The sequence below is a fragment of the Giraffa tippelskirchi genome, chromosome 7 (assembly GCF_054371585.1).
Source record: "Giraffa tippelskirchi isolate mGirTip1 chromosome 7, T2T-mGirTip1v1.2.pri, whole genome shotgun sequence".
In the NCBI taxonomy this organism is placed as follows: domain Eukaryota; kingdom Metazoa; phylum Chordata; class Mammalia; order Artiodactyla; family Giraffidae; genus Giraffa; species Giraffa tippelskirchi.
The window spans coordinates 56724881-56796969 of NC_137281.1; the positions used below are offsets into that span (position 1 = coordinate 56724881).

General features: G+C 38.4%; 1 long non-coding RNA gene across 1 annotated transcript; it reads left to right on the forward strand.

The window, feature by feature from the left end:
* Nucleotides 1-15083: 15083 nt before the first annotated feature.
* On the forward strand, nt 15084-29352 carry LOC145512254 (uncharacterized). Its single transcript, XR_014058433.1, has 8 exons — nt 15084-15342; nt 22245-22292; nt 23074-23154; nt 23420-23551; nt 24780-24932; nt 27401-27516; nt 28478-28555; nt 28804-29352. It is a non-coding gene; the product is annotated as an uncharacterized LOC145512254 (long non-coding RNA).
* The last annotated feature ends 42737 nt before the right edge of the window (nt 29353-72089 follow it).

Genomic DNA, 72089 nt, shown 5'->3' on the forward strand with positions numbered 1-72089 from the left:
TTCTGACCACCCCCCAACCCCATTTTAGGGAAGCTTCCCTTTGCTAAGTTTCACATGGGGTTAAAGTAATTCATCAGGTCTCAAAAACTAGAACTGGCCCATTACTGGGAAACACTGAGTTGATTTTCTGTAAGATTCCCCAACACAACTATTCTCTGCATTTACCTCAAGAGGGAAAGAAATGCTTAAAAAGAAAACGTTTCTCCAGAGACCGTTTCAAGAGGCCCATGACTTTCTAATACGGTCTCATCTGCCCTGAAAGTTTGCTTTGGCAAGAAATAAAGCTCTCAACTCCCTATGACCACTCATGTTCACCAGTCCAAAGACTTAGAGTGGTAGTTTACCTTGAAACGGATGAGTTCAGCTGATCCTTCACTGGGCAGTAGTGTCAAAATCTTTCCTGCTGAAGTTGCGTTTCCTGTGCTAATGATTCCTTATGAAGGTCCTTTCATCTCCCACTCGGTTCTAATAATTCTCCCTCCTGACTCTTATCACTGACAGGGTGTTCATCTAACCTGAGTTCAGATTCTGAGATCTGTCACTATCACCTGTATGATCTGGGGCAAATAATTTCTGTGAACTTCAAAATTCCTATCAAAATATAGTGCCTAATTAAAAAGGATGAGTTGAAGATTAAAACAGCCACTGAGAGTGAAGATTACTTGTTGACACATGATATTATCACCACATAAAATTTTGTGAGGCTATAAAATAAGTCCAACTTTGAAAGGTTGAAAATGTGAAGTTGTGGTATAACATCAGAGAGATAGTACATTGTGTAAAATCAACAGGGCAAAACCACTGAGAGACAAAGGATGATTTACATTAATTTTTTAATTAAGAATGTATAATGTATAAATATATAATTAATAGATTAATGTTCTACCCCATAAAAATTAATCTTTACATTGCAGGAAAAGGACAGAAAAGCTGCAGCAAAGCCTGCAACAGACAGATGGTAAGAGTAATGAAATCAATTTTTAGTGATTTACCTACCTTCCTCTTATTCCTCATACACCTTCCTTGAGATGAACTGATTTTGGGGGAATCAGGTACATTTGAAACTCTTCCATAGTAATTACAGAAAAATGAATCGTTATAGTAAATATTCATATGGCTTTTATTCATGAGTATAGGAACAACATTGAATAAGAGATTTTATGGAAAGAGAATAAGGCATAGCAAAGGGTTTTTTGTTTGTTTATTTATTTACTCTCCTAAAACTACTTTGAAAAACAAAGAATTTGCCTGAATACTGTTCAACTGCAAGGCTGAAATTAGTTTATTTTAGCAATTGTGTTACTATTGAATGAATTTCAGAAACCCAAGCCAAACTTTATTTACAGAAAGCAACCCTGACCATTATTTTGCAACAGTGTTGCTACCAGAACTTAACCTAAAAAGACTCAATACCTTGCATTCATTTTAGAAAAAATGCTTAGAATGCTGTTGAGCCTTGTCCCCCACAAATCCATTGCAAATATTGCAAATATGTTGAGTTTATTCCTGGAAGCCTATATATATATATATATATATATATATGTAGTCCATCACCAACACCCGGGATCCACCCAAACCCATGTCCATTGAGTCAATGATGCCATCCAACCATCTCATCCTCTGTTGTCCCTTTCTCCTCCTGCCCTCAATCTTTCCCAGCATCAGGGTCTTTTCAAATGAGTCAGCTCTTTGCATCAGGTGGCCAAAGTATTGGAGTTTCAGCTTCAAAATCAGTCCTACCAATGAACACCCAGGACTGATCTCCTTTAGGATAGACTGGTTGGATGTCCTTGCAGTCCAAGGGACTCTTAAGAGTCTTCTCAAGCACCACAGTTCAAAAGCATCAATTCTTCTGCGCTCAGCTTTCTTTATAGTCCAACTCTCACATCCATACATGACCACTGGAAAAACCATAGCCTTGACTAGATGGACCTTTGTTGACAAAGTGATGTCTCTGTTTTTTAATATGATGTTTAGGTTGGTCAGAACTTTCCTTCCAAGGAGTAAGCATCTTTTAATTTCATGGCTGCAATCACCATCTGCAGTGATTTTGGAGCCCAGAAAAATAAAGTCAGCCACTGTTTCCCCATCTATCTGCCATGAAGTGATGCGACCAGATGCCATGATCTTAGTTTTCTGAACGTTGAGCTTTAAGCCAATTTTTTCACTCTCCTCTTTCACTTTCATCAAGGGGCTTTTTAGTTCCTCTTCACTTTCTGCCATAAGGGTGCTGTCATCTAAATATCTGAGATTATTGATATTTCTCTCGGCAATCTTGATTCCGGCTTGTGCTTCATCCAGCCCAGCGTTTCTCATGATGTACTCTGCATAGAAGTTAAATAAGCAGGGTGACAATATACAGCCTTGACGTACTCCTTTCCCTATTTGGAACCAGTCTGTTGTTCTATGTCCAGTTCTAACTGTTGCTTCCTGACCTGCATACAGGTTTCTCAAGAAGCAGATCAGATGGTCTGGTATTCCCATCTCTTTCAGAATTTTCCACAGTTTATTGTGATCCACACAGTCAAAGGCTTTGGCATAGTCAATAAAGCAGAAGTGGATGTTTTTCTGGAACTCTCTTGCTTTTCCGATGATCCAACAAATGTTGGCAATTTGATCTCTGATTCCTCTGCCTTTTCTGAAATCAGCTTGAACATCTAGAAGTTCATGGTTCATGTATTGCTGAAGCCTGGCTTGGAGAATTTTAAGCATTACTTTAGTAGCGTGTGAGATGAGTGCAATTGTGCAGTAGTTTGAGCATTCTTTGGCATTGCATTTCTTTGGGACTAGAATGAAAACTGACCTTTTCCAGTCCTGTGGCCACTGCTGAGTTTTCCAAATTTGCTGGCATATTGAGCGCAGCACTTTCACAGCATCATCTTTTAGGATTTGAAATATCTCAACTGGAATTTCATCACCTCCACTAGCTTTGTTCGTAGTGATGCTTCCTAAGGCCCACTTGACTTCACATTCCAAGATGTCTGGTTCTAGGTGGGTGATCACACCATTGTGATTATCCGGGTCGTGAAGATCTTTTTTGTACAGTTCCTCCGTGTATTCTTGCCACCTCTTCTTAGTATCTTCTGCTTCTGTTAGGTCCCTACCATTTCTGTCCTTTATTGAGCCCATCTTTGCATGAAATATTCCCTTGGTATCGCTAATATTTCTTGAAGAGATCTCTAGTCTTTTCCCATTCTGTTTTTTTCCTCTATTTCTTTGCATTGATCTCTGAGGAAGGCTTTCTTATCTCTCCTTGCTATTCTTTGGAACTCTGCATTCAGATGGGAATATCTTTCCTTTTCTCCTTTGCTTTTCCCTTCCCTTCTTTCCACAGGTCTTTGTAAGGCCTCCTCAGACAGCCATTTTGCTTTTTTGCATTTGTTTTTCTTGGGGATGGTCTTGATTCCTGTCTCGTGTGCAATGTCACGAACCTCCGTCCATAGTTCATCAGGCACTCTGTCTATCAGATCTAGTCCCTTAAATCTATTTCTTACTTCCACTGTATAGTCATAAGGGATTTGATTTAAGTCATACCTGAATGGTCTAGTACTTTTCTCCACTTTCTTCAAATTCAGTCTCAATTTGGCAATAAGGAGTTCATGATCTGAGCCACAGTCAGAACTTTACTATTCTCAAATAGTTTGAATATTACTGTCTCAATGTCCTTCTCGATTCTGTTATTACCAATCGCTCAGTCATGTCTGACGCTTTGCAACCCCATGAACTGCAGCATGCCAGGCTTCCCTGTCTGTCACTGTCTCCCAGAGTTTGCTCAGACTCCTGTCAATTGATGCAGTGATGCCAGTCAAACATCTCATCCTCTGTCGCCCCCTTCTCCTCCTGCCTTCAATCTTTCCCAGCATCAGGGTCTTCTCCAATGAGTCAGTTCTTCACATCAAGTGGCCAAAGTATTGGAGTTTCAGCTTCAGCATCAGTCCTCCCAGTGAATATTCAGGGCTGATTTCCTTTACGATGGACTGGTTGGATCTCTTTGCAGTCCAAGCGACTCTCAAGAGTCTCTTCAAACACCACAGTTCAAAAGCATCAATTTTTTGGCACTCAGCTTTCTTTATAGTCTAACTCTCACATCCATACATGAGTCCTGGAAAAACCATAGCTTTGACTAGACAGACCTTTGTTGGCAAAGTGATGTCTCTGCTTTTTAATATGCTGTCTAGGTTGGTCATAGCTTTTCTTCCAAGATTTTTTGGCACTCAGCTTTCTTTATAGTCTAACTCTCACATCCATACGTGAGTCCTGGAAAAACCATAGCTTTGACTAGACAGACCTTTGTTGGCAAAGTGATGTCTCTGCTTTTTAATATGCTGTCTAGGTTGGTCATAGCTTTTCTTCCAAGAAGCAAGCGTCTTTTAATTTCATGGCTGCAGTCACCATCTGCAGTGATTTTGGAGCCCCCAAAAATAAAGTCAGCAACTGTTTCCATTGTTTCTCCATCTATTTGCCATGAAGTGATGGGACTTGATGCATGATCTTCATTTTTTTGAAAGTTGAGCTTTAAGCCAACTTTTTCCCTCTCCTCTTTCCCTTTTATCAAGAGGCTCTTTAGTTCTTCTTTGCTTTCTGCCATAAGGGTGGTATCATCTGCATATCTGAAGTTACTAATATTTCTCCCAGCAGTCTTGATTCAGTTTGTGCTTCATCCACCCTTGCATTTCTCATGATGTACTCTGCATATAAATTAAATAAGCAAGGTAATTATACTGCCTTGACATACTCCTTTCCCAATTTGGAACCAGTCTGTCATTCCATGTCCAGTTCTAACTGTTGTGCTTCTTGACTTGCATGCAGATTTCTCAGGAGGTAGATAAGGTGGTCTGGTAGTCCCATCTCTTGAAGAATTTTCCACAGTTTATTGTGATCCACACAGTCAAAGGCTTTGGTGTAGTCAATAAAGCAACAGTAGATGTTTTTCTGGAACTCTCTTGCTTTTTCGATGATCCAACAAATGTTGGCAATTTGATCTCTGGTTCTTCTGCCTTTTCTAAATCCAGCTTGAACATCTGGAATTTTATGGTTCATGTACTGTTGAAGCCTGGCTTGGAGAATTTTGAGCATTACTTTGCTAGCGTGTGAGATGAGTGCAATTGTGTGATATTTTGAACATTCTTTGGCACTGCCTGTCTTTGTGATTGGAATGAAAAACACCTTTTCCATTCCTGTGGCCACTGCTGAGTTTTCCAAATTTGCTGACATATTGAGTGCAGCACTTCTGCAGCATCATCTTTTAGGATTTGAAATAGCTCAACTGGAATTCCATCACCTCCACTAGCTTTGTTCATAGTGATGCTTTCTAAGGCCCACTTGACTTCACATTCCAGGATGTCTGGCTCTAGGTGAGTGATCACATCATCGTGATTATCTGGGTCATGAAGATCTTTTTTGCGCAGTTCTTCTGTGTATTCCTGGTGTACTCTATTGTATATTATACCACATTTTCTTTATTCATTCATCTGACAGTGGATATTTATGTTGCTTCCATGTCTTGGTTGCTGTGAACATTGGGGTGCCCATATCTTTTTGAATTAGTCTTTTTTCTGGATATATGCCCAAGAGTAGGATTGCAGGATCACATGGTAACTATTTTTAGTTTAACAGACCTCCATACCATTCTCCATAATGTGTTGATAACTTAACTGGAAATAGGCCTGTTTTTTTTTTTTTAGTCTGTTGTTCTTTTGTTTATTTTCTATTTTTTAATTTTACAATATTGCATGATGCAAGGCCTGTTTTTAACATTGAAAGTTTTAATAGAAGGTTTTATCTTTGGGAATTTTGTGCTCAACAGAATTGATGACTTCTCCTGAACAGAGCTATTACTATTTTGTGTAGAGAAGGAGATGTAGTGCTTTACTTTTCTAATATTCTAAAGAAAAAGACTATCATAAAGGCTACTGTCATTCCATGCATGCCATATGAATAGTAAATACTTTGCTTAATTTTTCTCTCTCAGGAGCAGTGAATATCTGTTCCCAGGTAAATGCCCATATGCTCAAAACCAATTCAAAATTATTTTACCCTAAGGTTAAGTAATATTTAGAATTTCAAGTAAATGATGATTTCTCTTTCATTTAAAATCATTTTATTTAAGAATTAGACTTGTCTCTAAGATAAGATGACATACAAATGATTTAAATAAATCTCAAATACTTGTTTATTAACCACTGTCCATGATTGTACTATTTTAACTCAAATGTGTCTAAATATTTAGTCTATTGAATTCTACTTTTTATATTTTTACTTACTAATATCAATTTGGTTCAGAAATATTTGCCAAAAATTGTAATTATACCTAAGAATTAGTATGTTTTCACTCACCTTTCTTAGTAACTGTGTCTTAACATTGCAGTGTTTACGGTTTTCAAAGACATCAGGGAAAATCTGCTGATAATGGCAGAAATAATATATAAAAAACTAACGAAAGTGAAAGATGGAAGTGATGAAAGGGAAAGGGGAGAGTGAAAAAGTTGGCTTAGAACTCAACATTCAGAAGACTAAGATCATGGCATCCCATCCCATTACTTCATGGCAAATAGTTGGGGAAATAGTGGAAACAGTGAGAGAGTTTATTTTCTTGGGCTCCAAAATCACTACAGATGGTGACTGCAGCCATGAAATTAAAAGACGCTTGCTTCTTGGAAGAAAAGCTATGACCAACCTAGACAGCATATTCAAAAACAGAGGCATTAGTTTGCCAACCAAGGTCCATCTAGTCAAAGCTATGGTTTTTCCAGGAGTCACGTATAGATGTGAGAGTTGGACTATAAAGAAAGATGAGCGCTGAAGAATTGATGCTTTTGAACTGTGGTGTTGGAGAAGACTCTTGAGAGTCCCTTGGACAGCAAGGAGATCCAACCAGTCCATCCTAAAGGAAATCAGTCCTGAATATTCATTGGAAGGAGTGATGTTAAAGCTGAAACTCCAATACTTTGGCCACCTGATATGAAGAACTGATTCATTGGAAAAGACCCTGATGCTGGGAAAGATTGAAGGTGGGAGGAGAAGGGGATGACAGAGGATGAGATGGTTGGCTGCCATCATCGACTCAATGGACATGAGTTTGAGTAAGCTCCCAGATTGGGTGATGGACAGGGAAGCCTGGTGTGCTGCAGTCCATGGGTTCGCAAAGAGTCGGACACGACTGAGCAACTGAACTGAACGGAACCATTTCCTTTCTAAGCACCCTCATTTTATTCTTCTCCAATTTATGAAGATTCCTAGCGTTATCATTTTGTACCTTTCTATAACATCTAACTCCTGCCTGAAAGATCACAATTGTTGTTTTACAAACTAGCAGTTGTTCTGGAAATGTTAAATAAACAGATTTCAACATTAAACTTAAAGGTTGATCCAGATCTCTTAAGAAGTCTCCTGTGGCCATGTCCATGTCTTTGTGAGAAACTCTTAATACTATTTATAATCCAATTTGGTGAGCCTTTCCATCTTTTATTGGAATCTAAGTGCCTCCAGAGTATGAAAAGGACTGATCTTTGTGTCAGAGATCTGAAACTATAAGATGTACTTAATATCATAGTTGGTATTTAATAATTACTCTATCAGAGTTTAACTGAAAAAGATTAAGATTTTTCTACTTAAAAATCAAAGTCACTTGGCTTTACTGAGTCTTATCATGATGAAATCTAGCATGTTGTTGCTAGTAGTGAGTTAGTGATAGTCGCTCAGTCATGTCCGACTCTTTGTAACCACATGGACTAGCCCTCCAGGCTCCTTGGTCAATGGAATTCTCCAGGCAAGAATACTGGAGTGGGTTGCCATTTCTTTCTCCAGTGTTACTAGTAGAATTTCCTATAAATATTTAGGATGAAGTCATTTAGATTCATTTATGCAAGTATCTATTGAGTACCATATGTGTGTCACTGTTTAAGTGCTTAGGATATATTGATAATTCCTTACACCATGACAATATATATTATTAAAGAGCAAGATAGGAGATAAAATACTAGCAAATAAATATACCTTATGGGATATTAGACATTGATAAATATGTGAATAATGAGAATAGTAAATCAGAATCAGGTGTTTGGAAATACAGAACAGGGAATGAGTTTGTATTAAAATTCTAAATATTCTGTACATAGTAGAACTTACTGCAAAGGTAATACATTCTGGGAGAGAGCAATCCAACACACTAGCTCATAAAAGTACTCTGTTTTTAGAATTACTAAAGTTATTTCTCTAAATACCTGTGATCTTTAGACATCTCAGTTTTCCTTCTTAATGGCTTAAACCTTTTAGAGCAGTTTCTAGGAAAAGCCCTTGCATATCTTTACATATCTATGAAAAGATATTTTTATATGAAGTCTTTGTATATCATACATCTTATATTTCCATACCTACTAGTAGCTGTCTCTCAGTTGAATCTTCTGGATCATTTCCAACCTTGATTTACTAGGCAATTGATGTACATTTTTATATTGATTATGTAGCATAGATATATGGACCCTTTGATACCAGGTGGTATCAAATTACTGTTTCATCTTTAACGTAGACCCTCTCAAATTAGAGAGTCTGTGTTACCACATGGAGAAGGCAATGGCATCCCACTCCAGTACTCTTGCCTGGAAAATCCCACGGACGGAGTAGCCTGGTAGGCTACAGTCCACGGGGTCGCTAAGAGTCGGATACGACTGAGCGACTTCACTTTCACTTTTCCCTTTCATGCACTGGAGAAGGAAATGGCAACCCACTCCAGTATTCTTGCCTGGAGAATCCCAGGGACGGCGGAGCCTGGTGGGCTGCCGTCTATGGGGTCGCACAGAGTCAGACACGACTGAAGCGACTTAGCAGCAGCAGCAGCATGTTACCACATCTTTTCATTATAGTATTGAAAAGATTGTACTTTTCAATACTATACTTTTATACTTTTTTCATTATACTTTTCATTATAGTATTGCCATTCATATTTATTTTCCTGCATACATATATTATTTTTCTTGTTGTTTTGTTTAAGCTCTCTGCAAATCAAGGAAATATTTTGTCATTATGTGTTTCAAAATTTCCCTCAGCTTATTATTACTTAACTTAGTTTGTCATTTGACGTTTAATGTATCTGTGTATAGAAAACAAAAGGTATAAATGAATTTGGGTGTTTTAAGTATTTTGTGTAAGTTTATTGAATTTTTTCTGAGTGTGGCTTTTGATCCATTTTCTAAGATTTTATACTTTTGAACAAGTCTAAATTTATATACTAAATATGTAATAGTAAAGTTTATTTATTTATTTTTACAGATTGAAAATATCCCACTCTGAAATGATTCTAGATAGATATTAAAGAGGAGATAAAGCAAGCCCCGGCTCCATGAAAGTACTAATTTTTAAAATTTACAGTTTCTCATTTCTTGATTTACATTAGTCTACTGCAATTGAAGTCTACTGGAATTAAATACAAATCTTAAACACATAAATATGCTAAAAAAGGGATAAACAGAAGTAGTGAAATGCTGCAAGAATAAAAGTCAATTAGAAACGTTGTTTTAGTGGCAAAGTAGAAGAACTGTGCCCCTGGACATCAGAAGCTCACGACTAGTTACACAGTATTAAGCCTTAGCTCTCCCACTAATGGGGCTTACCCGGTGGCTCAGACAGTAAAGAATCTGCCTGCAATGCAAGAGACCTGGGTCTGATCCCCGGGTCAGAAAGATTCCCTGGAGAAGCAAATGGCAACCCACTCCAGTATTCTTGCCTGGGAAATCCCATGGATGGAGGAGCCTGCAGGCTATGGGGTCCATGGGGTTGCAAAGAGTCAGGCATGACTGAGTGACTAACACTTTCCCACTAATGAAACAGGAAGGTAGGACTATCTTACTGGTTCCCAAACCAGTTTGAAAGACTCCCTTGAGCTAAGAAAAACACTGAAAGGGTCTGTGAAGCTAAAATGAAGCTTTGTGTTCAACCTCATCTATCACTAGAAGCTCAGATTAACTCTGACAGCTGAAAAATAAAAATGAACTTCTGAGTGTTAGGTTTCCTCTTTCCACCCAGTATAAGCCAACTGCAGGTAAATATGCCGTGAAATGGGCTTATGCTGCTGCATGTGTAAATTGAGTGTTTCCATAAACATCTAATGACTGGTAAAAATGTTCTAAATCGCACACCTGTGTGATAGTCAGAAAAGTCCTTTGATCCTGATGTAATTATTTATATAAAGGAACAGATTGGCTTTGCTGGATTCACTGACTTATAAACTGCATCTCTACATTTCTGTCATTTCAAGGCTGTCTTGATTAAGATGTAGAAAGGAATTAAGTTTATTCAAGTTGGATTAATGAAATTCTGATTTCAATAGAGTGTTATAATGTTTTGTGTCCTTGCTTCTCTCTCACTTTTTAAAAAATTCATTTTCCTTCCTCCTCGAGTTTAGTATATGATTCTTTTACAGAAAGTACTCATATAAAGGGTTTCAGAACCACATATGTGGCCATTTTATATCGGTTGCAGTGTTTTGAAATTATGGTTTCATTATCTCTTGGCCTGCTTTTTAGAGAGAAAAATACGTGTATCATCATCATTATAAGCTTTGGAACACTATTGAGATTGAAGTGCTATGCTTGCAAAAAAAAAAATTGATTCTAACAAATGGTGTGCTTGGAATTTTCCTTTCTTCTGAGTTTTTATTCATATTTTAAATTCTCACATGATGTTCTGAAACAGTTACAATGAATCAGAGGGCTGGCTTCAGCTTTGGAAATATATTAAAAGAAATTATTGGGCATTTCAGTTCATCGAGAAATAGCACCCGAGGGGGGGAAAAGTAAACCTTTGCCAGCTAGTGTTAACACAAAGAGCAAAAAGAATTGAATCAGTATTACTGCTTTCCATTTGACAAGCACAAAATTGTACTATCTCTGAGAAGAACTATTTGTAAACTTCTTGGAACATAGCTACCTTTGCATTCATTTCTTACTAAGATCTATAAGGTACCTTAGTAATACTGCCTTAATACCACTGTGCTTGAGCTTACATGACGCGCCCTGTTTAGACTTAAAGACATTGATGGTGTTGTTTAGACACTGACTGTGGGAAACAGTGCCCTGGAGTATGTTCACTGAGATCCAAAGACAGGAGAAGCTGTTACACGCCATCAGGACCTGCTGTCACCTTTGGATGAAAAGAAATGTGTGGGTTTTCTAAAGTGTCTCCAGTGCAGTTTCACGGATCACCACGAACAGCGCCCGAATGATGATTTACGACGTCTCCGTCCACGGGTGACAGTTTACAAATCACTGCTTACGTGTTGCTTCATATTCTAAATGTTATTAATCAACTTGTAACTAAGAAAAACTTTCAGTGGGTCGTGTCTTCCTGACAACATGTCTTACAATAACTGTGTAAAATACCACACTGCCTTCGGGTTACCCAGAGACTGTTGTTTCTGTATTGTGATTATGCAGAATATTTGCTTAGCCACACTCTTCCTATAAACCATCACACTGAACTTTGGGTTTCAAATCAAAGCATGAGGAGGAATAAGGCAGGTAGAAGTTACATAAGACCATTTGGTGTGTGGGCTTCACCCTATGAAAGTGTATGAGATGGTAAGTAAGCCACTGGCTGTGTGGGTGTCAGGAAATTACTTGTCCACTAGTCTGTATTTTCAATTACCAGGGACAGTAAGAAACCAGGTCTTATGCTCTCCTGAAAGAGGGGAAGACCTTTTAAATCTGAGTTACCATGGAATCTGACAACATCCCACATATTTACTCAGGTCATTGCTGTTTAGACTTGTGTTTTCTTTTTATATATATTATTAATAAAGTCTGCATATCAGAGACAATATCAGTATAAGTAAATACAAAGGAGATTTCTATACCTCTTGCTTAGTATATTTACTGTTTTAATAAATGTTTTATTTCCATTAAGCAGCCCAAATTTCAAATTAAATATAAATGACCATGTAGGAATCAGTTTCCCTTTATAGGGCAAAAATAATTTCTGAGATGAATATAGACAAATAACTGCAGACATGGATAGGCATTCATATACACCTTCAGGATAGTTCAGTGGAGTGGTTTTGTTTGTTTGTTATGTTTTGTTTTAACTGAAACTGTTTCCACTTCTATAGCTATTAGGTTTGAAAGTTGCCTTCTGTGTGATAGTTATTCCTCTAATTCTTCTCTGTAGGGACTGAAAATGCCAAGACTCTAGAAGGAATCAGAACATCCCCCTCCATTCCTTTCAGGATGTTTTAATGATTATGATCCTATTACAGATACAGCATTTTCTTTTCCCTCTTTAAAGAAGTGGGACAAATAAAGGAAACAGACAACACATGTTAAATTGCCAAAGTCAAGGTAAAAAGTGGAACTTCTTACCTGCATAAATGGAATTTTTACAACATTGCATTGGAAATCACTAAGAAAAACCTGTTTTTTAAGTATGTGTCCTTAAATTGTGTCCATTAAACATTTATTTTCTTCAAATAAATCAAGAATATCATTCATACAAAGCCTTATTATCTTATCATAAATTACAACTAGGCTTATAGAATATGAATACATTCTGTAGTGTGATGCATTATAAAATGCTGTGCTCTGCTTTAGGGGGGCAATCTCCTTTTCTGTATCACATTGGCTTATGAATATTATAACAGTTCTTTTCAGTTCACACTCAGTGAACTGAGACAAGCTTCACTCCAGTATTTGGAATCTCCTTCTGTAAATTTATCTTATGAGAATGCATATTCAATGTTTGAATGTCTCTGAAGGAAAACCAATATGGCAAGTTTATAACCTTTATGCTTACTTTGGGTTTTGTTTCATTTTTCAGTATATATCAGACACATTTTTTCATATGTTCCCTTTTCAAAGAGCAGTTAAATAGATTTCACAGAATAAATAGATGATGCTACTATTTTTCTCACCAGGAAAGTTTTATTTTGGCATATGGCATACATAACAATTATCTTCCCTGATTAACAGCCTATGTGAATATCATGGCTACTTAGCTTATGTAACACTTTGCCTTCTGAATAGTTCAGATATTTTTTTCTAGAGAATATTAGAAGGTTCTCTTTCCAATCACTGAATAAAAATGTTATTTTTGTTAAACATCTGAATTGAGAAATCGTATGCAGAATATGCAGATGGCAGAAAGCATTGTGAAGTCCAGGGCCAAGAAAGGTAAGAATTTTATTATGTTGGGAGGAATCTTTCCCTACCTCTTTCTTGTCACTTGTAAAAATGTGTATAATTGTTACATGTAAAGTGATCCAAAAACAGAGCTAATAGTCAATTAACATGCTTTTACTGGGGCAAAATAGTTCTAGTTCAGTAAACCCGTTAAAAAGTAAAATGGGATCGAGTTGAAGCCTGGCGAGACCGTCTCCATGGAAGCATGTCCTGTTAGCTCCCCCTCAGCCAACATTCCCAACAGCTCAGGTCTGGGCACCTGGGCTCTGGAGCCAGTGTCTGGGGAAGCCAGTACCCACCAGGACCTCCAGGGAAGTCCTCACACTTCTGTGGCTCTGGAGCATTATCACCGAGAGCAAGGCAACATCTATCAAAAGCTTCTAAGTGTCCTTCTAAGACCGTGCACCGTGAATCTGGATTCCTACTAAATGAGAACGAGAGAATATACAGCACGATGATCTGTCTTCAATCCCATGCATCTCTTACAGGAGGAAACACCCCATCACGTCCCGGGTGGGAGGCCCTCCTGGAGGATCTGTACCTTGTGATGTGATTTCAGCTCTCATCCACCCCCCTGGCTGGACCCATCACATGGGATGATAACCTGAGCACTGGTAGCTGAAAGGCTCTTCTCTGGCGTCACAGGTGATTTATGGGGGTAGACTTTTTTTTTTTTTTTTACATGGACATATTGAAGAGCTGTCAGATTGTGTTGATGAAGTACTCAGGCTCAGGAGGCATACTGCCAAGGCTGAAAACAAGGTGATGGTAAAGCATCCTACCTTGGCACCTGCCAGCAAGTTCTCTGTGCTTTAGCTTGATTTCCCAATAAATAAGCCAGGGATGATGATGGTGATGATAATAACAATAGGACTTACCTCACAGGACTGTTTCAAATATTTGAAACTAATCTATATAAGATAACATGGCAAAATCTAGAACATGGAAGACGTGTTTAGCTCCTAAATTACTCTAAGTAGATATCCTATAGGGAAATTATGATACAGTAAAATTGCATTATTAAAAAGCACTATTTGCACATAGTAGTCATACTCTGCATTTTTACAGCATCCCTGAACTAGGGGTGCAGCCATCTCAGAGATTCAGTGGATTAAGGGATGGAGCCTCTGACAAGTGAGCATTTATCCTCAGGCTTCTCTGTAACCACTGCAGTAGGAGACATCAACCCAGGGTGGGGTGGGGGAGGCGCATCTGAGAGCTCAAAAGAGGCCCCCATTCCAGCCTGATTGGCTGGGAAGTTCAAGGAAGAGTAAGGCTGTGTTTTCTAGGTGGGTGTATTAGTTTTCTATCACTATGAAAACAAAGTAGCACAAAATTAGTGGCTTAAAACATAGTAAACATATTGTCTTTGTGGCAGTCAGAAATCCGAACTGAGTTTCAATGGAGACAGAATCACCATGGTGATGGGCTTGTGCTGGTTCCTTCCTTTCAGAGGCTCTTGGAGGGAATCCATTTCCTTGCCATCACCGGGTTAGAACCCACCCCCATTCCCTGGATCGGGGCCCCTTCCCTCATCTCCAACGCCACCAACTGAGGCCGAGTCCTCCTCACATCACACTGCCTCCCTCTCACCTGCTTTCAGCCTCCACCTTCAATTTAAGGACACCTCTTGCTATTATACTGCCGTATAATAATGCTGTTCCCTGATAGCTCAGCTGGTAAAGAATCTGCCTGCAATGCAGGAGACCCAGGTTCAATTGCTGGGTCCGGAAGATCCGCTGGAGAAGGAATCGGCTAACCACTCCAGTATGCTTGGGCTTCCCTGGTGGCTCCGCTGGTAAAGAATCCGCCTGCAATGCGGGAGACCTGGGTTCGATCCCTGGGTTGGGAAGACCCCCTGGAGAAGTGAAAGGCTACCCACTCCAGTATTCTGGCCTGGAGAATTCCATGGACTGTATAGTCCATGGAGTCGCAAAGAGTCAGACAGGACTGAGCGACTTTCTCTTCACTTGGGGCAGGGTGGGGCAGGACAGTTCATTCTGCTTACCACTGAATGCTAAGGAACAAACCGGGAAGGAAGAAAGAAACACAACACCACAATACTAAGGATTGAATTTTTTTGTTTTTTTTTAGCTGCAGTGAGGGGCAGTTTCTTGTCCAAGGATCAAACCTGTGACCCCTACAGTGGAAGCAGTCTCAACCACTAGACCACTAGGTAAGTCCCTGAAAATGTTTTTTAATACACAAAGATAAGAAAGGAAAAAAATACCTCCCGTTCCCACACAGTTGAACACACACAGAGGAAATTCAACTTAGCAAGGCTTTCCAAGATCGCTTGCTTAAAAATTCTCAAATAGGTTAATATTACCAAAATGCCTTCCCATTACTTTTTGAGAGAAATACACAGAGTGTAATGAAAGCATCCTATCATCTGATTGCACAATAAATGGGGGAAACTGAGGGATGGTTTCATCTTTGCTCTGCACAGACTCTGTTCACATTCTATCAGCATTAATTTATAGGCCTCATGTCCTTTATTATTATTATTATTTTTTACTGTACATCATTCTTATCAGAAAAACAAAATCAGCTTGTAGGTCATCAATGAAGTCAATCCAAACAGGAAGAAAAATAAAAACAAAGAGAGTAAAAAGGTAATATTGATTGTATTTAAGCTTATCCTGCTTCTGGTTTTACTTTCATATAAAATTGTAAGGTAAAAACAGTATATAATTATCGTTTAAAAAAATCAGCACATGGAGTATGTTAAAAGTTCACAAACCTTCCATAATATCCCTGATTCCAGTTTTAATTCTTAACTATAGTTCCCATTAATATTTGGTATGCATCTTTCTGGGTGTTGTTTTATGCGTGCCCATGTACCCATTAAATAATCAGGATGAAAATATGCATTGCTCTGCAGTGTGGTCTGGTTTGAGAAGACAGAATTGAGTTCGGAAACATTTACATCTTTGATATTTAATATACCTTTCCAGGAAGGAGAGATGTCTTTCCACTATATCAGAATCTCTTATCTGTGTACTTTAGTTATCTTAGTAGAGTTCTAAGGCTTTCTATATAACAACCAGACATTTTTTTGAGACTTAGTCATAATGTGTTTTAATTCTTCTTTCTCTCTCTGTTTCTGTTAATGGTCAATTTACCTACCCAACTCTTTGCTTTTGGAAACATTCTTCTGCCACATCCTGCAATAAGGAAACCATTGTTTCCTTGTTCTATTTCAAGGATACAGTCATCTACAACTTCTGGCCTCCTTAGTGTCCACCTTCTCCATAGCTTTTCCCAGTACTGTGGGTGAAGCTCGCCTGTTATTCCTATGATGGAACAGGTTTTCAGGAAGAGTCGGTTGCTGTTTTTTTCTTTAGCAGTTTGTGGAATTTCTCCATTTTCCATCCATGTACCCCAGGGCCATCTCCAGTAGGGACACTGCATGAATTCCAGCCCTGGCCCAACAGCCACAACCTAGTTTTACAAACTCTGATACACAGTAACCTCTGCAGTGACTACTTTCTCATCAATCAAGAGGGCTGGGGTGGGTGGTGTTCAAAGCATGTTATGAGCCCTGATGATAGCTCGGTTGGAAAGAGTTGCCTGCAATGCAGGAGACCGCAGTTCAATTCCTGAGTCGGGAAGATCTGCTGGAGAAGGAATAGGCTACCCACTCCAGTATTCTTGGGCTTCCCTTGAGACTCAGCTGGTAAAGAATCTGCTTGCAATGTGGGAGACCTGGGTTCGATCCCTGGGTTGGGAAGATCCCCTAGAGAAGGGAAAGACTACCCACTCCAGTATTCTGGCCTGGAGAATTCCATGGACTGTATAGTCCATGAGGTCACAAAGAGTCAGACACCACTGAGAGATGTTCACTTTTCCTTAATGAGCCCTGGGGTTCTGTGGGGCAACCCTGCGATGGAGGGTAGGCTGGAGACAAAGTTTGCCCTTCTTCAGTGAGCTCATATTTTACAGTTGAAAGTCATATTTTGTTTTGTCCTTTACCCAATAGAAGGTCTGATCCTTAAGCAAAATATTGAAACTCACTAACTATACCCTCTATATCAACATTTCTGAGAGGATCATATAGAATATCCTGTTTTAGGAACTGAACATAAAATACCTGTAGAACTTATCTAAAAGTACCTAAACCAAGGCCTAATTTACTCTTTACTTAATAAACAAAATGTGTAGGTTCTCTGCATTTCAGTAGACTCGACTGCTTTTAATCTGATATTTGTATTATCAAAAGCAAATATATTTGATATTTTATAATTGGAGCACCTTTTCATCACAGTAAAACTTCAGACGTCTTCTAAAAACTTTGGTTTCTTTTTCTAACAGCTACTTTCCAACCTACCCTACTTTCTCAAACAAGATTGATTTCTCCCAGTTGTAGGAATCTACTGGTTCAAAATTCCCACGGCTAAATTTATTTTATAATTACTTTTAGTTGTGCTACATAGAAATGGTAAGGGAAAGTCATAGTATAATTACTAAGAGTACAAGTAGCTGGATATTTTAGCCATGTGTTTGTGTATTCACATGTTCCTTGCTGCAACTATGGTTTGAGCAAGCTAATTAATCTCTGTGTATCTCTTTTTTTTCAGAATCTCTAAAATGCTTTTATGCAAGTTAAATGTTATAGGTTTTATATGTTAATCACTTGGTACAGTGCCTAGCATATAGGAGATTGCAGTTGGCTGATAACATTGAATTGTATGCTTTTTCTGTGTCAGCCCAAGAAACTAAAACCTTACCATCTAGTGCCAAATTAAATACACACACATATGCTATAAATTTTATTATCATTATTGAAAGAGGTTAACTTGGAACAGTTTAGGTATTTCTACTTCCTGTATTTTTTAATGAAAAAATTTAGGAATTCCTAAAAGTACATGATGGATCCTCATTGTTTAATCATGGAAAATATAATCTAAACAAAATAATAATACACAGAATACCGTGGAGCAGATAATGCTGTGTATCACTGGACCACTAACACAGAGGGAGAAAATACAGAGTAATATAAAAGCTAAAACTTCACCTGCCCAGCATGTGGAGCAGACATTGCAAAATTGATAATGTCCCTCTTTTCAGATATGTGGAAAGATCTTACTATTCTCAGCACACACTTCAGGCAGCCACCATCATAACAACCAGAAATGCATAAGGGATGAGTCCTATTTTTATCACCCCCATTCTCATGTAATGCTATGAAGAAGGGCTCAAAAATACACCGAGAATGTCAATGAATTAATTTCCTCCAGATGAAAATAAGCATGAAACCAATAAGTAGCGAATAAAACTATGTTCCTATAACTTAAACATACTTAGAAAAACATACCTAAAATGAGTAGTCAATATAACAAAAAAGACTGGAAAGTAAGTGCAATATTGAGCTTACTTTTAAAATCTGATTTAAAAGAGTAATTTTTTTTTTTTACCACAACTGAGAATAATTATGAAGCAATGGAGACTCAGTAAAAATGCATATTAATCAAATACAGAACTGAAATGTGTATACAAATTTGTAACTAGTGCAGGATGAACTTAATTTTCAAACATACAAAGTAAATTCCTTAATATTGCAGTTTAATTTTCATCAAGTGCTGAAAACAGTTTTTGTATATTTTGTAAAAGATATTCTGATTTAAATACTTTCAGAATATAATTTCTTCTAAAAATATGTTTTTAGAGCATTATTTGTCTAGTTGTTGACCTTATACTGGAAAGTATGAAAACAGAGAGCATGTAAAACTCAAGTAAAATAAACTGTATACTCGTTTTCAAATATAGAATCCTAAAATACTGGAACTAAAAACCTTTTTAAGAATTAACTGCTCCAATCTTCCTCAGCCTTCCCTTTAACCGTTTATATTTTTATCTTTTTTTTTTTTTATAAATTTATTTATTTTAGTTGGGGGCTAATTATATTTTTATCTTATATGCAAGAGATCTATATCCTCTTAAGAGCGTGTATGTGTGTGTGTTATATATGAATATGTATCTCTAGAAATCACCTGGGTTTTTTTAATGAGATGACATAAATAATTTAATGTCTTTTCCCCCTTTTTTACATATTAAAATGAGACTCAGAAGGGTCAAGTGACTTGGCCAAGACTATAGTCCATCCGTCAGAAATTAGGAGAAGCCCCTGAGGCCCAGGGATCTTTGTTCAGTTTCTTTTTCCTTTGTTTGTACATTTAAATCAATAGGAAACTTCAGCCAATTAACTATGCATAGAATCCTTTCATCTATAAAGTCACAAATACTCCATAAGTTCATATGCACACAAAGAATAAGATAATAATTTTCAATGGCAAAATACAAAATTATTTTATTGGAGTGAATTTTGAGTAAATATATGAAATAACACCTTATGTAAGGCTGATAGAAACTTACAGTCAGCCCCTTAAATTATGGCAATCATATTTTAATGAGTTCTACCATGCATGTTGTAATCCACATTGAAATTGTGGACTATATTAACATACATAGCTAAGTACAGTTTCCTGAGGGAACCTTTGTTTCCCTCTATAGTAACAACTCCTTTGGGCCCATACTTAGGTTAGTGATGAAAATCTAATTGCCCCTTGCCCTCTGTGTATATGACAGATGTGTCTCAGGATGAATCAGATCATAAATGATAGTAAAACTCTGCAAGTTATTCCAGAGACTCCTTCATCATCACTGTTTTCTCTAGAGAGCGAAGCTGTATAGGTGTATGAAAGGTAGGTCAGTTAATTATTTATATTTTGATGTCTTGAATTCACATTTCAAGCAATTTTCCAATATTGTTTCTGAGGGGACTAGCTGTTTGAAAATTAGCAATTACTTTAAAAACTTGAAGTATAGTTGATTTATAATATTGTGTTACTTTCAGGTATATAGCAAAGTGATTCAGTTATATATATTTTTCAGATTATTTTCCATTACAGGTTATTATAAGATATTCAGTATTGTTCACTGTTATACAGTAAATCCTTATCTACTTTATATATAATAGTATATATATGTTAATCCCAAACTCTTAATTTGTCCCTTCTCCCACTTCCCTTTCCCCTTTGGCAACCACAAGTTTGTTTTCTATGTCTGTGAGTTTGTTTTCCATTTTGTAAATAGATTCATTTGTATTATTTTTTAATTTCACATAAAAGAAATAAAAGCAAAAATAAACAAATGGGACCTAATCAAAAGCTCTGCACAGCCAAGGAAACCATAAACAGGATGAAAATACAACCCTCAGAATGAGAGAAAATATTTGCAAATGGTCCAACCAAAAAGGGGTTAATTTCCAAAATACACAGTAACATAAAATCAACCCAATCAAAAAATGGGCAGAAGGCCTAAACAGACATTTCTCCAAAGAAGATATACAGATGGGCAACAGGCACGTGAAAAGATGCTCAACACTGTTGATTATTAGAGAAATGCAAATAAAAAACCACAATGAGGTATCATTTCACACGGATAGGATTGGGTACCATCAAAAGGTCTACAAACAATAAATGCTGGAGAGAGTGTGGAGAGAAGGGAGCCCTCCTACATTGTTAGTGGGAATGTAAATTGGCGCAGCCACTATGGAGAACTGTGGACGTTCCTTAAAAAACTAAAAATAGAACTGCCATATGCTCTAGCAATCCCACTCCTGGGTATATATCTGGAAAACACAAGAAGTCTAATTTGAAAAGATACATGTGCCCCTATGACACAGCAGCACTGTTTACAACAGCCAAGACATGGAAGCAATCTAAGTGTCCATCCATGGATAAAGATGTGGTACATATATACAGTGGAATGTTAGCCATAAAAAATGAAACAATGTCATTTCCAGCAACATGAGTTGGACCTAGAGGTTATCACACTAAATAAATCAGATGGAGAGAGCAGTTACTTTTAAGAAGACTATGCATATCTTAAAACATTTGTAAAATGAGAAAATTTATTGGAGGAGGAATATCTTTTTTTTTTTTTAAACACCAAAAACATTTTGTTTCGGGGTATAGCTAATTGACAGTGTTGTGATAGTTTCAGGTGAACTGTAAAGGGACTCAGCCACACATATGCATGTATCCATGGCGGGAGGGTGGCAGTAATATCTTGATGAGCCAACGTCTAGGAATGAAATCTGCCATTAAGCTCACTCAAATGCATGATGTCCTCCAAATTCAAGTCACTGTATATTCTGTTTTATGGACAATAATTTTATACCATTCTTGTTGTTTACTTGCAGTGATCACCATTTCAAATGCATCCAATTAGTTTTTCTTCTTTCACAGGTTACCCTTGGTGAAATTGATCCAACCAGCAGGTTGTGTACCAATTAAAAAGCTTATTTATATTGGGTTGGCCAAAAAGTTCTTTTGGGTTTTTCCCAAACGAACTTCTTGGCCAACTCAGGAGTAATTATCTTTTCAGTCTCTCTCTGCAGTTGCATTGTGTCTTCTGTAATTTACAACATATCACAGACTTTTAACTCAAGCTTCCTATAATAAAACTTTGGGGTTACTTATAGAAGAGACGATTTTTTTTTTTTTTTTTTTTTACTACTGACAATAGCTGTAGACTCACAGAATAGCCGATTCAGGTGAAAAGGGCTTTATTTTAGGCTGTCAAATATAGCAGCCCCTAGCAACATATATCTATTTACAGTCATTAAAATTAAATACTAAGCATTCAGTTTTTAGTTCAGTAGCCACCTTTCAATGTGCAGTAGCCACGCGTAGTTTGTGACTATTACATTGGACAGGGTAGAGAACATTCATATCATCACAGAAAGTCCTAGTCCTCAGGTCTATAGGTTCTATATCATTCCTAGATGAGATCTTAAGATCTGTGAAGATCAAAGAGTTAAAATTCACCTTTTTTAAATGTAGCTCTTTGTTCAAAGACAAATGACTTAAGTGCATTTCACTTAAATCACTAAATTTAAAAGGATTCTCATCTGTGTAATTGTGAGTGGATATTCTTGAATGTGGTTATAAAGTGGTTGGGGATTATCCTAAGTCTTTAAATTGGGTTTAGGTATATGCTGATGATTTGTAAAATTTTCTGAAATGCATTGGGATATAGTTTATGTAAGTAAATTTTGTTGTTGTTTTTCAGTCTTGTCAGTTTTTAAGTCATGTCTGACTCTTTGCGACCCCGTGGACTGTAAGTAAATATATCCATTTTAAGTATAGATTTTCATGAGTTAAAAAATGTATACACTAATATAGGCACCAAATCTCAAGATATAGAATATGTCATCACCTCAAAAAGTTCCCTTGAGACCCATTCCAGTCAAACCCATGCCAATGTCCAGCTTCAGGCAACCACTAATTTGCTGTCAGGATGTATTAGATCTCTTTTCTCTACAGTTCAAGAGAGTCATGTATATTTAAAGGACTCTTTTCTGTTTGGTTTACATCCTGTATACTTGCTAAACTCACCTTTTTTGTCAGTAGCTTTTTATGCAGATTCTTTAGGAATTTCATGGATGATCATTTGTAAAGCCAATTTTATTTCCTTATTTCTAACAGTTTGCCTTTTGTTCTTTGTCTAGCCATTATTTCTTTGGCTAGAAGTTCTAGAATAACACTGAAAAGAAACTGATAAGAATGAACATCTTGTATTGTTCTTGAAGCTAGAAGGAAACAGCCAATTTCTCATCATTAAGAATGAAGTCAATCTCTAGATTATCCATCCATCAGTCATAGGAATCTGACCTTACACAATTGCGGGAGCTGGTTCAGCAGTGTCTTTACAAGGCTGTTGTCTTTGTATCTGATGCTAGATGTTAAGTCAACAGGGAGTAAAAGAGGGGAGATTAATGTAAGACCAGGTGATGATGAACAAGATGGAACCCACAAACCTGAGCTGGAACCTGCGAGACTAGATTGGAGCCTGTGTATGTTTGCACTGTCTTCAACCTTGATGATGCATTGTCTTGCAGGAGAAGCTGATACCTAAATGGCATCCAGCTCCCAAATCAAAGAAACTGAAAGAGGATTCGGTAGAAGAGCAACTACTTCAGGTCTGGCCGATGCCACATGAATAGAAAGACACAGAGTCCCTCTTAGCACTGCTTTTGCTACATCCCACACATTGTGATAAGTTGTATTTTCCTTTTGTTTCAGTTCAATTTTACTTTCCCCTGTGACTTCTTCTTTGATGCATGTGTCATTGAGAAGTATCTTTTTTTCATCTCCTAATGTTTCCAGATGTTTCAGCTATTACTGATTCCTAGTTTAATTCCATCCTGGTCAGAGCAGACATTGTATGATTTCTATTCTTTCAAGGTTGTTAAGCAGTGTTACAGCCCAGAACGTGGTCTGTCTTGGTGAACGTTGCTGTGAGCTTGAGAGGAATGTGATGTCTACTGTTGTTGGATGAATTTTTCCGTAGACTACATTACATTCATTTGATTGATGGTATGTTGAGTTTAGTATATACTTAGTTTAGTATGAAAAGATACATGTACTCCAGTGTTTATAGAAGTGTTAATTACAATTACCAAGATGTGGATACAATTACCAAGATGTGGATGGAAGCTAAGTGTCCATTACTAGATGAATGAATAAAGAAGATGTTGGGGAGGGGGTATGTGTAATATTACTCAGCCTAGAAAAAGAATAAAATTCTACCATTTGCACTAACACAGATGGACCTGGAGGGTATTAGGCTTAGTGAAGTAAGTCAAAGAAAGACCAATACTTATGTTATCACATATATGTAGAATCTGAAAAATAAATAAATATAGCAAAATATTGATAGACTTAACAGATATAAAGAACAAACAAGTGGTTTCCAGTGGGGAGAGGGAAATGAAGGGCCAAGATAGGATTAGGGGTTTAAGAGGTACAATCTACTATGTATAAAATAAACTATAAGGATATATTGTACAGCACAGGGAATATAGCTATCTTATAATAACTTTAAGTGGAGTATAATCCATAAAAATTTTGAATCACTGTGCTGTACACCTGAAACTAATATAAATGAACTATGGTTCAATTAGAAGAAATTATCATATAAAGAAATATATCATACATATTGTATAAGATATATGCTATATAAAGATATCATAAAGATCTAAAGATCCCATTATAGGAATAAACTGTAACATATATAGTAATGCTAGGGATAAAACTTTGACAAAGTTGAGAGATAGACCATATTTTACTTATCAGAAATGTAGTTTATCTGTGAAATCAAAATACATCTTAATATTTTTTTTTTTAGTGGTAGATAATAGTGTAATATTGTTTCCTTCAGTTTCATGAAATATGGCAAAAGAAGTCTTGAATTAAATAGCCATACATTCTGTATTAAAAAAAAAACAGCAATCGAGAAAGAAGGAGACTTTTCTGTTAGTCACAAAAGAAATGTCTAAATATGTCTAAATAAGATTGCTAAATTATGTATAAGGCTGCCTGTCTAAAGGCTCGTAAATCATATTATCAATATTTTGTGGCTTACCTCTAACTTTATTGGGCCGTAAACTGCTTGCACATTTATTGGTTGTGGATTGTTAATCAAATATCCTGTGACCGCAAAGTTACACCTCCAAGAGTTTCAGGTAAGAGTCCAACAGAATTCTTACAAAATTCTCTGACATGGTACAACAGTAATTATTGCTTTCTCTCTTTCTAAATGCAGCCCCACAGGTCACCGTGTTCTCTATCCCGAGATGCATTCTGGGTTCAGAGGGACACGGTGGTAACTCTCATCTCCTGCACAGCCTCACCGGAGGTTTATTTACAATATACAACCCAGACACGCCAGCTGCAGCATACTAAAAGGATGTCCTAGGTAAGAAATCAGCGTACGGCAGTCCCAGAAGACCCTCATTTATCTTCCAGCCAGTAAATTCCATCAGGATGTTTAAAGGAGGACTGAACTGCCCGAGTTGTCCCCAAAAGCAGGAGGAAATGGTTACAGACCCACTGCTAACCCCTTCTTACCCAAAGTGAAAAGTGAAGTGTTAGTCTCTCAGTTGAGCCTGACTCTTTGTCGACCCTCGTGGTAGCCGCCAGGCTCCTCTGTGCATGGAATTCTCCAGGCAAGAATACTGGAGTAGGTAGCCATTCCCTTCTCCAGGGCATCTTCCTGACCCAGGCATCTGACAAATAATGCTTCCAGGAATTATCTAGCACTGGTTTTGGTTGGCGGTAAGTAATAACTTTTTTTAAGGCAACAATCACAATTTTTATACAGATATATAAAAATCTGTGACCTGTATTCTTTCCATAACTCAAGCCAGCAAAATGTTCCATTGGTTCAAAGGAGAATTCAAATACCCATCTACAGGCAATCAGGAATGCTGAAATGAATTTATAAGTGAATGCTAGTCAACATTTACAGGACAGTAATCAATTGCATTCCACAAGATTAAATTCATTAGCATTTCTCTAGAAAAAAATAATTTATAGTACTATACATTTCCTTCTACTTCCAGAGTTATAAATAGCTCAAAAATACTTAATTAGAAGACATGGAAAGATAAGCTAGACAGAAACCCAGTAATCATCTGTGTGGGTGGGTGAGCATTTCAAAGTGTTTCACAGTTTTTCCTGACAGTGGCCCCTTATATCAAGTATTTACCTAGAGGTGGATTTGCTGTATCAGGGGGATTCCTATGTTCAGGTTTAGTGGATATGGACAGATATTTGTTTCTCAAGTGATTGTGACAATTTACACACTCACAGCCATGTAAATTTCTTTCTATGCTCTTGAAAATTAGGGAGCTCTGAACCTCCATTCAGATATTCAGATCGACAGAGGATGCATGTTTACACGGCCTCCTCGGGAGTTCCCAGGCATTCCAAACCGCTGCAGGTGGTGACCAGGGTCTGAGCTCAGCTCGCTGAGAGGAGAAAGGGCGGGCCGGAGGTGGGGATGAGGGTGGAATGATGGGGGGGGGGGGCGGGCACAGGCGGTGTGTGTTTGCCGGATGGCTTTACCCAGAGGAAAAGTTAGCTTTCATCTTTGGGACAGGAGGTTGATTTCTAACTAGGAACAAAGCACATATCAAAATTAGACCCCCTCACCTCTCAGAAATTTGGCAGTGAGGGATGCTGTCTCCCTACACATTCTAAGAGCTAGGTGGTAAAATTGCTTAGAGGCTTTTAAAGGGATTTGTATATCAAAGAGGCAGGAAAATATATATACAATTACAAGTTTTCTAACATACACATTCTAGAAAAGGGAGGTCTGGTGTCTAGAGTCTGGAAAATCCTGTGTAAAGTCTGGATAAGCTGAAGGTAACATTAAGGCCATCTTCGTCCATATAGTTAAGTTTCTTAAAAAGCACTGGAGCAGTCATATAAAAGGGCTGTATATTACAATTGCACAGGAAAATAGAATCGATAGGGTGTGTGTGTTTTGGGAGAGACTGGTTGATTGAAAATAATTGGTTTGCAAGGCAGAAACAGAGACACAGACATAGAGAACAAATGCATGGATACCAACGAGGGGGAGGGGGCGTGGGATGAATTGGGAGGTTGGGACTGAGACACGCACATGACTGTGTATAACATGGGTACTGATGAGAACCCGCTGGATAGCACGGGGAACGCAGGGCTCCGTGGTGACCTAAGTGGGAAGGAAATCTAAAGAGAGGGGATGTGTGTATATGTATAATTGATTTTTGCTGTACAGCAGAAACTAACAACATTGTAAAGCAACTATACTCCAATAAAAAAATATAATAATTAGTATAGTGACTGAGTGCTGGACAGTCTGAAATTTGCAGTATAAGCTGCAGACACAGGGAAGAGTGGCTGTTGACCTTGGGCCTGAAGGCCATTTCCTGGCAGAACCCCCTCTTCTTCGGGGGACCTCAGCCTTTTCCTCTTAAGGCTTTTTAACAGAGTAAAGGAGGCCCACTCACCTCAAAGAGGATAATCTGCTTTACTCAAATTCTACCAGTTTAAATGTTAATCTCATCTGAAAACTATCTTCATGGCAGCATCTAGACTGACTGTATAACCAAAATTATCTGGGTACCATGACCTCACCAAGTTGACACATGAAATTAATGGTCACTGGCAATGGGCCTGGTACACAGAGAAACCCTCTAACGGGCTCTATGGCATTCTGACAATGCCTTTCTGGAGAGTAAGTGTCTCTGAGAAGCATTCTTCTGCCACTTTTATTGAGTATATCAGTTCTGTAATGGGGAAAAATTCAGATAACTTGACACCAACTATATTCTTGTGCATTTGTAAACTTTCAAAGAAGCAGAAACAATCATCATTTTCCTTTTCTTGATAATGAAGCTGACTTTGAAATATATGAATATCAGAAGACTGCCCTGAGGCAAAGAAGATATACCACTTTTTAAGAAAAGAATCCAATTTGGGAGCCAAAAACTGTGCTTTCTGTTGGCGTACAGGTAAGAAGATTCTGACCTTCTGATGATAAGAGTGTATTATTTCTGTAGCAGCAGGGGACCCAGCACACAGTCTGAGAAGTAAAGAGATATGCAATTTACATTTTCACTGTGATATGGAAAAAAAAAAAAAGGAGATGTGGAAATAGAGCTTTCTTTAGAGTTAGCCTACACACCTACAACCCATGATAAGAATTAGATGTAGTTAGCCTTAGAAATGATAAGTTTAGATACTGCGCAGTGCTCAGTACTTTGGGAGAGAAGGAGATAGGAGAATAAAATAGAAAGATGCATTCAAGCACTAAATAGAGATGTTAAGAAAAGCTTGCAGCAGATGAAGTTATTATTCACCTGATGTGTTGCTATCTCTCAGATCATTGGATACGCCTTAAAATGCAAATCGCTCCTTTCTAGATACTGGCAATTTTTTTTTTCTTTCTCTCTCTTCAGAAGTTAATTTTGGTTTTCTACCCAGGGCCCTGTTTTTCAACTGCCAAAGTCCTATATAAAAGTAGAGTTATTTTAATCCATTCCCACAGGTTCCTCCTGCTCTTGGAGCCTGTAATTGTCCTTTATTGTTTAGTTCTAAAGAGTCTACTGGTAACACTGTCTTCTAATAAAGAGGAAGTTAAACCAATCTACAACACAGATTCATGGAAACATACTTGCTAGCTGTTTAATCACTTGTCAAGTATCAATAATGTGCGTAGTAACTAAATTCTGACTCTAGTTTTCAGAGTCCTTACTCCTTTTTTTCCTATTCTGCATCCTTCCTGGTTTTTAATGCTTATGTAATAATGAACAGTACTAGAACATGCCACTTGAAAATGGCACTTTGGCGTAAGGATTCCCTTGAGTTGATGGCAGCAGAGAGCAGGCAGGTACAGGAAGAGCTTTCTGTCTTCCCCCACGTGCCTAAAAGCAGGACATATATTTGTAAAGTGTTCTGTCTCCTCTCTACCAGGAAGGACAGAAGTTAATCACCTACGACAACCCTAAACTCAAGACCAGAGACAGCACCAGAAGAGTCTACACAATAAAGGTGACTGATCACCCTTATCTTCCATTATTTCCCCGTATATTTATCTTGCCACAATTTGCTGCCCTGGACACTCAAAGTCCTTTTCTTTTGTCTTATCACTTCTCTAAAAATTTATCGATCTTTTGTTAAGATGCCAAGTAAGCTCAAGTTCTAACCAGCCCTTTGAGTCACTCATCACTGAGTGCTGCCTTGGATATGAGAGACACACCTGTTAATAAACTTCTGTTTTTCTTTTGCGGATCTGTTAGGGGAAGCACTGACTGAAACCACCCACCTTGGCCAGGAAAGAGAGTAGCCACTTGCACAAGGATTGTTAACAATAGAAAGTCCTGGGAAGGAGTGCAGAACTAACAAGCTACCGCCAACCGGAAGAATTCAGAAACGGTCCAAAGGAGACACCACGTGTCCTACCTACCAGCCTCCCAGAATCCTCCTTGCTGGAATCCATCTTGACTGAGTGATGGATGCACCACCAGGCAGGACCCTGAGTCAGAGTGATTGGCCAGAGACAACCCGGAAAGTAATTCCAACACCATAGAACCCAAGACCGCGAGCCAGGTGGCAGAGCCATTCTCCTGGGTTCTCCTTCCCAATAGAGTCTCTTGCTTTGTCAGCCCATGTGTCTCCTTGGACAATTCATTTCCAAGTGTTAGACAAGAGCCCCCTCTTGGGTCCTGGAAGGGGTCCCCCTTCCTGAAACAGATCTGTCTTTGCAGGGCCCTAGAGAACCAAGGAGGGTGGGGGGAAGGTTTTGATCCTTCCTCTACAATAATAAAGCATGCTGGTACAAATATTAATACTTTTTCCTCCCCTATACTATTTTCTAAGTATTACACTCTTCCCCCAACCCACTTAGAATGCTAAATATTTAATTCTTTGAGTTCATAAAAATGCCTCATTTGCTGTATTTCCTAGATTGTAATACAATTCCCTGTGCAGAAGCGAGGCAGAGAGGAGCTAGGCCAGGCCAGGGGCCAGGAGCCGGGGGCGGCAGCCGAGAGGAGCTAGGCTGGGCTGGGGGCCGGGGGCTGTGGCCGAGGGGAATTACCCCAGGCCCAAGGAGCAGCGGCTACATGGGCACAGGAGGGCCGAGAGGAGTTACTCCACATTCAAGGTCAGGAGGGGCCGCCATGAGTAGTTACCCCTTGTCCAAGGTAAGGAGCAATGGCAGCAATTTGCTGGAGCAGCTGTGGAGAAATAGCCCACGTCCAAGGTAAGAGAAACTCAAGTAAGACGTTAGGTGTTGTGAGAGGGCACCAGAGGGCAGACACTGAAACTAAAATTACAGAAAACTAGCTAATCTGATCACACGGACCACAGCCTTGTCTATCTCAATGAAACTAAGCCATGCCGTGTAGGGCCACCCAAGATGGATGGGTCATGGTGGAGAGGTCTGACAGAATGTGGTCCACTGGAGAAGGGCATGGCAAACCACTTCAGTATTCTTGCCTTGAGAATCCCATGAATAGTATGAAAAGGCAAAAAGATAGGACACTGAAAGATGAACTCCCCAGGTCAATAAGTGCCCAGTATGCTACTGGAGATCAGTGGAGAAATAACTCCAGAAACCATGATGGGATGGAGCCAAAGCAAAAACGATACCCAGCTGTGGATGTGACTGGTGATAGAAGCAAAGTCTGATGCTGTACAGAGCAATATTGCATATGAACCTGGAATGTTAGGTCCATGAATCAAGGCAAATTGGAAGTGGTCAAACAGGAGATGGCAAGAGTGAATGTCGACATTCTAGGAATCAGCAAACTAAGATGGACTGGAATGGGTGAATTTAACTCAGATGACCATTATATCTACTACTGTGGGCAAGAATCCCTTAGCAGAAATGGAGTAGCCATCATGGTCAACAGAAGAGTCTGAAAGGCAGTACTTGGATGCAATCTCAAAAATGATAGAATGATCTCTCTGTTCGTTTCCAAGGCAAAACATTCAATATCACAGTAATCCAAGTCTATGCCCCGACCAGTAACACCGAAGAAGCTGAAGTTGAATGGTTCTATGAAGACCTACAAGACCTTCTAGAACTAACACCCAAAAAAGATGTCCTTTTCATTATAGGGGACTGGAATGCAAAAGTAGGAAATCAACAAACACCTGGTGTAACAGGCAAATGTGGCCTTGGAGTACAGGATGAAGCAGGGCAAAGGCTAATAGAGTTTTGCCAAGAGAACACACTGGTCATGGCAAACATCCTCTTCCAACAACACAAGAGAAGACTCTACACGTGGACATCACCAGATGATCAACACTGAAATCAGATTGATTATATTCTTTGCAGCCAAAGATGGAGAAACTCTATACAGTCTGCAAAAACAAGACCAGGAGCAGACTGTGGCTCAGATCATGAACTGCTTATTGCCAAATTCAGACTTAAATTGAAGAAAGTAGGGAAAACCACTAGTCCATTCAGGTATGACCTAGATCAAATCCCTTATGAGTATACAGTAGAAGTGACAAATAGATTTAAGGGACTAGATCTGATAGACAGAGTGCCTGATGAACTATGGACAGAGGTTCATGACATTGTACAGGAGACAGGGATCAAGACAACAACCCCATGGAAAAGAAATGCAAAAAAGTGAAACGGCTGTCTGAGGAGGCCTTACAGATAGCTGGGAAGAGAAGAGAAGCAAAAAGCAAAGGAGAAAAGGAAAGATATTCCCATCTGAATGCAGAGTTCCAAAGAATAGCAAGGAGAGATAAGAAAGCCTTCCTCAGTGATCAATGCAAAGAAATAGAGGAAAACAACAGATAGGGAAAGACTAGAGATCTCTTCAAGAAAATTAGAGATATCAAAGGAACATTTCATGCAAAGATAGGCTCGATAAAGGACAGAAATGGTATGGACCTAAAAGAATCAGAAGATATTAAGAAGAGGTGGCAAGAATACACAGAAGAACTGTACAAAAAAGATCTTCACTACCCAGATAATCATGGTGGTGTGATCACTCACCTAGAGCCAGACATCCTGGAATGTGAAGTCAAGTGGGCCTTAGAAAGCATCACTACGAACAAAGCTAGTGGAGGTGACGGAATTCCAGTTGAGTTATTTCAAAACCTAAAAGATGATGCTGTGAAAGTGCTGCACTCGATATGCCAGCAAATTTGGAGAACTCAGCAGTGGCCACAGGACTGAAAAAGGTCAGTTTTCATTCCAATCCCAAAGAAAGGCAATGACAAAGAATGCTCAGACTGCCACACAATTGCACTCATCTCACATTCTAGTAAAGTAATGCTCAAAATTCTCCAAGCCAGGCTTCAGTAATACGTGAACCATGAACTTCCAGATTTTCAAGCTGGTTTTAGAAAAGGCAGAGGAGCCAGAGATCAAATTGCCAACATCTGCTGGATCATCGAAAAAGCAAGAGAGTTCCAGAAAAACATCTATTTCTGCTTTATTGACTACGCGAAAGCCTTTGACTGTGTGGATCACAATAAACTGTGGAAAATTCTGAAAGAGATGGGAATACCAGACCATCTGACCTGTCTCTTGAGAAACCTGTATGCAGGTCAGGAAGCAACAGTTAGAACTGGACATGGAACACCAGACTGGTTCCAGATAGGAAAAGGAGTACGTCAAGGCTGTATACTGTCACCCTGCTTATTTAACTTGTATGCAGAGTACATCATGAGAAACGCTGGGCTGGAAGAAACACAAGCTGGAATCAAGATTGCCGGGAGAAATATCAATAATCTCAGATATGCGATTGACACCACCCTTATGGCAGAAAGTGAAGAAGAACTAAAGAGCCTCATGATGAAAGTGAAAGAGGAGAGTGAAAAAGTTGGCTTAAAGCTCAACGTTCAGAAAACTAAGATCATGGCATCTGGTCCCATCACCTCATGGGAAATAGATGGGGAAACAGTGGAAACAGTGTCAGACTTTATTTTTTGAGCTCCAAAATCACTGCAGATGGTGATTGCAGCCATGAAATTAAAAGACGCTTACTCCTTGGAAGGAAGGTTATGGCCAACCTAGATAGCATGTTTAAAAGCAGAGACATTACTTTGCCAACAAAAGTCCGTCTAGTCAAGGCTATGGTTTTTCCAGTGGTCATGTATGGATATGAGAGTTGGATGGTGAAGAAAGCTGAGCACCGCAGAATTGATGCTTTTGAACTGTGGTGTTGGAGAAGACTCTTGAGAGTCCCTTGGACTGCAAGGAGATCCAATCAATCCATCCTAAAAGAGATCAATCCTGGGTGTTCATTGGAAGGACTGATGTTGAAGCTGAAACTCCAATACTTTGGCCACCTCATGCGAAGAGTTGACTCAATGGAAAAGACCTTAAAATTGGGTAGGATTGGGGGCAGGAGGAGAAGGGGACGACAGAGGATGAGATGGCTGGATGGCATCACTGACTCGATGGACATGGGTTTGGGTAGACTCCGGGAGTTGGTGATGGACAGAGAGGCCTGGCGTCCTGCAATTTATGGGGTCGCAAAGAGTCGCACACGACTCAGCGACTGAGCTGAACTGAACTGAACTGGATTGTAAAACCTTATCAATAGTAGAATACTTTATTTTTTTTGAAATATTATAAAATTTATAAATATATTTTGTGGAATCAAACTTGATTTTAGGCCATAAAACTAAAAGTAATTTAATTTATACATCTATGCACGTGTGTACAACTATCAAGTAATGCAAATTGATGAAAAAAGGGGAGGTGTCAATGGAAAGAGTGGGTTGTGATTTCTTGAACTGAATAAGAGGTTTCTCTTTTATATTGCACTTACATATAGTATATCAGTGATATATATATGTTGTAAATTTATACATATATGTATGTATACACATATGGTATCTCTGTATCATTTGTGAAGACATCAGTTTGTGCTGGCTGATTTCTGATTTAGACTGATCGTGGGCTCTTACTCTCCTTTGAGATGATCTTCTTTAGTCATTGTTTATGTTACTCATGGATTGAATGGCTTTTGAAATAGACTTTCTCTAACTTGGTTGGGAATAATCACTTTTGACAAGATTATATCCTATTACTTCTCCAAGATCAATCTACTGGAAAGCTTGCTTTAAATTATAATTGTGTAAAAGAAAAAAATTTCCCTTACAGCAGCGCTTGCCTGGGAGACATCAAAATGAAAACTATTTCACTAAAATTCTAACCAGCTAGCATTGTTAAAGTATCATCAACTTTGAGTGACCCCACCAGGAACACTAGCCTGGCCTGGAAGGAGAGCTTGCAGTCCTTAATCAGAACGCCCACTGGAGAGTCCTCTTCCAAACCTTTCAAACCCAGGGCTTTCCCCCATCTAAGTACTCAGGGAAAATTCTTCACTGGTATGTCTTTGAAGCCGACAAATAAAACAAACTCAACTTTTAAACTTGTCTTGTTTTGTTCTTTACTGGTTCCAGTGGGTATTGCAGTTATCTTGAAACCTAGGTTCAGGATACTTATTTAATTTTTTGTTTATTTAAATCTGAAAATATGCTTGTGAGAATGAAGCTCAAGTAATATTCAGTCAATATGTTATCTGATATTAATTCTTCTGATGAATTACCTTTTTTCATAATTTCTTAGAACAATAGTCCTAAGTCTGATGTTTTTATTTCAATACAAAAAACCGAACTGAATTTTTTTCTCTTTTCTTTTGCCTCCTTTTATTTTCTGTTCTCATGACTATAATTACACTAGGTTTGCAAATGAGGTTTGCTTGTTTGTTTGTTGTAGTTTCAGCTTCTTTAAAAAATCCGTTGCCAAACCTTGGTTTGCTCCTCTGCTGCCTAGTGTGCACATCATGAATGTATCCAACTGAGCTCAGTTATGTCAAACAAAGCAAAGAGAACTCGGGAGGTGCTTTTTTTATCCACACCTGCTTCTCCAAAAAAGGAAATAAATTGGAGTAGTCTTTTCAAGGACTCACTGTGGGCTGTCTGTGAGAATGTGGGTATATTTTCTTAACAAACTGGTAATCCATCCTCCATCTAAATTGGTTGAACACTACAACCATCATTGTTTCCATTTCATTTAATGCCCATAAAAATGAATTCACTTGAATTCAATGGCTGTAGGCTCAGAACATTTGCAGTATATTTGTGCTGGACCATAAGACAGATCTCTTCGCTATTTTTATTCTCATTTTATGAAAGAACATTTATACAGGAATAAAGAAGGTAAAGAAAAATGCTTAGAATTCCATCATGAATTAAATTATTTTCAAATTTCTTCCAACTCCAAGCTCGCATACTAATTTTATACAGCTATCATCAATGCTTTTATATGATTATGTTAACATAAGCATTTTTGCCATTACTGTACATTTTGTAATGATATTGAGTGGATTTCATAATATTATACCAAGAAGAGTTTCCTAACCACTCTTTCATTCTGGGTAGTGGAAATTTAAGGTATTCCTGTTTAAAACAGTTACTAGAATTAACTGCAGTTATTTGGACCTGCAGTTCGAATAACAAATGCTGGAGAGGGTATGGAGAAAAGAGAACTCTCCTGCACTACTGGTGGGAATCCAAGTTAGTGTAGCCACTATGGAGAACAGTATGGAGGGTCTTTTAAAAACTATAGAGTTGCCATATGATCCAGAAGTTCCACTCCTGGACATATATCCAGACAAAAGTATAATTAGAAAAGGTACACACACCCCTATGTTCACAGCAGCACTGTTCACAGCAGCCAAGATACGGAAACAACCTAAATGTCCATCGACAGAGGGATGGATAAGCAAGATGTGCATAACAGACAGTGGAGCATTACTCTAACAAAAAGAATGCAATAATGTCATTTGCAGCAACATGAATGCAAGTAGAGATTATCGTACTAAGTATGTCAGAAAGACAAACACCATATGACGTCACTTACATATGGAATCTAAAATATGGCGCAAATGAACTTATCTGCAAACAGAAACACATTCACAGAGAACAGACTTGTGGTTGCCAAGGGAGAAGTGGGGATGGGCAGGGAGGGACTGAGAGTTTGGGATTAGCAGATATGAACTAGTACACAGAGAATGAATGGACAACAAAGCCCTACCGTACTGCACAGGGAACTATAGCCAATCTCCTGGAATAGACCATAGTAAAAAAGAATACTTAAAAAATGCATATATGTGTGTATGCCTGCCAAGTTGCTTCAGTTGGGTCCAACTGTGACCCTATGCACCAGTCCACCAGGCTCCTCTGTCCCTGGGATTCTCCAGGCAAGAATACCGGAGTGGGTTGCCATGCCCTCCTCCAGGGGATCTTCCCAACCCAGGGATCAAACCTGCTTCTCTTATGTCTCCTGCATCAGCAGGTGGGTTCTTTATCACTGGCGCCACCTGGGAAGTCCCATATATGTGCAGAGATGAGTTATTTTGCTGTACAGCAGAAATTAGCACAATATTTTAAGTCAACTATACTTCAATAAAAAATAAAGTGTAGTTGAACAGTAAGGTGAATGGATTTTTCTCATTTTAGTACAAATAAATTTTATATGTTGACATTTTTTGGTCTAATACTATAATACTTCTCTAATGACTCTTGCTATAAGCATATTCTAGTTATATAAACATTTCTGAATGATTTGGGTATAATTTATAGGCATCACCTCTCCTTTTAAACAATAAATTCAGTGACTATTTCCTAAGATATGGATTTTCTCTTATGTAATCACAGTATATTTATCAAAATCAGGGTACTTAATCCTACTCAACACTATTATATATTCCACAGTTCAAGTTGCACAGTACCAATTGTCCTAATCATATCCCTCATAATAATTTTCTTGGTCCAAGTCCAATTCAGAATCAATTTTCAGCTTTTTTTTTTTTTTGAACATGCAGTATGCTGGATCTTAGTTCCCAGACCAGGGATTGAATCCAGGCCCCCTGCAGTGGAAGCGCAGAGTCTTAACCACTGGACCACCAGGGAATTCCTAGAAGCCTTTCTTTTCTTCAATTTTAATATTTTTGAAGAACATAAACCAATTATCTAAAGTCCTTCAAATTATATTAGCCTGATGTTTCCTCAGGACTAGCTCCAGGAATGGTGCGTTCTTGGCAGAAGCATCACAGATGCGATGCTGTGTTCTTCCTAAGGTGTTATTTTGAAAGACACAAGTCAGTCTGTCCATTAATGGGTGATGCTAAACTGATCACTTCAGTAGGTGGTGTCTATCAGGTTTTTTCCCTATAAAGTTACTCTTTTTTTTTCTTTGTGATTAATTAGTAATCCAAAGGCGATACTATGAGATTATGTAAATACTCTGTTCATTAAAATTTCACCCACTATTTTTAGCATCTATTAATGATCTTGCCTGAATCAATTATTTGCATGATGGTGGCAGAAAGGTGATTTTATAATAAAGCGTTATTTCTATGTTTGTTAGTCTTCTATACACAGGAGTTTTCTCTTTCCCCCATTCATTTATTTATATCAGTATAGACTCATATTTACATATTCTATTCTCTGAATTGTGTTACTATCATTATTCTGGTGCTCAGAATTTGTCACAGAGAACCCCTTCAAACTGACTCATGGCATGTCCCCATGACACTGTAAACACTGATTTATTTATTTATTTTTTTGCACAATAAGATGTCCCAGGCTTATCTTACACTTTCCCTACCCCAACCCTAAAATCAGCCATTTCTATGAGACTCCTTGTACGACCTAGGCTATAGAAACCAAGGCTGGTACTTGGGAAGGACAGTGAAAAATCTGAGCCATGACCCACTCCCTCTCGCCCCCCAGTACAGACATGCACTATTCTGTGTGGTGCAGCTGAAAATAAAGGATTCCCTCTCAGCTAACAGGCTAAAACTACAGCTCATGGCAAAAGGGGTGAGTCACAAGCATTTCTTTTTTTTTTTTTTTAATAAATTTATTTATTTTAGTTGAGGGCTAATTACTTTACAATATTGTAGTAGTTTTTGCCATACATTGACATGAGTCAGCCATGGGTTTACATGTGTTCCCCTTCCTGGACCCCCCTCCCACCTCCCTCCCCATCCCATCCCTCTGGGTCATCCCATTGCCCCAGCCCTGAGCATTTGTCTCATGCATCGAACATGGAATGGTGTTCTGTTTCACATATGATGATATGTATGTTTCAATGCTATTCTCCCAGAACGTCCCACCCTCACCTTCTCCCTCACAGTCCATAAGACTGTTCTATGCATCTGTGTCTCTTATTCTGTCTCGCATATAGGGTTATCGTTACCATCTTTCAAATTCAATATATATGCATTAGTATACTGTATTGGTGTTTTTCTTTCTGGCTTACTTCACTCTGTATAATGGGCTCCAGTTTCATACATCTCAATAAAACTGACTCAAATGTATTTTTTTAATGGCTGAGTAATATTCCATTGTGTATATGTACCACAGCTTCCTTATCCATTCGTCTGCTGATGGACATCTAGGTTGCTTCCATGTCCTGGCTATTGCAAACAGTGCTGCGATGAACATTGGGGTACATGCGTCTCTTTCAATTCTGGTTTCCTCGGTGTGTATGCCCAGCAGTGGGATTGCTGGGTCATATGGCAGTTCTATTCCCAGTTTTTTAAGGAATCTCCACACTGTTCTCCATAGTGGCTGTACTAGTTTGCATTCCCACCAACAGTGTAGGAGGGTTCCCTTTTCTCCACACCCTCTCCAGCATTTATTGCTTGTAGACTTTTGGATAGCAGCCATTCTGACTGGTGTGAAATGGTACCTCATTGTGGTTTTGATTTGCATTTCTCTAATAATGAGTGATGTTGAGCATCTTTTCATGTGTTTGTTAGCCATCTGTATGTCTTCTTTGGAGAAATGTCTGTTTAGTTCTTTGGCCCATTTTTTGATTGGGTCGTTTATTTTTCTGGAATTGAGCTGCAGGAGTTGCTTGTATATTTTTGAGATTAATTGTTTGTCTGTTGCTTCATTTGCTATTTCTAATTGCCTTTAGCTCTTGGTCCCAGAGGCTCTTTTCCTGGAAGGCATGGCTAAAAGGACCAGGACCGCCTTCTCTCACATAGGGATGGAACCTTCACACCCAACATAGCAGCTTTAGAATGCTTGCCCCATCTTTCTCTTCAGGTGGAATTCCCATGAGGTTAAACCCAGGACCTGCTTTTAGAGGTGTCATATGGGAGAAAGGGGCTCCTGTCCTTACCCCCCACTCCTGTACTTTGGTCCAGGGGTTCTGTCAGGCACAAAGGCAGACACTATAGACATGCTCCGCTGTTCTGCCTGAGGGGACTGATATGTTCAGAAAAGAACGTGGAGAGGTCCACACCTAAAGAGATGGATGAAACAATGGAGATCTTGGTGAAGGGTGTTTAAGAGGAAGCCTGGGGCTCCTTGATCAGGGTGGCCACAACCAAAGTATCAGAGCCCTTAGAAGTTTCACAGGAAGGAGCAAGGAAAGACAAAAGGCAGCTAGAATAGAGTCATCTGGGCTTCAACAGTCAGCCCCGGGGGTTGAGAAGGCTGTGGACACACACGGGCTAGGCGGCACCACTGGGGATCAGTGAGAACACTGTCATTCCCCACCTCACACAGACCCCCCACCGGGACAGAAGCCTCACTGTGACTCGGGATCAAGCACAGCTCTGAGCAAACACGGGCTGAGCAATTAGCAACTCTGACCCTTAGGAAGCCAGGCTTCAAAGAAAGTCGTGACCATTCCAGGCAACATGGAATACTACATGAATGGCCAAGACGGCTACCCTTTTAGGAGTGACTGGAGAGGGCTTCCAAGCTACTGGTCTGAAAGTAGAGCGAAAACCCAAACTATAGCATTAGCCTCTAAGGCATACACACAGGAAATGGTAGAGGCTAAAAGCCAGCTAGCCTAGAGGGCATAGGACAACCTCTGAGAAAAACGGGGCTCATGCCAACTCAGGGGTAATGCTTAAGCAGTGTTTGACAAAACCCATCCTTGGACTGCAAGGAGATCAAACCAATCAATCCTAAAGGAAATCAGTCCTGAATATTCATTGGGAGGATTGATACTGAAGCTCCAATACTTTGACCACCTGATATGAAGAACTGACTCAATGGAAAAGACCCTGATGCTGGGAAAGATTGAAGGTGGGAGGAGAAGGCGGTGACAGAGGATGAGATGATTGGATGGCATCACTGACTCGATGGTCGTGAGTTTGGGCAAGATTCAGGAGCTGGTGATAGACAGGGAGACCTGGTGTGCTGCAGTCCATGGGGTCGCAAAGAGTCAGACATGACTGAGAGACTGAACTGAACTGAACTGAGTACCTTTCAGATTAAAATATAAGGTGTCTTTTTTTTTTTAATCTGACCACAGACATTAGACATTACGGATGTTATATTAGACATTATAACTGTTAAAAAAGGAACCAAAAATCATCTTAAAAAATTAAAAGAAGATTTGATGATAATAGGGGTTTCCCAGTTGGTGCTAGTGGTAAAGAACCCTCCTGCAAAAGCAGGAGACTTAACGGATGTAGGTTTGATCCCCGGGTCAGGAAGATTCCCTGGAGAAGGAAATGGCAACACATTCCAGTATTCTTGCCTGGAGAATCTCATGCACAGAGGAGCCTAGCAGGCTACAGACCATAAGGTCACAAAGAGTCAGACACAACTGAAGTGACTTTGCACACACACATGATGATAATATCTCATCAAATAGAAAATAAGAAAACAGAACTCATTTTTAAAAAAAGATTGGAAACTCTGGAGTTGAAAAGTATAAGAACTGAAGTTAAAAACTCATAAGAGAAAAGACAATGTCAAGAGAATAAGAGAAAAGCCCCATAGTGAGGGAAAATATTTGCAAAACACACATCTGATAAAGGACTGTTATCCCAAATATACACAGAACTCTTAAAACTCAACAGTAAAACAACAACAACAAAAAACCTGATTAAAAAATAGGCCAAAGTAATTAACAGACATCTCACCAAAGAAGATATACAGATGGTAAATAAGCATATCAAAAGATATTCCACATCATGTCATCTGGGAAATGCAAACAAACCTACTAGAATGCCCCAAATTCAGAATACTGACAACACCAAATCCCAGGGAAAACCTGGAGCTGTAGCGACTCTCATTCACTCTGATGAGGATGCAGAATGGTACAGACCCTGTGGAAGACAGTTTGGCAAGTTCTTTTTTTTTTTTTTTTTTTTTTTTTATAAATTTATTTATTTTAGTTGGGGGCTAATTACTTTACAATATTGTAATAGTTTTTGCCATACATTGACATGAATCAGCCATGGGTTTACATGTGTTCCCCTTCCCGGACCCCCCACCCACCTCCCTCCCCATCCCATCCTTCTGGATCATCCCGTTGCCCTGGCCCTGAGCCCTTGTCACATGCATCGAACATGGAATGGTGCTCTGTTTCACATATGACAATACACATGTCTCAATGCCATTCTCCCAGAACGTCCCACCCTCACCTTCTCCCTCAGAGTCCATAAAATTGTTCCATGCATCTGTGTCTCTTATTCTGTCTCGCATATAGGGTTATCGTTACCATCTTTCAAATTCCATATATATGCATTAGTATACTGTATTGTTGTTTTTCTTTCTGGCTTACTTCACTCTGTATAATGGGCTCCAGTTTCATCCATCTCAGTAGAACCGATTCAAATGTATTTTTTTTAATGGCTGAGTAATATTCCATTGTGTATATGTACCACAGCTTCCTTATCCATTCGTCTGCTGATGGACATCTAGGTTGCTTCCATGTCCTGGCTATTGTAAACAGTGCTGCGATGAACATTGGGGTACACGCGTCTCTTTCAATTCTGGTTTCCTCGGTGTATATGCCCAGCAGTGGGATTGCTGGGTCATATGGCAGTTCTATTCCCAGTTTTTTAAGGCATCTCCACACTGTTCTCCATAGTGGCTGTACTAGTTTGCATTCCCACCAACAGTGTAAGAGGGTTCCCTTTTCTCCACACCCTCTCCAGCATTTATTGCTTGTAGACTTTTGGATAGCAGCCATTCTGACTGGTGTGAAATGATACCTCATTGTGGTTTTGATTTGCATTTCTCTAATAATGAGTGATGTTGAGCATCTTTTCATGTGTTTGTTAGCCATCTGTATGTCTTCTTTGGAGAAATGTCTGTTTAGTTCTTTGGCCCATTTTTTGATCGGGTCGTTTATTTTTCGGGAATACAGCTGCAGAAGTTGTTTGTATATTTTTGAGATTAATTGTTTGTCTGTTGCTTCATTTGCTATTATTTTCTCCCATTCTGAAGGCTGTCTTTTCACCTTGTTTATAGTTTCCTTTGTTGTGCAAAAGCTTTTAATTTTAATTAGGTCCCATTTGTTTATTTTTGCTTTTATTTCCAATATTCTGGGAGGTGGGTCATGGAGGATCCTGCTGTGATTTATGTCGGAGAGTGTTTTGCCTATGTTTTCCTCTAGGAGTTTTATTGTTTCTGGTCTTACGTTTAGATCTTTAATCCATTTTGAGTTTATTTTTGTGTACGGTGTTAGGAAGTGTTCTAGTTTCATTCTTTTACAAGTGGTTGACCAGTTTTCCCAGCACCACTTGTTAAAGAGATTGTCTTTTCTCCATTGTATATTCTTGCCTCCTTTGTCGAAGATAAGGTGTCCATATGTGCGTGGGTTTATCTCTGGGCTTTCTATTTTGTTCCATTGATCTATATTTCTATCTTTGTGCCAATACCATACTGTCTTGATGACTGTGGCTTTGTAGTAGAGCCTGAAGTCAGGCAGGTTGATTCCTCCAGTTCCATTCTTCTTCCTCAAGATTGCTTTGGCTATTCGAGGTTTCTTATATTTCCATACAAATTGTGAGATGATTTGTTCTAGTTCTGTGAAAAATACCATTGGTAGCTTGATAGGGATTGCATTGAATCTGTAGATTGCTTTGGGTAGAATACTCATTTTCACTATATTAATTCTTCCAATCCATGAACACGGTATATTTCTCCATCTGTTTGTGTCCTCTTTGATTTCTTTCATCAGTGTTTTATAGTTTTCTATATATAAGTCTTTTGTTTCTTTAGGTAGATATATTCCTAAGTATTTTATTCTTTTTGATGCAGTGGTGAATGGTATTGAATGGCAAGTTCTTACAAAGCACAACCTCCTCTACTGCCAGCAACTATATGCCAATAAAATGGACAACTTAGAAGAAATTAACAAATTCTTAGAAAGGCACAGCCTTCCAAGACTGAACCAGGAAGAAAGAAGATATGAATAGGCCAATCATGAGTGCAGAAATTGAAACTGTGATTTAAAAACTTCCAACAAACAGAAGTTCAAGACCAGATGGCTTCTCAGGCAAATTCTATCAAATATTTAGAGAAGAGATAACACCTATCCTTCTGAAACTATTCCAAAAAATTGCAGAGGAGGGAGCATTCCCAAGCTCATTCTATGAGGCCACCATCACCCTGATACTAAAACCAAACAAAGTATCACAAAAAAAGAAAATTTCAGAGCAAAATCACTGATGAATGTAGACATAAAAATCCTCAACAAAATATCAATAATAGCAAACTGAATCCAACAATACATTAAAAGGATCATAGACCATGATAAAGAGGGAGTTATCCCAGGGATGCAAAGAGTTTTTGAACATCTGCTAATCAATCAGTGTGATGAACAACATCAACCGAGAGTAACAACCATACAATCATCTCAATAGATGCCAAAAAAGCTTTTGGCAAAATTTAACACTCATTTATGAAAAAAACCCTCCAGAAAGTGTGCACAGAGGGAAACTTCCTCAACATAATAAAGGCCATATGTGACAACTCCACATGTAACATCACTCTCTTTTTTTTTTTTAATAAATTTATTTATTTTAGTTGGGGGCTAATTACTTTACAATATTGTAATAGTTTTTGCCATACATTGACATGAATCAGCCATGGGTTTACATGTGTTCCCCTTCCTGGACCCCCCACCCACCTCACTCCCCATCCCATCCCTCTGGGTCATCCCATTGCCCCAGCCCTGAGCATTTGTCTCATGCATCGAACATGGAATGGTGTTGTATTTCACATATGACAATATACATGTTTCAATGCTACTCTCCCAGAACGTCCCACCCTCACCTTCTCCCTCAGAGTCCATAAGACTGTTCTATGCATCTGTGTCTCTTATTCTGTCTCGCATATAGGGTTATCGTTACCATCTTTCAAATTCCATATATATGCATTAGTATACTGTATTGGTGTTTTTCTTTCTGGCTTACTTCACTCTGTATAATGGGCTCCAGTTTCATATATCTCAGTAGAACCGATTCAAATGTATTTTTTTAATGGCTGAGTAATATTCCATTGTGTATATGTACCACAGCTTCCTTATCCATTCGTCTGCTGATGGACATCTAGGTTGCTTCCATGTCCTGGCTATTGTAAACAGTGCTGCGATGAACATTGGGGTACACGTGTCTCTTTCAATTCTGGTTTCCTCGGTGTGTATGCCCAGCAGTGGGATTGCTGGGTCATATGGCAGTTCTATTCCCAGTTTTTTAAGGAATCTCCACACTGTTCTCCATAGTGGCTGTACTAGTTTGCATTCCCACCAACAGTGTAGGAGGGTTCCCTTTTCTCCACACCTTCTCCAGCATTTATTGCTTGTAGACTTTTGGAGAGCAGCCATTCTGACTGGTGTGAAATGATACCTCATTGTGGTTTTGATTTGTATTTCTCTAATAATGAGTGATGTCGAGCATCTTTTCATGTGTTTGTTAGCCATCTGTATGTCTTCTTTGGAGAAATGTCTGTTTAGTTCTTTGGCCCATTTTTTGATTGGGTCATTTATTTTTCTGGAATTGAGCTGCAGGAGTTGCTTGTATATTTTTGAGATTAATTGTTTGTTGTTTCGTTTGCTATTATTTTCTCCCATTCTGAAGGCTGTCTTTTCACCTTGCTTATAGTTTCCTTCGTTGTGCAAAAGCTTTTAATTTTAATTAGGTCCCATTTGTTTATTTTTGCTTTTATTTCCAATATTCTGGGAGGTGGGTCATGGAGGATCCTGCTGTAATTTATGTCGGAGAGTGTTTTGCCTATGTTTTCTTCTAGAAGTTTTATAGTTTCTGGTCTTACGTTTAGATCTTTAATCCATTTTGAGTTTTTTTGTGTGTGTGTGTGTATGGTGTTAGGAAGTGTTCTAGTTTCATTCTTTTACAAGTGGTTGACCAGTTTTCCCAGCACCACTTGTTAAAGAGATTGTCTTTTCTCCATTGTATATTCTTGCCTCCTTTGTCGAAGATAAGGTGTCCATAGGTGCGTGCGTTTATCTCTGGGCTTTCTATTTTGTTCCATTGATCTGTATTTCTATCTTTGTGCCAGTACCATACTGTCTTGATGACTGTGGCTTTGTAGTAGAGCCTGAAGTCAGGCAGGTTGATTCTTCCAGTTCCATTCTTCTTCCTCAAGATTGCTTTGGCTATTCGAGGTTTCTTATATTTCCATACAAATTGTGAGATGATTTGTTCTAGTTCTGTGAAAAATACCATTGGTAGCTTGATAGGGATTGCATTGAATCTATAGATTGCTTTGGGTAGTATACTCATTTTCACTATATTAATTCTTCCAATCCATGAACACGGTATATTTCTCCATCTGTTTGTGTCCTCTTTGATTTCTTTCACCAGTGTTTTATAGTTTTCTATATATAAGTCTTTTGTTTCTTTAGGTAGATATATTCCTAAGTATTTTATTCTTTTTGTTGCAATGGTGAATAGTATTGTTTCCTTAATTTCTCTTTCTGCCCACTTTCACCACTACTATTCAGCATAGTTTTGGAAGTTTTGGCCACAGCAATCAGAACAGAAAAAGAAATAAAAGGAATACAGATAGGAAAAGAAGAAGTAAAACTCTCACTGTTTGCAGATGACATGATCCTCTACATAGAAAACCCTAAAGACTCTACTAGAAAATTACTAGAGCTAATCAATGAATATAGTAAAGTTGCAGGATATAAAATTAACACACAGAAATCTCTAGCATTCCTGTAACATCACTCTCAATGGTAAAAGTTGAAAGCATTTGCCCTAAGATCAGGAACAAAATAAGAATGTCCATTCTCACAACTATTATTCAACATAGAGTTGAAAGTTCCAACTACAGCCATCATAGAAGAAAAATAAAATGGATCTGAGTTGGAAAAGTAGTAAAACTGTCACTGCTGCAGATGACATGATACCATACAAAGAAAATCCTAAAGATGTTACCAGAAAACTACCAGAGCTAATCAGTGAATTTAGTAAAGTCGCAGGATACAAAATTAAATATGCAGAAATCTCTTTCATTCCTATACACTAATAATGAAAGATAAGAAAGAAAAGTCAAGGAAACAATCCCATTTACCTTTGCAACAAAAAGAATAAAATACCTAGGAATAAATCTGCCTAAGGAGACAAACGACTTGCATGCAGAAAGCTATAAGAAACTGAGGAAAGAAATCAAAGGCAACACAAATAGATGGAGAGATATACCATGTTCTTGGGTTGAGAGACTCAGTATTCTGAAAATTTGTATACTACCCAAAGCAATCTGCAGATTCAATGTAATCACTATCAAATTACCAAAGGCATTTTTCACAGAACTGGAAAACAAAGGTTTACAATTTGTTTGCAGCCACAAAAGATCTTGAATCGTCGAAGCAGTCTTGAGAAAGAAAAATGGAGCTGGAGGAATCACCTCCCTGACTTCAGACTCCACCACAAAGCTACAGTCATCAAGATTGGATAGCGCTGGCACAAAGACAGAAAGACAGACCCATGGACCAGGGTAGGAAGCCCAAAGATAAGCCCCTGCACCTGTGGTCACCTAATCTATGACAAAGGACACAAGAATATACAATGGAGAAAAGACAGCCTCTTCAATAAGTGGTGCTCAGAAGATTGGACAGCTACATGTAAAAGAATGGAATTAGAACACTCCCTAACACCACACACAAAAATAAACTCAAATGGATTAAAGACCTAAACATAATGACGGACATTATAAAATGCTTAGAAGAAAAGATAGGCAGAACACTCTGATATAAATTGCAGCAAGATTTTTTTTTTGATCCACTTCCTAGAGTAATGGAAATAAAAACAAAAATAAGCAAATGGGATCTAATTAAACTTAAAAGCTTTCACACAGCAGAGGAAACCATAAACAAAAAGACAATGCTCAGAATGGAAGAAAATATTTGCAAACAAAGCAACCAACAAGGAATTAATCTCCAAAATATACTAACAGCTAAAGCAGCTCAATATTAAAAAAAAAAAAATCCAATAAAAAAATGGGCAGAAGATCTAAATAGACATTTCCCTGAAGAAGACATACAAATGGCCAAGAGGCACATGAAAAGATGCTCAATATCACTAATTAATAGAGAAATACAAATCAGAGCTACAATAAGGTATCGCCTCACACTGGGCAGAATGCCCATCATTAGGAAGTCTACAAACAGTTAATGCTAGAGAAAGTGTGGAGAAAAGGATCCTTCATGCCCTGTCAGTGGAATGTAAATTGGTAAAACCACTATGGAGGACAGTGTGGAGATTCCTTAAAAAGTAAAAATAGAAAACTACTATGTGATCCAGCAATCTCACCCCTGGACATATATCCAGAGAAAATCATAATGTGAAAAGATACATCTCAATGTTCAACGCAGCACTGTGTACAACAGCCAAGGCATGAAGCCGTCTAAATTTCCCCCATCATCAGAGGAATGGATAAAGAAGATGTGGTACATATATACAGTTGACTATTACTCAGCCATTAAAAAAAGAACAAAATAATATCATTTGCAGCAACATGGATAGATCTAGAGATTATTATACTAAGTGAAGTAAGTCAGCCATAGAAAGACAAGTATCATACAATATCACTTACATGTGGAATATAATAAAAATGATACAAATGAACTTACTTGCAAAACAGACTCAGATCTCAAAATGAAACTTAACCATTTGATTCTGAAACATGGAGAAAACATGGCCGGAGGTGATGAATTAGGAGATTGGGACTAACATATACACACTGCTGTATATAAAATAGACAAAAAATAAGGACCAACTGAATAACACAGGAAACTCTACTCAATATTCTGTAATAACCTATATGGGGAAAAAATAGACATATAAAACTGATTCACTTTGCTATACACCTGAACACGACATCGTATGTCAACTATACTCCAATAAAAGTTTTTAAAATAAAATATTATCCTCTTACAGTATGATCCAGCAATTGCACTCCTTGGTATTTACCCAAAGGAGTTGAAAACTTATGTCCACACAAATACTAGGATGTGGGTGTTTATAGCAGCTTCATCCATAATCACCAAAACTTGTAAGCAACCAAGATACTCTTTAGGAGGTAATGGATAAATACACTGTGTACATCCAGGCAATGGAATAATATTCAGTGCTAAAAACAAATGAGCCATCGAGCCATGAAAAGACATAGGAGGAATTTAAATGCCTACTACTAAGTGAAAGAAGCCAATCTGAAGAAAAGCTGCATACTGTATGATTCTAACTATATGACATTCCGGAAAAGGCAAGACCACGGAGACAGTAAAAAGATTATCGATTGCCAGGGATTTGGAGAGGGCAGGATGAACAGGCAGAGCACTGAGGATTTTTAGGTTTGTGAAAATACTCCACCTGATATTATAATGATGGATACATATCATTATACATTTGTCCAAATCCATAGAGTGAACACCGAGAGTGAATCTGAATGAAAACTATGGACTTTGGGTGATAATGATGTGTTGTTATAGGTTCATCAATTGTAACTAATACACCTCTCTTCTGGGGGATGTTGCTAGCATGGGAAGTTATACAAGTATAGGTGCAGGCCATCTGGGGAATCTCTGTACTTACATCTCATTTTGATGTGAAACTCAAACTGATCCAGGAAAAAAAAAAAACAAACACGTGTATTTAACATTTTACTAGAAAATCTAGTCATGGCAAATAGGCAAGGAGAATAAATAGAATTCATACAAACTAAAACTAAGAAGTAAAGATATCTCTATTCAAAGATGGCATGATTTTTTATTCATAAAATTTTAAGACCTAAAAACACTATTAAACTAGTTCAACAAGAGAGCAGGATACTAAAATAGTATTTTTAAATCAAATGCATTTATCTGCACCAGCAATTAATAATCCCAAAATGAAATTACTCAAAACAAAACTTCATTCACCCAGGTACTACAGGGAATTGCAACAGCCAATTTGAGAAGCCCCTTGGCTTCCGATGAACCAAAATGTTTGTTTCAATATGGAATTTTGTTACTAAGATGGTGCAAATAGGCAGATTCCCTGATGGCTCAGGCGATAAACAGTCTGTCTGCAATGCGGGAGAGCCAGTTTCAATCCCTGGGTCAGGAAGATACCCTGGAGAAAGAAATGGAAACCCACTCCAGTATTCTTGTCTGGAAAATCCCATGGATGGAGGAGCCTTGGAGGCTACAGCCCAAGGGGTCACAAAGAGTCGGAAATGACTGAGTCACTTCACTTCCACTTTATGGTGCAAATGTCTGAAAAATCACTGTCTCCCATGTGGGAGATTCTGCGTAACTGCTGAATGAAATCAATTTGTTGCCAGAAGGAATTGCACACGTTTGGAAGGAAAATTAACAGAAATACTTTCAACAAAGAAAAAAAATCCCTGTTTAAGAATAAGAAAACCAACAAATTTAAGCACATGAGAAATTGAGGTTTCTTTTGAACCCATTTAATCAGAGAAATTTTGTTAAAGGAATATGCTGTAGATATAGCCTAATCAGTTTGCGATCTACCAGAAATAACTCTTCTAAAAGCAGAGTCAGACACGACTGAAGCGACTTAGCATGCATGCACATACATTCTAGTATCAAAATCAAAAGAATTTGTCAAAAGACATACTTGATTGTACTAATCGCACACACACACTCACTCAACCTAAAAAATTCACAAGGTGTCTTTTTAATCTACTTATACATTTTCACAATGGGTAAGAGTCATCCTTTTGATTTGATCCTTGCTGCCTAAGCTCTGTCATCCTTTACTGAACAAAGACTTTCTGAAATTTATCTTTAACTATTTGATGATAAAAAGCAGTGGTCTCTTCCAAATCTACATGTTCTGGAATGGTCTCTATGCTCTTTTGTCCAACAATTTATTCAGACCACAGCTTTATCAAAATTTTCATCATTGAATAAGATGAATAGCTATTATTAGAGCCTTCAATATCAGTTTACTTCTAGTCTACCTAATAGCTATTACACTAATGCCACATATATTTAGTTTTCATTAAGTCAGACCCTTTTTCTAGATGCCATTATTTGTAATGGTTAGAATGGTCCAGGTGTGGCAATAAAACCCCACATCTCAGTGGCTTAGTTACATTTTTCGTCAACACAGGCAGCAAGCGACTGCACATGCTAGTTGCTCAGATATACAGGTCAGTGGGGCAGCCATCTTTTCAAACACTACCAAAAGAGGGGAAAATCTCTGGAGGGTGACAAACTGACGATTAAATTCTTGGACTCAGAGACGTACGTTACTACTGCTGGTGCATGAGTGCTAAGTCGCTTTAGTCGTGTCTGACTCTTTGCAATCCTATGGACGGTAGCCCCAGGCTCCTGTGTCCATGGAATTCTCCAGGCAAGAATACTGGAGTGGGCTGCAATGCCCTCTTCCTGGAGATCTCCCCAACCCAGAAATCAAACCCGCATCTCTTATGTTTCCTGCGTTGGCAGGCGGGTTAACTAGCGCCACTGCGGAAGCCCTCTACTGCTAGTAACTCATCCCACGTCACATGACTTCAGTCAAACACAGGTATTTTCAGAAATGCAATGGTTACATGTGCTCTGAAGACAAAGACACAGTGTCAAAGGGGAATTTATTAACTTATGGGTGGAGGGTATTTATCCCCATAAAAAGTCAAAAGGATTTCAGAAATAATGGTTAAAGTGGTAAATATTTTTTGATATTAAAGCAGAATATCAGGCAAAAATGTGTGTGGATATATGCAGAATGAGAAAAATGTTCTATTAAATGTGCTAAAACTGAAGAGACACACTACAGTGGAAAATATATTTTCACTTCCAATTTAAATATACTATTTTTCCTAGTCCTTCTGCTGGAGCAATCACAATATAATAATACCTTATGTCATTTAGGAAAACGCCAGTTCATCTATCAAGGTTAATCATAACATTTTCCTTTCATTTAACTGCAATACTTTCTATCTCAAATTGGCAACCTCTGCCCCACAGAGAATTAGTAAATGATATAGTTCAAAGGGATTTTAAAGTCATTTAGGAGTGTAACCCTAAACATGATTGCTTTTCTTAATTTAGCTGCAGACTCCACATGCGTGTGCTCATGTCTGATGTTTTACAACCCCATCAACTGTAGCCCACCAGTCTCCTCTGTCCATGGGATTTCCCAGGCAAGAATACTGGAGTGGATTGCCATTTCCTTCTCCAGAGGATCTTCCTGACCCAGGGATCGAACCCATGGTTCCTGCCTTGGCAGGTGGATTCTTTACCACTGAGCCACCTGGGAAGTCCCTATCCTCAAATTGGATAAGGTGAAAAGTGGCAGAATTCTAAGTCACTCAAAAGCAGGTGGCAATTTTGGGGTTAAAAATCAGACCAGCCAGCATTAGCATCACTGCTTTTGGTTATAATATATGCACTGAAGTCAACAGCATAGATTAATTACTCATTAATCAAAATGTATTAAAAATATTTCCATTCACAATGGCAGAGAAAACATGCTGTGAGATATCTAGAAACGTAATTTCAAAATATTATCTTTTTAAGGAGCATGGTATTAATAGATAGTCAGAGACAGAATAAGAGAATGCTGAGCTCAGACACGTATTCAGGTGTGTGTGTGGAGACCTGGTTTATGAAAGAGGGTTTTACAAATCACTGGTAAATGATGGCTTTTTATTAAATGCTAATGGGAAAATTGAACAGCCATAGGGGGGGAAAAAAAATATATATATATCTCTCACTTGTTCACATCACATACTAGAGTCAAGCCCAAATATTCTAAACATATCATTGAGGAAACCTAATCTAAAATGTCTAAAAAATATATAGATAATTATCCTTAAAATATCAGAGTAAGGACGGTTTTCGTAAAGCAGCATAATCATAATGGAAATTCTGTTACATATGTGCCATAAAATAAATTACGAAGCAATTCAAGACACGAGACACAGACAAGGAGCTTATTCGAGCAGCCTGTATAGAGAAATCCCCCAAATCAATAATGTACAAAATACGTATACACATTTCACCTGAAAAGCAATAAACACATTGAAAGAAAATGTTCAACCTCACTGGTAATCAGGAAAAATGCAAATTGAAGCCAATATTTCAGTCTTACACAGGAGAAAGTGTTGTATATTTTGAGGAAATTGATCTTAGGAGAGAAACACCAGATTGTGTTATTAATGACTCATATGACAACGAGAGCAATAAATACATATTCTTCTTTGATATTATTTGTAGGTTCTTTTTTTTTTTTGGCTTCTTCCCCTACATCAGTTTTTACTATAAATAGTTCAGGGACAGACAGCAAAGAGGATATAATCAAAGCATGCCAGAAAATAATGCGTGCAGCCGTCTTAAAGGAATTGAGAAGCTTGTAGCGTCATTGAACTGACAGCCCTGCAGGAAACACACACCTACACAAGAAATGTAGCCTGAAGACAAGCCATTCCTGGCATATGATTTAACAGGGTGCTAATTAGATGAACAACAACAAGAAACAGGCCAAGAAGATACTTTTGGAGATTGTTTAAATGCTGAATGGGTAAAATAAAATGCTAAATATTATCATCTGAAGTCAAGATAGTTGGTTATGTACGCTTATGTAACCTACCACCTCCAAATACAGGAGCTTAATGCAATAATTTATAATTATTTGTTATAGTCATGTTGATTGACATGGCTCAGTTAGGCAAGTCATACTCGGGATCTCATACATAATTGCCATCAGATGGTGGCTAGAATTGGAGAGTCACACATCAAGTGTATCAGTAAGCATGTGGGAACATCTGAAGGATGGTGGGGGAATCCTTATACATGGCCTGGCTTTTCCCAGAATACTAAGATGGGACCTGCCAGAACCTTGAAACTGGCCTCCAAAATCCCACATCATCCATTCTATTCAATCAAGTCACCAAGGACAGTCCAAATTAAAGAGGACTGGAGATAGGTGTGGACTGGACCCATCTCTTGCCGTGAGAAGTAGCACGTGAGCAAAGAAGGGAAGAGATGGAGACAACGCAGTCCACAGGATAGCTTCAACATTCCTTCACTCCCCGAGTGTGTTACTAAAGTGATTCTGAAAAGCGAGCCCCTTCATGCGTTAGCACTATCTGTGAAAGGGCCAGCTCAAGCTCTTCTCCCAAGCCATGTCAAATCACTGGGGATGGGGACTACAGTCACAAATTAAAAGATTCTTGCTCCTTGGAAGAAAAGCTATGACAAACCTAAATGGTGAGACATCACTTTGCTGACAAAGGTCTGTATAGTCAAAGCTATGGTTTATCCAGTAGTCATGTATGGATGTGAGAGTCGGATCATAAAGATGGCTGAGAGATGAAGAATTGATGCTTTCAAATTATGGTACTGAAGAAGATTCTTGAGAGTCTCTTGAACTGCAAGGAGATCAAACCAGTCAATCTTAAAGGAAATCAACCCTGAATATTTGTTGAGTGGGTATGTGTGTGTGTGTGTATAATGTGTGTGTGTGTATAATTTCCTTTATCTTTACATCTGTTGATGGATGGTCAGGTTATTTTTGTATCTTGGTTATTGTGAATAATGTTACAGTTAATGTGGTAATATAACTATCTCTTCATGATCTTAATTTTAATTATTTTGGATATACATCCAAAAGTAGGATTTTGGATCATATGAGAGTTATATTTTGAAAAATTTGAGGAACCTCTATACTATTTTCCATAGCACTGCACCATTTTACATTCCCACCAATAGCACACAGGAGATCCCTTTTATCCACATCTTTGCCAACAGTTATCTTTTTGGGTTTTTTCTTTTTATAATAGCCATTCTAACAGGTGTGAGGTGATATCATGTTATGCTTTTGATTTGCATTTACCTGACAATTCTATATGTTGAGTGTTTTTGTATATTCCTATTGGCCATTTGTACTTCTTTGAAGAGACATCTATTCAAGTCCTCTTGCACATTTTTTTAAACTGCATTATTAGGGATTTTTAATTTTTTTGATTTTGAGTTGTAGAAATTTCTAATATGTTTTGGAAATCAATCTCTTGTCAGACTTGTGACTTGCAAGTATTTTCTCCTATACCATGGATTGCTTTCTCTCAGATGGTATTTATTTTTCTGTGCAGCTTTTGTTGTTGTTTTTAGTTTAATATAACCCTACTTGTATCTTTTTTTTTTTACTTGAAGTTTTGGTATAATACCCAAGAAATTGGTGCCAAGAGCAGTGTAATAGTTTTCTTTTATCTTTTCTTCTAGGAGTTTTATAGTTTCATATCTTATGTTTAAATCCTCAGTCTATTTTAAGTTGATTTTCCTGCTGCTGCTGCTGCTGCTGCTGCTGCTGCTAAGTCGCTTTAGTTGTGTCCGACTCTGTGCAACTCTATGGACAGCAGCCCACCTGGCTCCTCTGTCCACGGGATTCTCTAGGCAAGAATACTGGAGTGGGTTGCCATTTCCTTCTCCAGTGTTGATTTTCCTATATGGTATGAAATAAGGGTTAAATTTTGCTCTTTTGCAAATGGGTATTCAGTTTTCCCAGCAATTGTTAAAGAGACTTCAGGAAAACAATTGTTCTTATTAAAAATAATAATTTCAACCCATTAAAATATGTTTTGCTCTCAGGAATTTTTGTGAAATTCAGGTATTATATGAAAAGTTTAGCTACACAATTTAGCTTTCCAACATTCCGTATTACAGCTCTGACCACACACACTGGGAAATTCTGAGGTCAAACAACTTCTTTTATTGCTTAATTTCTTTTTTTGCTGTCAGTCAAGGATCTCTTCTACATTACAAAAAAGACTATGCTGTAATTCTTATTGAGAATAGTTGATACCTAGATCTATCTTCTAATCCTTCCCTCTTTTATCTGACCGTTGTAGCTCAAAGAATAAAATAATAGCCAAACTGTCTAAATGCCATGGGATACTTTGCTATAATCCTGGCACGTAGGGCAATCCCAATAATCACATCATCTTCATATCTTCATGTGTCTGTATGAAAGATATTTTACAAAAGAAACTAATGAACTAAAATCAGTAACGAAATGAGTAAAGAATCAAGAATTTTTCACTGTAAATTTTACAGATATCTTTAAAATTTCATAACACTTTAAAAATGCATATATATAAAATATATAAATTGTAACATTATATACATACATACGTATATAATGTTACAATGGTATTACTTGATTCCCCAAGTCCTTCTTTTCAGAAAAGGCAAACCAAAGTTCCATAAATTTATATATGAACTATCTTGCAAAGTGCAAAGATAATTCTGCAACATCGTGGTGAAAAAATAACTTCCCTTTGATTACAATATTTACAAGCATTCGATTTTTCTCTTCCATCAGAAAATGCAGCAGTTTCACTTTTAAAAATTTGCATTTAGGGAATATCTTGTTCTGAAGGGCGATGGAAGTTGTCATAGAAACAACCATAATTACAAGAGAGACATTTATTAGGGAAGGAAAGATTTATCTTAAAATCCGATCTACTTCTTTTTGTTGTTGAGGAAATGAGTCATTTTTGTTTGATTGTTTGAGAAGCAAGTTTTCTATTTCACGAGGATTGGCTGAATGGATTATTGAGCTTCTAGATTTCTGCTCCCCAGATTCCTTTCTTCCAGGTATCCTGAGGATCAATTTAAAGTCAATGTCCTGCATCCTAATCCCTCTGGCTGGAGACGTGATGCCTTCTCACGAGACTGATTTTAGGAGTCATGTGATGAATACAACAGGCTATTGTTTGCATCTGAGGGGGAAAAAACACCCATGATATTTCCCAGGGTAAATAATTATCTTCGATAGCATTTATCCTTGGTGTATTCAGAATTAGTGGGAAAACATAGGGGTAGAAGCAGAGAGACATGTGTAAATATCTCATTTATAACTATAACTTTATCTCCATGACCATAAATATCTTACTGTTGTGTCCAGTGCATAAAAAAATACATGTCTTAAGTATATGTATATATCTTAAATATATTTATATATTGATTTATAAAACTAAATCTGTATTTACGTATATTATAAATATACATTTTAAAGCATTGTATTCAATTTATATATACATATAGTTCTTTCCTGATATTTTAAAAGTTGAGAATTTCTTTGAGTTTCTTCCCAAAACAGATTTATGGTAACTTTCAAAACACAGAGTATAAGAAATTAAAATAATAATAGAATTTTAGAGACAAGATGGCTAAGTAGAAGGATGTAAGCTTACTCCTTATGGAAACACCAAAATCACAACTAACTACTGAAAAACCACCAACAAAAAAATGTTGAAACTTACCAAAAAAAAAGATACTCTACATCCAAAGACAAAGAAGAAGCTACAACAAGATGGTAGGAGAGTGCAATCATAATAAAAACAAATTCCATGTAGGCTGGGTGGACAACCTGTAAACTGGAAGACAATTATACCAAAAAAGTTCTCCCACAGGAGTGAAAATCCTGAGTCCTGCATCAGATTCCCCACCCTGGGGTTCTGGCAGCTGCAGGAGCCTCAGAGAATCTGGTTTTGAAGGCAGAGGGGTTTGACCCCATGAATTTCACAGGACCAGAGGGAACAGATACTCCACTGCTGGAGGGCACACACGCAGTCTCATGTGCACGAGGACCCAGGGGAAAGAAAAGTAACCCCAGAAGAGACTGGGCCAGACTTATCTGCTAGTAATGGAGGGTCTCCTACAAAGACAATCCAAAAACAACTAACAAAATGGCAATAAGAACATGCATATAGGTAATTATCTTAAAATGTAAATGGATTAAATGCTCCAACCAAAAGACACAGACTGGCTGAATGGATATAAAAACAAGACCCATAGATATGCTGTCTATAAGAAACCCAGTTCAGATCTAGGGACACATGCAAACTGAAAGTGAGGGATGGAAAAATGTATACCTTGCAAATGGAAATCAAAAGAAAGCAGGAGTAGCAATACTCATATCAGACAAAATAGACTTTAAAATAAAGACTGCTACAAGAAACAAAGAAGGATACTACATAATGATGAAGGGAACAATCCAAGAAGATATAACAGTTGTAAATATATATGCACCCAACATATGAGCACCTCAATATATAAAGCAAATACAAAGAGCCATAAAGGGAGAAATCAACAACTCAATAGTAGTGGAGAATTTTAACACCCCACTTTCATTGATGGACAGATCACCCAGACAGAAAATCAATAAGGAAACATGAGCCTTAAATGACATATTAGACCTGAAAAACTTAATTGATATTTATAGAGCATTCACTCTGAAAGCAGCAGAACACACATTCTTCTGAAGTGCACATTCTCCTGGATTGATCACACGCTGGGCCACAAAGTGAGCCTTGATAAATTTAAGAAAACTGAGATCAATCAGGCATCTTTTCCAACCACAATGCTATGAAATTAGAAATACACAACTGTAATGCTATGTAGTATCAGAAAAAAACTAAAAAACACAAACATGTGCAGGCTAAACAGTATGTTACTAAACAACTGATGGATCACAAGAGAAACCAAAGAGGAAAAGGAAATTAAAAAAAAAACAAAAACAAAACCTAGAGACAAATGAAAATGAAAGCATGATGATCTGAAACTCATGGGACACAGCAAAAGCCCTTCTAGGAGGGAAGTTTATAGCAATATAATCTTACCTCAGAAAACAAGAAAAGTCTCAAATAAACAACCTAACCTTACACCCAAAGCAAAGAAGAACAAACAAAACCCAAAGCTGTAGAAGGAAAGAAATCATAAAGATGAGAGCAAAAATAAATGAAATAGAGCTGAAGAAAACAATAGAAAAGACCAATGAAACGAAAAGCTGTTTCTCTGAAAAGATAAACAAAACTGATAAATCTTTAGCCAGATTCATCAAGAAAAAGAGAAACAGGGTTCAAATCAATAAAATTAGAAAGAAAAGAGAAGAAGTTACAATGGACACCACAGAAATACAAAGGACAATAAGAGACTAGTCTAGCAACTATATACCAATAAAATGGATAACCTAGAAGAAATGGACAAATTCATAGAAAAGTACAGTCTCTCAAGACTGAATCAAGAAGAAATATAAAATATAAACAGACCAATCACAAGTACTAAAATTGAAACCATGATTTAAAAAATTCCCAACAAAGAAAAGTCCAGGATCAGATGGCTTCATAGGTAAATTCTATCAGACATTTAGAGAAGAGTTAACACCTATCCTTCTGAAACTATTCCAAAAAACTCACAGAAAGGAACATTCCCAAACTCATTCTATAAGGTCATCACCACTCTGATAGCAAAATGAAAGAAACCTCAAAACATGAAAATTACAGGCCAATATCACTGATGAACATGGACAAAAAAAATCTTCAACAAAATATTAGCAAACCAAATCCAACAATACATTAAAAGGATCATACACCATGATCAAGTGGGATTTATCCCAGGGATGCAAGAATTTTTCAGTATCTGCAAATCAATCAGCATGATAAATCACATCAACAAATTGAAGAATAACAACCATATGATCATATCAATAGATACCACAAAAGCCTTTGACAAAATTCAACACCCATTTTTGATAAAAACTCTCTGGAAAGTTGGCACAGAGGAAACCTAGCTCAACATAATAAAGGCCACATGTGACAAGCTCATCGCTAACACCACACTCAGTGGTAAATAACTGAAAGCATTCCCTCTAAGATCAGGAACAAGATAGTGATGCCCACTCTCCTCACTTTTATTCAGCATAGTTTTGGAAATCTTAGCCATGGCAATCAGGGAATGCAAATTGGAAAAGAAGTAAAACTGCCATTGTTACAGATGACGTGATACTATATGTAGGATATCTTGAAGACGCCATCAGAAAACTCCTAGAGCTAACTGACGAATTTGGTAAAGTTGCAGGATGCAAAATTAATGCAGAGAAATTCGTTGCATTTCTTTTATACTAACAATGAAAGATTAGATAGAGAAATAGGAAACAATCATATTTACCATCATACCAAGAAGAATAAAATACATTGGAACAAACCTACTTAAGGAAGCAAAAGACCTGTACTTTTAAAACTATAGGACACTGATGAAAGAAATCAAATACAACACAGACAGGAAGATAGGAAGATCTGCTGGAGAAGGAAATGGCAACCCATTCCAATATTCTTTTCTGGAGAATTCCATGGATAGAGGAGCCTAGTATTGTTCATGGGGTTGCAAAGAGTCGGACACGACTGAGAGACTAACATTTTCACCATGTTCTTGGAATGGAAGAAATCAAATGTCAAAATGACTACCAAAGGTAATCTATACATTCAATGCAATCCCTATCAAATTACCAATGGCATTTTTCACAGAACTAGAACAACAACAACAAAAAAAGTTAAAGTTTTTATGAAGACACAAAAGACCCTGAAAAGCCAACACAATCTTGAAGAAGAAGTGAGGTAGAGAAACCAGGCTCTCTGACTTCAGACTATATTGCAAAGCTACAGTCATCAAAATGATATGGTATTGGCACAAAAACACACATAGGCCAATGGAACAGGGTAGAAAGTCCAGAAATAAACCCACACACTTATGGCCAATTAATCTACAACAAAGGAGGTAGGACTATATACAATGGGGAAAAGACAGTCTCTGCAATAAATGGTGATGGGAACACTGAAGAGCTATGTGTAAAAAATAAATAAGATTAGGACATTAACACCATTCACAAAAATAAACTCCAGATGAATTAAAGACCAAAATATACACCAGATTCTATACAGCTCTTAGAGGAAAACATAGGCAGAACAGTCTGACATAAATTGTGGCAGTATCTTTTTCAATCCATCACTTAGAGTAATGAAAATAAAAGTAAACAAATGAGACCTAGTCAACCTCAAAACTTTTTGTACAGCAAAGGAAACCATAAATAAGATGAAAAGACCACCCATAGAAGGGGAGAAAATATTCACAAGATGTGACTGACAAGGGATTAATCTGCAAAATTTAAAAATAGCTCATGTGGCTCTATATTACACACACACACAAAGCAATCAAAAAATGGGCAGAAGACCTAAATACACATTTCTCTGAAGAAGGCATGCAGATGGTCAAGAAGTACATGAAAAAATGTTCCACACTGCTAATTATTAGAGAAAAGCACATCAAAACTACAATGAGGTATCACTTCACACCAATCAGAATGGCCATAATTAAAATGTCTACAGAGGGGCGGTCCCAAGATGGTGGAGGAATAGGAGGGGGAGACAACTTTCTCTCCCACAAATTCACCAAAAGAACATTTAGACACCCAGAAAATTCCACAAAACAACTTGTGAATGCTGGCAGAGGACATCAGACACACAGAAAGGCAGATCATAGTCTTCGAAAGGAGATAGTACAAAATATTAAAAAAAGAAAAGAAAGAGAGAGAGAGAAAAGAGGTAGGGATGGAGATGCGTCCTGAGAAGGGAGTCTTAAAAAAGAGAGAAGTTTCCAAACACCAGGAAACACTCTCTCCGGCAGGTCGGTGGCAAGCCTTGGAATCGCAAGGGGCAAAATAACTGGGAGGAAAAATAAATAAATTATTAAACCCCGTGGTTTACATACCTAGCAGCAATTCCCAGAGGGCGCGGGCGCGCAGCCCAGAAGCGCGCTTCCCCAGCTAGCAAGTGGAGATGGGGCAGGGAGGGGTGGGCCGCATTGCTTTGGGTTAGGACTGAGCCTGAATGCCCCGCGGACAATTTGAGGGAACTAGCTTGAGACAGCAACCTAGACTGTGGGATAGCTTTCCCGTGAAAAGTGCTAACCTAAGACACCACCAGGACAGCTCACAGAACAAAGGACTGAGCAGAGTAAACCAGCTGCAGACCGGTCCATCCCCAGCAGGAGACAGGAAGGGGAGGGCAGCGAGAGCCAGAAGGGTGGAATTGCAGCCCCAGAGAGGCATTCTATACCAAACTGCAAACAGACCTCTCTGCTAACCACGACTGCTTGTAACTCTGGAGGGTCGACACCCACCGAGAGGGTCGCAGCCAGAGATCAGCTCCCCAGGGGAGAGCACAGCACACCTGGGAAGCTGCGCCAGTTGTACACCCAGAAAACCGAGTGGCTAGGTCGGGGGAAGGGAAAATGGTGCAGCCCCCGACCGCGCTAGCCAAAAACCTGGTCACTGGCACTGCTCGGACCTGGGATGGGCACAAAACCCAAGCTCAACCAAGTCTGCATCTTTGTGAAGTACCCAGGAACCAGAACCTGAGCGGCTTAGACCTGAGAAATGCACACAACCCCAGGTGCCATTTCAGACAGTTCCCGGCAGTGCAACCTAGAGCCTGAGCAGTGTAGACTGGGAAAGCACACGCCTTGAGCGGGGCAAACACAGAGTGGCCGAAACATTGTGAGCACACACCAGTGAGATTTGTTTGCAGTGTTCCTCCCTCCCCACAGCACGACTGAACAAGTGAGACTAAAAAAAAAAAAAAAGCCACCACCACCGCCCCCCTTGTGTCAGGGCAGAAATTAGACACTGAAGAGACCAGCAAACAGAAGAAGCTAAAAGAAACAGAAGGAATCTCTTTGGAAGTGACAGATGCAACAGATTAAAACCCTGTAATTAGCACCGACTACATAGAAGGGGTCTAGAGACCTTAAGAAGTACAAGCTGGACTGAGGAACTATCTAAAAATGGACTGACCCCACACAGTCCATAACAGCTCCAGAGAAAGTCCGAGATATATTTTTACAAGTTTCATTTTTTAAATTTTTAAAAGTTTTTTTTGTTAATTTTTTAAAATTTTATTTTATTTCTTATTTTATTTTTATTTTTAAGTCCCCTATCACTCCTTAAATTTTCATTTTTATAACCTACTATAACCTTGCAAAAAAGGCCATATTTTTATTTTTTTATTTTCTTTTTTTTGTTCATGACATTATTTTTAAAGTAAACTTCATATATATATATATTTTATAATTTTGTGACTTTGGTGAGGGTATTTTTTTCTTTTTTTTCTTTTTTCTTTTTTTGCTTCTTTTCTTTCTCCTTTTTCAATATGGTATTTTTGAGACACTAACCTCTACTCTAGATTTTTAATCTTTGCTTTTTAGTATTTGTTATCAACTTTGTATCTTCAAGAACACAATCTTCAGCACCCATTTTTACTTGGGAACGAGATCACTGGCTTGATTGCTCTCTCCTCCTTTTAGCTCTCCTTTTTCCCCACCAAGTTGCTTCCATCTCCCCACCTCCCTTTTCTTCTCTACCCAACTCTGTGAATCTCTTTGTGTGTTCCAGGCTGTGGAGAACACTTAGAGAACTGATTATTGGCTGGATCTGTCTCTCCTCTTTTGAGTCCCCCTTTTCTCCTTCAGGCCACCTCTGTCTCCTTCCTCCCTCTTCTCTTCCCTGTGTAACTTCATGAACATCTCTGAGAGATCCAGATGGTGGAGAGCACATAGGGAAGTGATTACTGGCTAGCTTGTTCTCTCCACTTTTTATTCCCCTCTTCTCCTCCTGGCCACCTCTATCTCCCTCCTCCCTCTTCTCTTCTCCATGTAACTCTGTGAACCTCTCCGGGTGTCCCTCACTGCAGAGAAACTTTTCATCATTAACCTAGATGTTTTATCATCGGTGCTGTATAGATGAAGAAGTCGTGAGGCTACTGTAAGAATAAGACTGAAAACCAGACACAGGAGACTTAAGTCCAAATCTTGAGAACACCAGAGAACTCCTGAATCCAGGAAGCATTAAATGAGAGGAGCTCATCAAACGCCTCCATACCTACACTGAAACCAAGCACCACCCAAGGGCCAACAAGCCCCAGAGTAAGATATACCACGCAAATTCTCTAGCAACACAAGAACATAGCCCTGAACTTCAACATACAGGCCTCTCAAAGTCACACCAATCCCACTGACATCTCAAAACTCATTACTGGACACTTCATTGCACTCCAGAGAAAAGAAATCAAGCTCCACCCACCAGAACACCAACACAAGCTTCCCCAACCAAGAAACCTTGACAAGCCACCCGTCTAACCCCACCCACAGTGAGGAACCTCCACAATAAAGAGGAGCCACAAACTGCCAGAAAACAGGCCACCCCAAACACAGCAATATAAACAAGATGAAAAGGCAGAGAACTACCCAGCAGGTAAAGCAACAGGATAAATGCCCTCCAAATCAAACAAAAGAGGAAGAGATAGGGAATCTACCTGATAAAGAATTCCGAATAATGATAGTGAAAATAATCCAAAATCTGGAAAACAAATTGGAGTTACAGATAAATAACCTGGAGACAAGGATCGAGAAGATGCAAGAAAGGTTTAACAAGGACTTAGAAGAAATAAAAAAGAGTCATTATATAATGAATAATGCAATAAATGAGATAAAAATCACTCTGGAGGGAACCAACAGTAGAATAACGGAGGCAGAAGATAGGATAAGTGAGATAGAAGATAGAATGATAGAAATAAATGAAACAGAGAGGAAAAAAGAAAAAAGAATTAAAAGAAATGAGGACAACCTCAGAGACCTCTGGGACAATGTTAAACACACCAACATACGAATCATAGGAGTCGCAGAAGAAGAAGACAAAAAGAAAGACCATGAGAAAATACTCGAGGAGATAATAGTTGAAAACTTCCCTAAAGTGGGAAAGGAAATAATCACCCAAGTTCAAGAAACCCAGAGAGCCCCAAACAGGATAAACCCAAGATGAAGCACCCCAAGACACATAATAATCAAATTAGCAAAGATCAAACACAAAGAACAAATATTAAAAGCAGCAAGGGAAAAACACCAAATAACACACAAGGGGATTCCCATAAGGATAACAGCTGATCTTTCAATAGAAAGTCTTCAGGCCAGAAGGGAATGGCAGGACATACTTAAAGTGATGAAAGAAAATAATCTACAGGCCAGAATACTGTATCCTGCAACAATCTCATTCAAATATGAAGGAGAAATCAAAAGCTTTACAGAAAAGCAAAAGCTCAGGGAATTCAGCATCACCAAACCAGTTCTCCAACAAATGCTAAAGGATCTTCTCTAGACAGGAAATACAGAAAGGGTGTATAATCTTGAACCCAAAACAATAAAGTAAATGGCAAAGGGATCATACTTATCAATAATTACCTTAAGTGTAAATGGGTTGAATGCCCCAACCAAAAGACAAAGACTAGCTGAATGGATACAAAAACAAGACCCCTATATACGTTGTCTACAAGAGACCCACCTCAAAACAAGGGACACACACAGACTGAAAGTGAAGGGCTGGAAAAAGATATTTCATGCAAATAGAGACCAAAAGAAATCAGGAGTAGCAATACTCATATCAGATAAACTAGACTTTAAAACAAAGGCAGTGAAAAGAGAAAAAGATGGACACTACATAATGACCAAAGGATCAATCCAAGAAGAAGATATAACAATTATAAATATATGTGCACCCAACATAGGAGCACCACTATATGTAAGGCAAATGCTAACAAATATGAAAGGGGAAATTAACAATAACACAATAATAACGGGAGACTTTAATACCCCACTCACATCTATGGACAGATCAACTAAACAGAAAATTAACAAGGAAACACAAACTTTAAATGATACAATAGACCAGTTAGACATAATTGATATCTATAGGACATTTCACCCCAAAACAACAAATTTCATCTTTTTCTCAAGAGCACACGGAACCTTCTCCAGAATAGACCACATCCTGGGCCATAATTCTAGTCTTGGTAGATTCAAAAAATTGAAATCATTCCAAGCATCTTTTCTGAACACAATGCAGTAAGATTAGATGTCAATTACAGGAGAAAAACAATTAAAAATTCCAACATACGGAGGCTGAACAACACTCTGATGAATGAGCAACAAATCACAGAAGAAATCAAAAAAGAAATCAAAATATGTATAGAAACGAACAAAACTTAAAACACAACAACCCAAAACCTATGGGACACTGTAAAAGCAGTGCTAAGGGGAAGATTCATAGCAATACAGGATCACCTCAAGAAACAAGAAAAAAATCAAATAAATAACCTAACTCTACACCTAAAGCAAATAGGAAAGGAAGAAATGAAGAACCCCAGGGTTAGAAGAAGGAAAGAAATCTTAAAAATTAGGGCAGAAATAAATGCAAAAGAAACAAAAGAGACCATAGCAAAAATCAACAAAGCCAAAAGCTGGTTCTTTGAGAAGATAAATAAAATTGACAAGCCATTAGCCAGACTCATCAAGAAACAAAGGGAGAAGAATCAAATCAACAAAATTAGAAATGAAAATGGAGAGATCACAACAGACAACACAGAAATACAAAGGATCATAAGAGACTATTATCAGCAACTATATGCAAATAAAATGGACAACTTGGAAGAAATGGATAAATTCTTAGGAAAGTACGACTTCCCAAAATTGAACCAGGAAGAAATAGAAAATCTCAACAGACCCATCACAATCACAGAAATTGAAACTGTAATCAGAAATCTTCCAGCAAACAAAAGCCCAGGACCAGATGGCTTCACAGCTGAATTCTACCAAAAATTTAGAGAAGACCTAACACCTATCTTACTCAAACTCTTCCAGAAAATTGCAGAGGAAGATAAACTTCCAAATTCATTCTGTGAGGCCACCATCACCCTAATACCAAAACCTGACAAAGATGCTACAAAAAAAGAAAACTACAGGCCAATATCACTGATGAACATAGATGCAAAAATCCTTAACAAAATCCTAACAAACAGAATCCAACAACATGTTAAAAAGATCATACATCATGACCAAGTGGGCTTTATCCCAGGGATGGAAGGATTCTTCAATATCCACAAATCAATCAATGCAATACACCACATAAACAAATTGAAAAATAAAAACCATACAATTATTTCAATAGATGCAGAGAAAGCCTTTGACAAAATTCAACATCCATTTATGATAAAAACCCTCCAAAAAGCAGGAATAGAAGGAACATACCTCAACATAATAAAAGCTATATATGACAAACACATGGCAAACATTATCCTAAATGGGGAAAAACTGAAAGCATTTCTCCTAAAATCAGGAACAAGACAAGGGTGTCCACTCTCACCACTACTATGCAACATAGTTTTGGAAGTTTTGGTCACAGCAGTCAGAGGAGAAAAAGAAATAAAAGGAATCCAGATTGGAAAAGAAGAAGTAAAACTCTCACTCTTTGCAGATGACATGATCCTCTACATAGAAAACCCTAAACACTCCACCAGAAAATTACTAGAACTAATCAAAGAATATAGTAAAGTTGCAGGATATAAAATTAACACACAGAAATCCCTTCCATTCCTATACACCAACACGAGAAAACAAAGAGAAATTAAGGAAACAGTTCGATTCACTATCGTAATGAAAAAAATAAAATACTTAGGAATATATCTACCTAAAGAAACAAAAGACTTATATATAGAAAACTATAAAACACTGGAGAAAGAAATCAAAGAGGACACAAATAGATGGAGAAATATACCATGCTCATGGATCGGAAGAATCAATATAGTGAAAATGAGTATACTACCCAAAGCAATCTATAGATTCAATGCAATCCCTATCAAGCTTCCAACGGTATTCTTCAGAGAACTAGAACAAATAATTTCACAATTTGTATGGAAATACAAAAAACCTCGAATAGCCAAGCAATCTTGAGAAAGAAGAATGGAACTGGAGGAATCAACCTGCCTGACTTCAGGCTCTACTACAAAGCCACAGTCATCAAGACAGTATGGTACTGGCACAAGGACAGAAATATAGATCAATGGAACAAAATAGAAAGCCCAGAGATAAATCCATGCACCTATGGACACCTTATCTTTGACAAAGGAGGCAAGAATATACAATGGAGAAAAGACACTCTCTTTAACAAGTGGTGCTGGGAAAACTGGTCACCCACTTGTAAAAGAATGAGACTAGAACACTTTCTAACACCATACACAAAAATAAACTCAAAATGGATTAAAAATCTAACATAAGACCAGAAACTATAAAACTCCTAGAGGAAAACATAGGCAAAACACTCTCCGACATAAACCACAGCAGGATCCTCTATTACCCACCTCCAAGAATATTAGAAATAAAAGCAAAAATAAACATTTCAGTCGCTCAGTCGTGTCCGACTCTTTGCGACCCCATGAATTGCAGGACGCCAGGCCTCTCTGTCCATCACCAGCTCCCGGAGCCTACCCAAACCCATGTCCATCGAGTCAGTGATGCCATCCAACCATCTCATCCTCTGTCATCCCCTTCTCCTCCCGCCCCCAATCCTACCCAGCATTAGGATCTTTTCCAATGAGTCAGCCCTTCGCATGAGGTGCCCAAAGTATTTGAGTTTCAGCTTTAACATCAGACCTTCCAATGAACACCCAGGATTGATCTCTTTTAGGATGGATTGATTGGATCTCCTTGCAGTCCAAGGGACTCTCAAGAGTCTTCTCCAACACCACAGTTCAAAAGCATCAATTCTTCAGTGCTCAGCTTTCTTCACCGTCCAACTCTCACATCCATACATGACCACTGGAAAAACCATAGCCTTGACTAGATGGACTTTTGTTCCCAAAGTAATGTCTCTGCTTTCAAATATGCTATCTAGGTTGACCATAACCTTCCTTCCAAGGAGTAAGCGTCTTTTAATTTCATGGCTGCAATCACCATCTGCAGTGATTTTGGAGCCCCAAAAAATAAAGTCTGACACTGTTTCCACTGTTTCCCCATCTATTTCCCATGAAATGATGGGACCAGATGCCATGATCTTAGTTTTCTGAACGTTGAGCTTTAAGCCAACTTTTTCACTCTCCTCTTTCACGTTCATCAAGAGGCTCTTTAGTTCTTCTTCACTTTCTGGCATAAGTGTGGTGTCATCTGCATATCTGAGGTTATTGTTATTTCTCCCGGCAATCTTGATTCCAGCTTGTGTTTCTTACAGCCCAGCGTTTCTCATGATGTACTCTGCATATAAGTTAAATAAGCAGGGTGACAATATACAGCCTTGACGGACTCCTTTTCCTATTTGGAACCAGTCTGTTGTTCCATGTCCAGTTCTAACTCTTGCTTCCTGACCTGCATACAGGTTTCTCAAGAGACAGGTCAGATGGTCTGGTATTCCCATCTCTTTCAGAATTTTCCACAGTTTATTGTGATCCACACAGTCAAAGGTTTTGGCATAGTCAATAAAGCAGAAATAGATGTTTTTCTGGAACTCTCTTACTTTTTCAATGATCCAGCGGATATTGGCAATTTGATCTCTGGTTCCTCTGCCTTTTCTAAAACCAGCTTGAACAAGTGGAAGTTCACACTTCACGTATTGCTGAAGCCTGGCTTGGAGAATTTTGAGCAAATGGGACCTAATTAAACTTAAAAGCTTTTGCACAAGAAAGGAAACTATAAGCAAGGTGAAAAGACAGCCCTTGGAATGTGAGAAAATAATAGCAAATGAAGCAATGGACAAACAATTAATCTCAAAAATATACAAGCAACTCCTGCAGCTCAATTCCAGAAAAATAAACGACCCAATCAAAAAGTGGGCCAAAGAACTAAATAGATACTTCTCCAAAGAAGACATACAGATGGCTAACAAACACATGAAACGATGCTCAACATCAGTCATTATCAGAGAAATGCAAATCAAAACCACAATGAGGTACCATTTCACGCCCATCAGAATGGCTGCTATCCAGAAGACTACAAGCAATAAGTGCTGGAGAGAGTGTGGAGAAAAGGGAGCCCTCTTACACTGTTGGCGGGAATGTAAACTAGTACAGCCACTATGGAGAACAGTGTGGAGATTTCTCAAAAAACTGGGAATAGAACTGCCATATGACCCAGCAATCCCACTGCTGGGCATACACACTGAGGAAACCAGACTTGAAAGAGACACGTGTACCCCAATGTTCATCGCAGCACTGTTTATAATAGCCAGAACATGGAAGCAGCCTAGATGCCCATCAGCAGATGAATGGATAAGGAAGCTGTGGTACATATACACAATGGAATATTACTCAGCCATTAAAAAGAATACATTTGAATCAGTTCTAATGAGGTGGATGAAACTGGAGCCTATTATACAGAGTGAAGTAAGCCAGAAAGAAAAACACCAATAAAGTATACTAACACATATACATGGTATTTAGTCAATTGGTAAAGATAACCCTGTATGCAAGACATCAAAAGAGACACAGATCAATAGAACAGTATTATGGACTCTATGAGAGAGGGCGAGGGCGGGATGTTATGGGAGAATGTCATGGAAGCATGTAAATTATCATATGTGAAACAAATCGCCAGTCCAGGTTCAATGCATGATACAGGGTGCTCGGGGCTGGTGCACAGGGATGACCCAGAGGGATGGGATGGGGAGGGAGGTGAAAGGGGGCTTCTGGAAGGCGAAAACATGTATACCCATTGTGGATTCATGTCAATGTATGGCAAAACAAATACAATATTGTAAAGTTAAAAAATAGAAAATAAACTAATTAAAAACGCAAAAAGAAAAAATGTCTACAAACAATAATTGCGGGATATCATATGCTATCGCTTATATGGGGAATCTAAAAAAATGATACAAACTTACTTACAAGACAGAAACAGACTTACAGACTTAAAGAAGGAACTAATTGTTACTTGGTTGCGGGGTGGGGGGTGGGGTGGCAGTTAGGAGAGGGATAGATTGAAAGTTTGCGACTGACATATACACACTGCTGTATTTAAAATAAACAACAAGGACTTACTGTACAGCACAGGTAACTCTACTCAATACTCTGTAATAACCTAAATAGGAAAAGAATTTGAAATAGAACAGATAATATATACGTATAACTGAGAGTTGGACGGTGAAGAAAGCTGAGCACCGCAGAATTGATGCTTTTGAACTGTGGTGTTGGAGAAGACTCTTGAGAGTCCCTTGGACTGCAAGGAGATCCAATCAATCCATCCTTAAGGAGGTCAATCCTGGGTGTTCATTGGAAGGACTGATGTTGAAGCTGAAACTCCAATACTTTGGCCACCTCATGCGAAGAGTTGACTCATTGGAAAAGACTCTAATGCTGGGTAGGATTGGGGGCGGGAGGAGAAGGGGACGACAGAGGATGAGATGGTTGGATGGCATCACTGACTCGATGGACATGGGTTTGGGTAGACTCCGGGAGTTGGTGATGGAAAGAGAGGCCTGGCGTGCTGCAATTCATGGGGTTGCAAAGAGTCGGACACGACTGAGCGACTGAACTGAACTGATAACTGAATCACTCTGCTGTACACCTGAAACTAACCATGTTAATTGACTATACGTCAATAACCATGCACGCAAAACAGTAATAATAAACTTAAGTAGGGAAACCAGGAAACGAAGAAACAAGTAGTACATGATGGCATTTAGTGTGCGTGAAGCCTCTAGATGGTGCAGTTGAATCCCCTCATTGTCTCAACAGCCCGTGTGGTGAGCAGCCCTCACCCTCCTGCCTGGCAGTATCCTAAGGATGCTATCAATGTCTGTGCTTAGAGAAAACACAGTTCTCTCCACTTCAGAGAAAAACTTTCCCCAGAAGCACCAAAGACCCTGGTAAAGCACTTAACTTTTTCAACAACATTTTATACTACATCACATAGGTTTCATCTTGTATGCCAAAACATCTCAAAAAATGACAAGGATGGAAAACTATGTTATAGGAAAATCATTCTGTGATAGTGTCAGAAGGTTGGGTTCCTGGTTCATTTCTCCTCTGGATGAAATAAGGATAGAATTTGAGCATCCAGGTTGATGGACAGATTAAAATACTTCAGATCTAAACGTACCATTTCACTCAATTAGAATTCTTTGGTAAATTTCCATGAACAAAGTTATATTCACTGATAATTATTGGAGTGCAGGTGTTCTATTTTATCCTTTGTAAGTAGATTCGACCAGCCAGCCAGAAGTAGAACTTCATTCTTTGTAAGGAGAAGACTTTGACAAAGCCACAGGCTATGTATAAATTAGCCTTCTACCTGCTCTTATAGGACTAATAGGCAGAGACTGCTAGTGCTGGAAACCACACGCACACACACACACACACACACACACACACACATGCACACCCCTTGAAGACTGAAACCTGTTATACAGCACAGCCTTGGAAAAGTTTAGAGCGGAGGTACAGATACCATGAATCTCTGGATAAAGACCCAAGCAAAATAAATGTCCTCATGTATCAAAGATTAATTCTATGGAAACTATATCCCAGGTCTGTAGTTCTCTTGGGCTTCTAGATTTCACAAATCATTAAAGATGTACATACACACAGTGCATGCTCACATGCATACAAACATGATAGCCCACACGCTCTTACCTTTCATTGAAAATTAAAGCTAGAGAAGGTGATTAAGCCTCCAAACATACATGTCCATGACACACATACACACACCTTACACTGGCTCCCACTATTATTTAAAAATATGAAGGTTATTTTAATGAATCCAAAAGGCCAAATTAAGTTAATACCAGGGGATGTCCATCTCAAGAAAAATTCCACAAAGCAAAGTTTTCTTTTTCTTTTTCTGAGATGCACTGCAGACTAACACAAGTGTTTGGGCCAACATTAAGGAAGGTCTGTCTTAGGTAAGTGAATGTGTGAATTTGCTGGATGGGATTCGATGAACCATTTGCAGCTCTGGCCACGAAAGAGATCCCATGTTAGGCACAAAGCACTGTCTAAGAAATGACAAGTAAGCTTTATTTCTATGGAGAGGTGTAGACATGAAACAGATAACCCCACAGATGATACTGAAACTTCACTTGCATCAAGTTGTCTGGATGCAAAGTTCCAGGAGTAATGATTCATGAAATGAATTTTCTACCTGCCCGGTGCCCTCCTATAGCAGCTGCACAGCAGCAGGAAGAAGTTCTGCTCTGTTTCTGCCATAGCAATTTGATCCTGATCATTCGTTCATTGAGTCAACACAGTTCTTGAGGACCCAGTATGTTCTGGGGACTTTTCCTGAGTATTCCAAATGATATTGATATTCAGTGACAACCAGATTAGCAAATAGCACATGTATTATTTGGCTTGGTCTTCTCTGTAAATCTCCTTTATTCCCCCTTTCTCATTAAATGTCTTAAGAGAATATTCTCCAGTTTTAACCAGCAGAAATGACATGACATGGCTTCATCAAAAAAGAGAAAAGTTGCTAGGTTACCCTTACATCCTTCATTCAAAATGATCCTGTCTCTATTATACCTAGCAGAAAAGCCTCAAAATTGTCACTTTACTTCCTATTAGCCTTGATGGAAGTTTACTTGTAGTCTTAGTGTATTCTCAGTCAGTTTTGGTAATATCATCAGGATATGGGAGGTAATAAAAACAAGGG